At 39.7% G+C, this 71,268-nt stretch overlaps 2 protein-coding genes across 5 annotated transcripts; both read left to right on the top strand.

The window, feature by feature from the left end:
* Positions 1-14,060: 14,060 nt before the first annotated feature.
* Positions 14,061-44,707, top strand: ODF2 (outer dense fiber of sperm tails 2). 4 transcript variants are annotated; one of them, XM_027869512.1, is made up of 21 exons: positions 14,061-14,224; positions 16,476-16,566; positions 17,467-17,583; positions 17,868-17,993; positions 19,539-19,712; positions 20,619-20,779; positions 21,319-21,448; positions 22,022-22,153; positions 23,724-23,795; positions 24,477-24,548; positions 24,963-25,079; positions 26,505-26,690; positions 27,744-27,853; positions 37,281-37,416; positions 38,287-38,397; positions 38,579-38,683; positions 39,753-39,911; positions 40,977-41,077; positions 41,975-42,137; positions 42,424-42,549; positions 43,610-44,707. In XM_027869512.1, the coding sequence occupies exons 1-21, from the start codon at positions 14,061-14,063 to the stop codon at positions 43,796-43,798; spliced, it is 2,742 nt and encodes a 913-aa protein (XP_027725313.1). In that variant the 3' UTR covers positions 43,799-44,707. The 4 variants fall into 4 exon arrangements, with proteins under 4 accessions (XP_027725313.1, XP_027725314.1, XP_027725311.1 ...); XM_027869510.1 differs by having other exon boundaries at positions 14,141-14,224; positions 16,473-16,566; positions 17,429-17,583; XM_027869511.1 differs by lacking the exon at positions 39,753-39,911 and having other exon boundaries at positions 14,141-14,224; positions 16,473-16,566; positions 17,429-17,583.
* A 776-nt stretch (positions 44,708-45,483) lies between these two features.
* On the top strand, positions 45,484-70,761 carry GLE1 (GLE1, RNA export mediator). The gene is made up of 16 exons (XM_027869779.1): positions 45,484-45,689; positions 47,414-47,629; positions 48,733-48,843; positions 57,483-57,631; positions 58,123-58,183; positions 58,682-58,936; positions 60,412-60,637; positions 61,012-61,124; positions 61,305-61,374; positions 62,968-63,110; positions 63,719-63,909; positions 65,006-65,135; positions 65,790-65,894; positions 67,430-67,512; positions 68,527-68,590; positions 69,316-70,761. The coding sequence occupies exons 1-16, from the start codon at positions 45,591-45,593 to the stop codon at positions 69,382-69,384; spliced, it is 2,085 nt and encodes a 694-aa protein (XP_027725580.1). The 5' UTR covers positions 45,484-45,590; the 3' UTR covers positions 69,385-70,761.
* Positions 70,762-71,268: the final 507 nt, after the last annotated feature.

Genomic DNA, 71,268 nt, shown 5'->3' with positions numbered 1-71,268 from the left:
TCTCTGATTCAAGGGCTACATATAATAAATGCACTAGATAGTATTATATACAAAGTACTTATGTGAAGTCTAAATGGGTGGGCTGTTAATGATGCCATTGAAATGGGAAAACAGAGGTTTCCTGCAAGAGGTGGTATTTGATATGGATTTTAAAGAATGAGGAGGAATTCAACACCAAAGAAGAGGGGGTAAAGGTGTTCAGGACATAAGGTCCAATAGAAATCCTTCCTGGACTATAAAATTTTCTGCATTCTAGATCCCCAATTTACTTTTTTAGTTACCCCAAGCAGCCACTTTAGGCAGTGTCCTCAGGAAACTTCTACCATGAGTTTGCCAATACACACACACACACACACACACACACACACACACACACACACACACACACACACACACACATGCACAGAGGGAGAAATACATTTCGCTCAGTAGAAAAAGAAGAGGTAAAAAGGAGACAGGGAAAGAGAGAGTTAGAGAGGAGATGGAATAAGGGAAGGATTCATTTTAAAGAAAACAAACTCTAAATGGATTTCCAAAGTCATAGTCAGTGAAAGAGCCAGGAAAAGAATCTTGATCTCTTTTTCTTACCAAGAAGAATAACCCTAAAACATAATCCACCACTGAACATCCAGGCAGAGGCAGACAGACCCCACTAAATACCCCACCAAATACTAGGGCCAAATCTTAGGCAAATGAGGACAATTCTCAATATTTAATTCTTTCAGAACAGATCTGTGATTCCATCTGTGTAAGCAATTCCCTGTTCTAAACCTTATAGTCCTGGTGAGGTGGGCATTTCCTTAAGGTCTCGTAGTCAGTATGAGTCAGAAGCAGGACTTGAACCAAGGTCTTTTTTGTCTCCAATCTCAGCTTTCTATCTACTGTGGCATAGCTGCTTCTCATTTAATGTTGTAAGATATAAGCTCTTTCAGGGCCAGACCATTTGACTTAATGTGTTTGTATGCTTAGTGCCTAGCTAGCACAATGCCTGGGACATAGTTGATGAATAACTGCTTGTTGACTGAATGATCAAACATATGGAAACTATCTGGAAGATGGGATAACTTGGAAACTGAAAATGGTACATAAAATGTGAGGCATTAATATTACTACTACCATTTTTAGTATAGCCTATCCCTCCACCCTCACATGTGAGGGGAATCCCTGAAAGTGACCCATCTGGGTACAAGATATGCTTTAGGTCAGCAATACAAACACAGAATATAAGAGAACACTTTGCCTGGAATGTCTTCCCAAGAAGCAAAGATCCTTTGGTCAGGAGATCTAGACTCTAGTCTTGTTATCGCCACTTACCATGACTTAGACATGGCGTTTCCTCTCTTGTGACACAGTCTCCATCTATAAGGGGGCAGACTATCCTGCCAACTATGCCAAATGTAAGGGGGCAGATCTGTTCTGCCCTAATTATGCCCATTGTAGGGTAGTATATCCTCTGAGAGCATATTGAGACACCAAAGAAAGAGGGACCCATACCAGCTTGGTTATTACCAGGTTTTATTAGGGTTAATTAGGTTAAATTGGAGGATTTTACTTACAAGAGGCCAGTCATCCTGACCCGTGGCAGGACAAAGTAACATCCTGGATCCCTGCACCAACCCTGTGCAGGACAGGTATTATATAGAATCAGAACAAGGAAGGCATAGTGCCAGGGATGGCCCACAGTCATGTGCAAGTTTTCCCATGGAATAGTTGGGGCTTCTTTGGCTCTTTACCTTTACTCAGGATAGTTAACATTCTTCTGTGTAGTATAGGTCATGTTTCTATTCTGGCCTAAACACACTGGCCTATACTACCTCTGTTTAAAAAAAAAAAAAGTTAGGGATTAGACTAAGATGATCTCTCAAGTCCATTCTGACACCTGACCGTGATTGATTTATAGGAGAATTCTAAGACATTTTATTTATTTATTTTTGGTGAGGCAATTGGGGTTAAGTGACTTGCCCAGGGTCACACAGCTAGTAAGTGTTAAGTGTCTGATACCGAATTTGAACTCAGGTCTTCCTGACTCCAGGGCCGGTACTCTATCCACTGCTCCACCTAGCTGTCCCACATTTTAAAAGAACAATTAATACCAAAACTACATGAATTATTCTCAAAAATGGAGAAAGAAAAACTCTATCAAACTCCTTTTATGAGTCAAATACAGTTCTAATACAACAGGGAAGGGTAAAGCAAATAAGGAGAATTATAGACCAATGTCAGACTATAGCCGCTTATTCAAAAAACCACTCATTGTGACTAAATTGGATTTATGCCAAGATTCAAGGATGGTTCAACAATAGGAACACAATCAACATAATTCGTCATATTTTTAAAAATCTGGGGGCAGCTAGGTGGCACAGTGGATAGAGCACTGGCCCTGGATTCAGGAGGACCTGGGTTCAAATCCGGACTCAGACATATAACACTTACTAGCTGTGTGACCCTGGGCAAGTCACTTAACCCCATTGCCTAGCCCCCCTCCAAAAAAAACCTAGAAAAAAAAGAAATATAATATTAAAATCTGAAACCATACGACTACCTGAAGAGATATAGGAAAAGTCTTTGACAAAGTACAATTTTTTTCTGTGAAAAACTCTATAGGTAGAAAAGGAGTTAAAAAAAATAACAGAAAGTGTCTGTCTAAAGCTAAAAGCAGGCATCATATGCAAAGAGTACATATTAGGAGCTTTCCCCAAAAATAGAAGAATAAAGCTATGAAGCCCATTCTTATCACTATTATTTGATATAGTTCTAGAAATGCTAGCAATAGCAATAAGAAAAGAAAAAAGAAATTAAAGGCATAAAGATAGGCAAAAAGGAGATAAAACTATCCCTATTTGCTGATAACGTGATAGTTTACATAGGAAATCCTAGGGAATTATCAAAGAAACTAATTGGAGCAACTAATAGATTCAGGAAAGGGGTAGGCTATGAATAAAACTACAAAATCAACATTTCTATATAAAAAACAAAATCCAAAAGGCTAAATAATAGAGAAATTCCATTAAAAATAACTACAAAATGCATAAAATAATTGGAAATCAATCTACTAAAGCACATTCAATCACAATTCATTTACAAAATGCCCCTTAAAGAAATAAAGAACAACTTAAATAGTTGGAGGAATATTCAGTGCTCATGGCTGGGTCAATTTAATAAAAAAACAAACAACAATAATTGATAGTTCTAATCATATACCAATCAAACTTCCAAAGTGATATCTTACAAAACTTGATGAAATAATAACAAAATTCATTTGGAGGAATAAAAGATATAGAATATCAAGGGAAATTATGAAAAAGGGAGGAAGAAAGAAGGAATCCTGACCTCAAACTATCACAAAGTAGCAAACATCAAAAACATTTGGTATTGGTTAAAAAATAGAAAAGAAAATCAATGAAACATTGTAGGCAAGGGAGAATCAGAAATAATGGAACTCAATAACCCAATGTTTGATAAACTCCAAAACATAAATTACTCAGGAAAGAATTCCTTATTTGATAAGAACTAATGGGAAAGCTAGAAAGCAGCCTGGCAAAAATTAGGTTTAGACCATCATCATATACTATATTCCACAGTAAATTCAAAATGTACATATGTGATTTGAATATTAAAGATGGTACCATTTTAAAAAATTAGAAGAGAAGCAGATCAATCTTATTCTAAATGGGATTCCAGTTCTGTCTCCTAAACCCTACCCTGTCATTCTGAGTCAGGAGAAAAGCCCCTCCCCCTTTGTGACTGGGTTGGAATGGAGGCTCCTAGTAGAAAATAAAGGCTTTCTCCCTCATTCCTGCTCCATAAATAGAGGAACTAAATTACAGGAAAATCAACATTTCTCTACATTTGCCTCATGGAAACTGTTGGGAAAAAATAATCTAGGAGCTATGAAAAATGCTGCTTCACAGATGTGTAGGGTTAGTATCAATATTGCTTTTAGTAGTATTCATCCAAGTGGGCATTTTGATATCTCTGCTGGGGAATGAACTATTCTAACATAGGACGCCTTCCATCAAATTGAAGCTTACATGTCAAAATATCTCTTTTTAACAGTGATGCTCAGAAATTTTTCTCAACTGGATGGCATTTTTTTCTGTCTTCTTAAGCAGAGCAGAGCAAATGAAATTTTTACTTTTTCTTGGTGACGCAGGATCATCGTTATGAGCATAAGTTATTGTTATTGTATTATGCTATGACAGCATACTCTATGATATAATGATGTATGCAGGGCCTATTGAGATTTTATGCAGGGTTGTTGACTCCTGCACTAAATGGCCTCAGCCTATTGTGCCTTTCAAGTTTTGTGTCTTTTTGTAGTTTTCTGTATCCTGCATCACTGTGAGAACAGCTGACAGCTGTTAATTTCTTGATCCTATCAATGTGATAATCTTTAGCATACCCCTTCTTCTCCCCTGTCTAATTTTCTACTTCTAATCTGCTATTGGCATTGTTGTCATTCAGTTGATCAGTTGTGTCCCACTCTTCATGACCCCATGGACCATCTCATACCAATACTGTCCATGGGATTTTCTTAGCAAGGATATTGGAGTGGTTTGCCATTCCTTCTCCAGTGGATTAAGGCAAACAGAGGTTAAATGACTTGCCCAGGGTCACACAACTAGTAATTATCTGAGGACAAATTTGAACTTAGATCTTCCTGAGTCCAGGCCCAGCACTCTATCCACATAGTCACCCAGCTGACTCATGCTATTGGCATAGGAATCAGAAAATCAAGGTGGTTAGAATTGTGTATTTTTGAGAGTATATAGGCTTTGAAAGTAAATAGAGTAAATTGTATAAATTTGAGAGTAAATAGGCTAAGGGGCAGTGTATTATTATTATGTGTTAAGTACATGGATCTTAGCACATCAGCTGTTTTGGAGCACTGTTGCTTGGTCTGTTTCCTTGTCGGAGGATTTAGCTATTTAATGGATAGTTGAGATGGCCAAAGGATTTCTGATTTCTGCATGGGTGAAGTATTGAAGTGCCTTGACTACTTGGCCTAGTTCTGATTGCCACATCTCAGGAAAGACATAAGAGAATTAGATTGGGAGAGCTCAGAGAATAGCAACTAAAATGAACAGAGGGTTTGAGAATAGTGGTAAGGATACTGAGGAATGGCTAAAAAAAAAGGTGGTTATTGAGTCTGGGGGGGAAAGCCGCAGGAGGGAAAATATGGAAGTCTTTAAAATCATTATGGCAATGGAGAGGAATACAGATTGTTCATCAAGTTCAGAAATTATAGAACTGTACACGAACCCCACTCTGAAAATGAGTGAAGTCAAATACAGAAGACAAACAAAAAGTGGGTTTACACAGTGAGGAGAAAACTTAGACAATTCCCTGCCCTGAAAGGCAGTAATAGCCTGAAAGCTGGTTCAAAAAGAGTGAGAAAAATTATTCATGGGAATAATAATAGACCCACCAAAGTTTACGAAGGGGAGGTGGCAATATGGAATGGTAAAGAACACAGGTTCAGTTCTGGAGCTAGAGCTAGGCAACAACTGGCTGTGGGACGACGGGCTTCAGTTTCTACCTCTAAAAGATGAGTGGGGCTAACCTACCCTAAATTTGCAGTCACAGTATCTGGGTTCGAATCCTGGCTGCTTATTATCAGTGTGACGTTGGGCAAGGTCATTTCTGCCCCCTGGGACATCTATGAAATGTGGGGGGCTGCATTCAGGGGCCAGGAACCTGTGGCCTTCTAGTTCTTTGGGTGTGGCCTTTTGACTGAGTCCAAACTTCACAGAACAATTTGTTCTGTGAAGTTTGGACTCAGTCAAAAGGCTGCACTTGAGGACCTAGAGGGCCACATGTGGCCTCGAGGCCACAGGTTCCCCACCCCTGAAGATGATTTCTAGTCCTTTCCAACAGTGGTTTCCTGGAGGCAACAGTTCAGCACCAAAGGGGACTATGAGTCAATTTCATTGGGCATAGCAAATTAGTGAAACTTCCTATAGGAGCAAGCTGATTGACCCAAACCTGGGTTGGGAGAATAATAATAATGATGAATAATAATAATAGAATAATACTTTCTTTGTAAATGTGTAGTATTTAATGATTTGGAAAGTCTTCAACATTATTGTCTAATTATTTCATCACTATTCTCTGAAGTATATAGTAAGGGAAGATATTAACTGCATTAGGCAGATATGGTAACAAACTTCAGTGAGGTAAAGTAACCTGTGGAAGGTTACATTATTAAAAAGCTGTGGAACCAAACTAGAAGCCAGGTCTAATTTCTAATTCCTAAGTTCTTTATTTTTAAATGTGGATGGTTTTGGTTCTCAAAACCTTCTGGATAGCTTTAAGTAATTTTGCCCTATCCCCTACTCCATATACAGGAGTGTATAGCTTGGGCAACTGAATGAAACATGGATTAGAATAGAGAAAAACTTGATGCAGAAAGAATTATTGCAATAATAGTCTAGGCAAGAGGTAACGAGTGTACGAACTAGGGTAGTGGCTCTTTAAATGTAGAGAAAGACATGGATACAAGAGATGTGAAGGTAGTTAATATTGATACACACATGCATTTGGGGAGAAATGACTGGTGATTGCTGGACAAGTTCTTGGGTGGTAGTTGATTAAGGTCAAGGCTTGGGACTAGAACCCAGGAATTGAGGAGAAAGTCCTGATTCCTCAGATGTGCATTCTCTCTTTCTTTCTCTCCTTTGTCTCTCTCTTTCTCGCCTCTAATCCCACCCCATCTCTTTCCTCTCTGTCTCTGTCTCTGTCTCCGTATCTCTCCCTTCTCCATGGTTCTGCTTTATTCTTGGTTTCACCAATTTTAGCTATTTAGCAGTTTCCTAACCCAACATGGGGCAGCTAGGTGGCACAGTGGATAGAGCACCAGGTCTGGAGTTAGGAAGAACTGAGTTCAAATCCAGTCTCAGATACTTACTAGCTATGACCTTGGGCAAGTCACTTAACTCTGTTTGCCTCAGTTTCTTCATCTGTAAAATGAGCTAGAGAAGGAAATGGCAAAGTATTCTAGTATCTCTGCCAAGAAAACTCCAAATGGGGTCACAAAGAGTCAGATACAACCGAAAAATGACTGAACAACCAACCCAACATGCCTATTATTTTCCCTTTTAGAAGCTAGGGGGCGCAGTGGATAAAGAGATGATCCTGGAGTCAGGAAGAATTGAGTTTAAATTTAGCCTCAGATACTAGCTGTGTGATGCTGAGCAAGTCACTTAACCTCTGTCGCCCTCAATTTCTTCATCTGTAAAATAGGGATAATAATAGCAACTACTTTCCAGGGTTGTTATGAGGATAAAGTGAGATACTTGCATAGATATTATTATTATTCTTCAGTGTTCTGGATGAGCTATGACCAAGTAGTCCCTAAGTGCTATGGCTGGGGAAAATATCTCCCCAGTTCCTGGCCAGACACAACCTAATGGGAGGGTCAACAGCCTATGATCTCCGCTTACCGGTGTCCTATGATCCAGATTTCTATTTGCCTTTGAATACAGAATGCTAACGAAGGTGAGAAGGCAGTGACTTTTTCTTTGGGAAAGCAAGTAGCTTTAAGATTTTATATCACCTGTTGCTAAGCTCTGCCCTTTGAGGGGGAAAAAAGGAATCAAATGTGCAGAGGAGTCTATAAGGAGACAGGGGGAAGGGTCTCTGAGGTTCTGACTGGTATAGCACAAAAAACAAGGCCTTAACCTCAAATCTGTTTACTCCTCATCAGAGATTCTCCACTACAGCCTAACCTATTTTTCCATCTCTCAGGACACAGAATCATAGACTATCATAATTGGAAGAGACATCTCAGGGGTTATGTAGTCAACCCAACCTGAACAGGAATTTCTCTCTCCACCATTCCTGACAGACCTTCTTCACTGGAAGAACCTCCAGGCATGGGGAATCCACCATTTTCGGGCAGCCTGTTCTACTTTTGGATAGATCTAAATGTTAAGAAAAACGTTCCTTGCTCTTTTCAGTCTCTGCATTTATACATAGCAATTCCTGTCTGTAATGTAATGCTTTCCTCTCACTTCTTTTTTCCCCTCTACCAGTAACCTCCTCCAGAAAGTCCTCTTAAATTATCTCCCCAGCCATTCCTTTACTGTACAGCCCCTCAGTACTTAAGACTTTCATTTGGAGTCCATTTTATTGTATTGACAATTTGCTTCTGCAGTCCCTGGTATTCATTCCTAAATTGATTTATGAAGGCATAATTAGTGATGTGTTTCCCTTGACTATATTGTAAACTCCATAAAGATAGGGACTGTGGTCTATTAATCCTTTTATATCACCCAGAACACTTGGTATAGTACTCAGCACATATAGGTAGGTGTTTTATAAATGTTTATGAACTGACACTTGGATGTATACAGTTGTATCTCTTTGGTAATGAGTCTGAAGTCACTACATGAACTCTAAGGTATCTTTTAGAAGCCATGATCTTCTGATACACCAGGAGGAATCAAAGACTTTCTTTCCTCTCTGCCTGCTACTCTGGCTTGGTTCTGGGCAGGGCTTCTCAGAATTAGTTATCAGTTCTTTAATCATAGGAATTCCCTCCTGGCCCTTCCCCCAGTTTCCCCACCCACCCAGTCTTTAAAGTTAGATACATCATTCAGCTTTCAATCTGTCTTAACTGATGGAATAACTATAATCAATTGGTATCACTAACTTTTAATGGCTCTGAAATATCTCTCTCCACTGAAAATAATTTTTTTTCCTTTTCAAACTCTTGAAAAACACATCCTCCTTTGGAGAACTAAATATCTTCAGGATATTAGTTGGATTAGAAGATTTCTAAGGTTCCTTCCAACTCTGAACTTCTATGATTCTATCTCTCTAACACCTGAAATGAATTGGGGGTGAGAGTGAAGTGGTACACAAGATACACTCTAATTTAAAGTATTTGAAGTGACTGTAAACTAAGGAAACTAAATTTTAAACAAATATACCAGAGCTTAAGCTCAAATTTCTGAAGCCAACTCTTTGAACAAGGCTGGCTCCTTTTGTACTTAGTATATTATCGGGAAATTCCTCCCAACCCTGTGGCCCTGCAAACCTGCTGACATGCAAAGGATAAGAGGGAATCACAGAGTTAGAGCTGGAAGGGACCTTAGAGGCCATTTTGTCCAAACCCCACATTTTACAAATGAAGAAACTGAGTCTCCCACAGAAGGTAAATGATTTCCCCAGGGTCATTGTGTCAGAGACAGGATTTGAAACAGCTCTTCCTTATTTCAAGTCTAATACTCAGTCTATCCATTACAACATGCTTGCCAGGATACCCTAGGAAAAGAGAAAGTTACAATGACCATAAATCAGTACTATGTTCTTTAACTTATTCTAAAAGGAAATAAATTTTGAATTATCCTTTATTGGGAATTATCTGAATCACAGCTTCTTTTTACCTTCCCTACCCTTGGTTCAATTAAGTATAACTAACTATGACTGGGTTATAAGATACAGACATGACTATAAATATTCAATTCTATTCAACAAATATTAGTACTTATGCATATGTTCCAGGTACTAATTCAAGATGCTAGTGATACAGAAAAACACAAAACTCTATCACCTCCTCAAAAAAAAAAGAAAGCTAACCAGGAGTCTCTGCATTTAATGACTTTAATGTTGACTATGAAAACAAGGATGTTAAACTGCATTTTTACTATCTTAAATAAAAAATAAAACCACCATACCACCAGAAGTTACATATCCAAGGGAATGCTATGCCCTTCAAAATGCTCCTCTTGGGTGAATAATACACTTATAATAACTCATCTCCAAGATGCTGCCATTGCCTGAAATAATTTCAGAAGTTCCTTTGGGACCTATATTATATTCTTTTGAATGCCCCAAGAGAGGGCAAATCTTTTTCCTCCGAGAGTGGATTTGATTTGGGCAAACTGCCATGTCATTCCCAGAAAAGTCTGATGAAAAAGGTGGATATATCAGATTGGTCTATATCATTGGTGTCAAAAATGGAGGTATGATTCTAAGGTCATGAGACTGCCTTTCTTTTCTTGTTTTCTTTAGGTATTTTCTTTTTATTTTTCCCCAGTAATATGTCAAAACAATCCTTAACATTTTTTTTTAAACTTTGAGTTCCAAATTCTCTCTCTTCTTCCCTCCCCAACCCCCCCATGAAGAAGGCAAGCAGTTTGATATAGGTTATACATGTGTAGTCATGCAAAACATATCCATAATAGTCATGTTGTGAAAGAAAACACAGACAAAAAAATCAAGAAAAATAAAGTTTAAAAAAAAAAAAGTATGCTTCAATCTGTATTCAGACACCATCAGTTTTTTCTCTGGGGACGGATAGCATTTTTCATCCTAAGTCCTTCAGAACTGTCCCGGATCGTTGTATTGCTGAGAATAGCCAAGTCATTCATACCTGATCATCCCACAATAATGCTGTTATTTTGTACACAGTACATTTCATTTTGCATCAGCCCATGGAAAAACCACCTTTCATGCATGTCTCTGAAGTCCATTTCCTAAGAATCTTTTTAAAATGACAGCCTCATGGGCATACACGTAAGATCTCATTGGAGATCACCTTAGAGAAGGACAATAATCTTTTGGATGTAAAATGTCATTAAAAAACAACCTTTCTTATTGTATTGTCAGGCAGCTAGGTGGCGCTAGAATGCATAGAGTGCTGAGCCTGGAGTCAGAAAGACTCATTTTCCTGAGTTCAAGCTAGCTGTGTGACCTGGGCAAGTAACTTAACCATGTTGGCCTCAGTTTCCTCATCTGTAAAATGAGCTGGAGAAGGAAATGGCAAACCACTCCAGTATCTTTGCCAAGAAAACCCCAAATGGAGTCATGAAGAGCTGGACACGACTGAAAAACTGACAAAATTGTATTGTAACTTCAAATTAATTAAACTAGGGATATCCTCATCCCTCCTCTCTCATTCAACAAACTTAGCACCTACTACTTTCAGAGCAGCATATTTAGTGCCATAGTAGATGTAAAAAGATATAAACACGTGCTCCTCATGGAATTTACAATCTCATAGCAGACCTGTACAACAGTACAAGCAAGTAATTATAATAGAAAATAGAATTAAAGAAGTGCATAAAAGAAGTAATGATACTAGCTTACATTTATATAATTATTTAAGGTTTACAAAAGGATCTCCTCAGGACAATCCTGAATGGTAAGTAACATAAGCATTATATATCCCCATTTTACAGCTGGGGAAACTGATGCTTAAAGTGGTTAAATGACTTGCCTGGGGTCACTAAACTACTTCCTAGAGGTTGTGAGGAAAATATTTTGTAAACCTTAAATACAAGTGTGAGTCATTTTTATTATCAGTATATTATCAGCACATGCTATATTAGGACTAAAACCCAGATCACCTGATCCTTGAGTCCAGGGTTCTTTCCTTTATGCCCCTCTGCATCTTGGAAATAAAAATGAAGTGCTATCTATGCAACGTATAAGAAAAGCTGGTCCTTTTGTAACTGGAAAATCAGTGAAAGCTTCAGGCAGGCCTCAGCATTTGAGCTGGGTGTAAAAAGATGGGTAAGATTTCAGCAGGTGGATGGAAGTGGGGATGTATTCAAGGAAAAAAAGTGAGGTGGTGTGAAAATGTGTCATTTCTATAGAAATGGCAAGTAATAGTTTGATTAGAGTACAGAATATAAGGTGGGGATTAGCTATAAAATTAAGGCCGCAAAATTAGGGAGGTAGAAAGCCTCATATAGAAGGTGCTGTTAATAAATGGTTGTGCATTGATTCTGACAAGAAGCAATAGGAAGGCATTAAAGAATGTTGTACTGAGTAAAATGATCAAATCTATACTTAAGGATAATTTTTCTGGAAGTGGCATTGAAGGAAAGGTTAGAAAGGGAAAGAGACTGAAGGAAAAGATACTTGGTTAGGAAGCTATCACCATAGATCAAGTGAGTGGTAGTAATGAAGATCTGAATGACAGTGCTGACTATGGGAATAGTAAGAAGGGGACACAATGTGAGAGATGTTTCAAAGGTAATCTAGACAAGAGTTAGATGGTAACTTTATTAAATGTGGGGGGTGAGGGAGAGGGAACAAGCAAAGATAATACTAAGGTTTTGTTCCTAGGTGACTGGAGAAAATGGTGGTGCCATTGACAGAAAAAGGAAAGTCAGAAGAAGAAGTTTTAGGAAAAAGGTTCTGGACATGTTGAGTTTAAGAATGTAAACAGGACATCCGAGTGGAGATATCCATTGGGTTGTTGGAGACTTGAGTAACTGGAACTCAAGAAACAAAGAAAGACTGAAGATAAAAGAGTATGGAATGCATGATGAGATGCTTGGACATGGTAGTTAAAACTGAACAAGTACATGTGATTCCAAGGAGAGACATTGCTGAGAAGGAAAATGATCTGAGGACAGGGTCTTGGGGAACAACCACAAAAACTGAATGGTCAGGAAGAGCAATCAGAAATGGAGACAAAGAGGGCGCAATATTAGAGATGTAGGAGAACCAGGAGAGTGTTGTGTTTCAGTTTTGCGCGTGTAAATTTGAGTGCCTGGGGAGATGTCTCAGGGAAGATGAACACTAGGGCAGTTGGAGATGCAGATTTGGAGTTCAGAAAAGAGTAAAAAGCTGGAGATACAAGTTTGTGAGTCATCTGCATAGAGATTAAAGTGGTAGGAATTAGGCTATTCAAAGAAGAGCATATATTAGGAGAAGACCCAGATTAGAAACAAGAAACACATACATTAGTCAGGCAGAGATAAAGGAGCCAGGGGGAGTCTCAAAAGGTCCATAAGAGAGAAGAACCAGGTGAGAATATCCACTAGAAGGGTGTGGTCAACAGTGTCATAAGTAGCAGAGGTCAAGGAGTTTCAGGACTGAAAAAAAAGGTTAATAGGATCTGGGGATCTGAGAAGGCTTCCCACTCATGACCTTGGAGAGAGCTGTTTCAGTTGATTGACAGGAATGGAAACTCCATGGTATGATGCTGCCATTTGAAACTCATTTGGCACATTCCTCCACTGAACGGTGGTCACCAAATTAGGTTATACTGAATTTTCTCCTTTGTGACATACCTACAGTATTTACTGTGACAAGGAGTTAATTCATAATAGAGTTCTAGAGTTAGAAGTGACCTCTGAGTTCTCAAAGAGGATTAGTGTAAAGAGCAAAGAACTTGGTGTGGAGAGTGGAAGATCTGGATTCAAATTCCGACTCTGCCACATGCAGCCTTAGCCAAGTTCTTCAACCCCTCTTTGTCTTGATTTTTCCTTCTGTAAAATGAAAAAGTTGGATTAGATGATCTCTAATGTCCCTTCCATGATCCTAAATGATCCTAAAATGAGGGAGAAAAGTATTTGGTAACTTGAAGGGGAAGAGATGAGGCCGGGAGAGCGGCCCCAACCTGGCCCTTTATGGTGCAGTTTATGTTCTCCTGGTCCAAATCTGAACAACATACCCCCAACCAGATTCTAAACATCAGTCTCTGGCTCAGCTGCGCTACCCCTCCCTCTCTCTGTCCTGCATTCCCCTTATTTCCCTGAGTTTTCCATTTGTTTCCTTCCCCTCCTTCTTCCCACTTCTCTTCTTTCTCCTCAAATTTCAAGTTCTCTTTTTGTCTTCCTGTTCCCCTCCCCAGCTGCTTCCTTTTCTTCCCTTCCCTCCCTTTCTGTCCCTCCTCCCCCACTTTCCTTCTTTCTTTTACTCTCCTCTCTACCTCCTCCCTCCTTCCCCTTCCTCCACCTCTCCTCTCCCATTTCCCTTCCCTTTTCTCTCCCTAAGACTCTTTCCCCTACTTCTCCTATCCATTTCCTTCTTCCCTTTCCTTTTCCTCCCTTCTTCTCTCCCTTTCCCTTGTTTCCCCATTTCCTTTCCCCTCTCTCTCCTTTCCTCTCCCTTTTCTCTTCTTCCCCCTCCCCCTTCCCTTCTCCCCTCCCCTTCCCCTCCCATTCCTCCCTCCCATCTCCTCTCCCCTTCGTTTCCACGGCGACAGCCCCGCTCCGTGCAGGAAGTGGGCGGGGAGGGGGCGGGGCGTCTCTGTGACGCCAGGGGCCGTGGTTAAATGGCGAAGCCGGAGGGGCTCCAGGTGGGGTTTGAACTGGCCAATGGGCGAGCTGCCGACCGGGTGTCGGAAAAGGAGGCGGAAGAAGGGAGGAGTAGCTGGGGGAGGTGGATTGCATCTGCCCCGGCGTCTCCATGGCGCTACCCTGGCCACCGATTTCAACGACTTCATAAGGAGGCGTTTCTGGGCACAGCCGTGCCGTTCCTGGTGAGAGGAGAGGGCTGGGAGGGGGGAACCGTGCTCCGGATGGCCCCCGAAGTCTCCCCCCCGCCGCGTTCGAAGGTCTGCCCTGGGCCAGCCCCGCCCTGTGGATCCCCCCTCTCTCGGGGGACGTCACACTTCAGAACCCCCGCCGAGGGGGAGGAAGAGTTACTAACCTTGGGGCTTACCCCCCATCCGGGCATTTATTCCATCCGATGATCTCTCCAAGAACAGTTCCGGATGGCACTGGCTCTGCCTACTCATGCTTTCTGGATCTCCTGACCCACCAGGCAATCGGGGATGCCCGGTCCCCTCGGGCACGGCTGGGGCGAGCGCCCGCCCGTACCTGCTCCCTGTTCTCCCTAGGCCTCCGGCGGTCCCTGAGCCGGACCTCTCCCGGGTGAGGGCTGTGGGGGTGGGGCGGCCCCTGACAAGCGGATCCCGTGAATGAAGGGAGGCAGTCTTCCCCCACGCTCCAGGGACCCCCCCCTTCCTCCCCATGTCCCCCGGAGGCCTTTTTTCTATTTCTGCCTCCCCTGGGTCCCTCTCCGTTCTTGCAGTTGTGGCTTTAACCCTTGGCAGGGGAATGCCCACACCGAGGTTTGAGGAAGAGCATTAATGCACTCCCTGTCCCATCCTGCTTGGGCATTCCCAGTTACTTGGTGTATCTTTTTTCAGTGGGCAAAGTGGGTCCTTTAGGCTGCTGCCACCAAGCCTCCTCCCCCCGGACGGAGAGACCCTTCTGATTTGTGTCCCATGACATTCTGTCTCCTTGCCAACCCAGGCTTGTCTAAATCTACTTAGCTTTTGTCATCTCACCTCTGTTAAATGGGGCTGAAGCCTGGCAATGCTTTATCATCTGGTATGCAGTTCTGGTTTTTTAAATTATGAGCAATGTGATAAGATTTAATGATGACCAATGTGATATCATTCATCTTCAAAAGAAATTAAGGGAACCACAGACTGGACTTTCAGTTTCCTCTTTTTGACTTTCTCATTTTTGTGTTGTGAACTTTTTGTCCCCAGAATTTAAAAATACACAAATTCAAATCTAAACCACCTTGCCAGACTTAATATTTCTAAATACTTAGTAGCTATGATATATTATCCTAGGAGTTAAGGTCTCAGTATATTCTTTCAGGGATGGGATGATCCCAGAGGAGTAAAGAGTGAAAGGTGAGGCAAAGGTACTTTGAGGGGAAAGCTAAAAGAGTAAGGTCCTTTGATTTGCTTCAATTCCACAAATACTAGGGGAACCGAAATTTTATTTGTGGGGAAACTAAGTATGCTAATACTGGTTGGGATGTTCTTAAATTGGCTATCCCTCAGGTATACTGGTTGGGATGTTAAATTGGATATCTCTCAGTTGATACTAGATAGTTAATAAAAATTTGTTGATTAATCCAACAGTCCAGTCCATGCTTAGGGCCTAATATAATACCTTGCATATGGTGAGTGCTTAATAAATGTTTATTAAATTGAATCTGTCAGGAATATGTTAGATTTGAATCTATCTAAAAGCAGTGATGGCCTCTTCCAGAGATGGGCAAAGCAGTCTTTTCAAGCCCCTTTCTACCCCAGAATCCTTTCATGTGAAAAAATTAAATACATTATAAAACTCTTATTGCTTTGTTGAAATTTATGTTTTTAAAATCTTGTGACAGAAAAGTCCTGCATTTGATAAGTCTTGTGCATAGAACATGGTTGGCTAAAAAAACCCCAGTGTTTTGCTTTAAGTACTTAAGAAGACATAAAGTAGAAATTCTTGACTAAAATTATTTCTCCTCACTCCCAAGATCTTCTCCCAAACCTCTAAAATCTAATGGACTCAGTTTACACACTAAATAACATTCAGCTTTACAAGATTAAGTCTGGTAATCTGTTTTTTTATCACAAAGAAGATTTAGAATACATTGCTCTTGACTATATTCATCTTTCACATACTACTCTAGTTAACTGCTACTGCATTCCTTCCTATCTGTTACACGGCTCAGTGTTGATTTTGTTTGAAGTGGAATTACAACTGCTTTGCAGAGCAAGGCCATGGTAAAAGTAATGAAGCGCCAGAAATGCTGATGTTGGCCCCCTCAAATTGGCATCATATTTACTTCTTATGTGTAATGTGTGTTTTGTCGCTTGTAGTTAATAAAATTAGTTTTCCAAGTTGAGGAATAGTAGTCACCCAATCAATGTCATGTGAGTAATTGTAGGAGAACAAAAATGGAATTTGTAATTTAATTCTTGTGCCCATAAGCAGGTTTCCACCTTGCGGGAAAAGCGGCATAACGACTGTGACACAGAAAAAGGTCTTACGAACACCTTGTGGAGCTCCCAACATAACAGTTACGGTATGTGAGGGGACAGGGGGCAAGGGCTTCAACTTATTGGCAGCTTTTGCATTAGTGGAGCTTGTAAGCCTTTGATAGTTGGTAAAGCACCCTTTAAAATCCTATTCATATGTCTGTTTTAGCTTGACCTTGCTTTGCATGTGGTGATTTTTTTTGGTGCCAAGAATGATACTTAAGCTGTGCTTAAAAGCTAATTCCAGATTGCTTTTGGTCAGCCTTGTAAACATATTATCAAAAAAATCAAACAATAGTATTTTCATCTTTCTGCAAAATTCATGCAGACCTTCTCATCTTTAACTAGTGCCAGAAACCTGATTCACTTAAAGAAGATTAATAGCCTCAGGAATTACAGTACTAGTATTATGGGGGACATACTTTGCATTTTCAAAAGTTTTTATTTGCCTGCTAGCTTACTTCTTCTGGACCTTGGCCAAAACTTTTAGGCCTAGGGTCTCTAAACCACTGCTAATTAGCATGGATGTTTTAAATTATGATGTAGAATTCAAATTAGACCTCCTATTTTGACATGCTACAGAGTTTTTTAGATCATAGGTAAAGTGGAAAGTCAAATGCAAAGATGCTGGGGCCTGAATACTGCTGTAGCCAGAAGAAAATGGTGATAGTTGCAGACACTTCTGTCTACTGAACCAGCCCTTACTTTGTCTACAATGGGACTCATCTGAAGTGAACTTAGTCACCTACTGCATGGGAACTCAAATCTTGGTTCATGACACTTGAGTGTGGTCTACATGGATGCATGTGCATGTAGGTGGTAGCTGTGCTATGGGCCCAGTGGCTAAGCTTTCAGCAGACCCCCAAAGCAGCGAGATCTCTTTTTCATGCCCAGTTTACTTATCCGCAGATCAACCTTTTATTGTGTTGTCCTCCCCTGCCCGCCAGAAGAGAATGATGAAGAACCGCTCTTCAACTCCCCCTTTACATGTTCACGTGGATGAGAACACTCCTGTCCACGTTCACATAAAAAAGATCCCGAAAGCAACACCGGCCAAGAGCCAGGTAGGAGCATGCCAATTGGGGCGTGGTGAATGAAGGCTGCGGACCAGGGCCAGCACCAGGGCCTAGACATCACCCAGGTCTCTTGCTTTGTTTTGACTTAATCTTTACTCCAAATGGTCAGGAAAAGAAAGTTACCTTCATCTAGAAGTCAACCAGCAGCATCTTCATGGAAGGTTATTTCTCAGCAAAGTACCACAATAAGTGTGTGGCTTGGGTTGCTACCTGTATTATCGCATGATTATATCCATTGCATATATTTGTGTGTGTATGTTCATGTTTAACAGAAGTCACATAAACGTGGCATGAGAGGAGACACGGTGAACGTCCGGCGGAGTGTTCGAGTGAAAACTAAAGTCCCTTGGATGCCCCCTGGCAAAGCATCTGTCCGGCACCTAGGCTGCAAATGGGAGGTATTAGCATTCCATTTTCCTGTAGGCTTCATTGTGCTCCCAAACTGATACTATTTGAACAAACTTGGTTTGAATTTACTTGAAAAACTTTGAGTTTAGGCGATCCCAGGGATCTCTCCTTTGCAGTGGATTTAAGCAGGAATCACATGGTTTATTTTCCCATGAGAAATTCTGCATAGGTCTTCTAGTTTATAAAGTATTATAAATGAGATTGATGATTTTATTTAAGCAAATGAGAACTTATAGACACTTACTCCAATGATGTTTCAATTCTCAGAACATATTTTCTGAACTGCTCTTTGGTGATGACCTTCAGAAGCAGACTGTGAACAAGGCTAGAAAAATTCAACCCATTATATTATAGCCACAACTAGTTTTTGATTCGAAAGGGCATAGTATCGTATTGGAGTTAGTCAACAGCCTTAATTCCAAATGACTCTTGGCTATTTCTAAAAAAACCAAATAGACTCTTAAAGTATAAAGTTTGCTCCCATTGAGGCACTGAAGTGAGTACGCCATGTTCTCTGAAAGCAGTTTTCAAAGAGGAATTTCCAAAATTTTTTTGAGCAATGCTAGCCTCATTAAAATAAATTCCTTCCCAATATGACTACATTCAAGGAGATAGAACTGATTTAGATGTACATGCTCTGCTCTGATTAGTAAAAGATCAATCTCATTACTTTGTAATCATATGTGCTATATTTTTAATTCCCCTGCTGTAGGAAGCCAGTTTCTCCCTAATAACAGGGTTATGTTACTTCTGAGAGAGAGAAAAAAAAGAATTCTGGGGAATAAAATGAAACAGTGAATTGATCAATGTGTGTAAAATACCATGTCCTAAATTTAGTGACCTTTTTAGGAGACATGCAAACATTAAAACGAATTTCCCTTTTTGTGTGAGTTCAGGGTCATATCAACAAGCAAGTTAGATTAGCTGCTTTTTAGTCTCTTATACATACAGTATATGATATAATGAACACTGACTGGCTGGGCAGTCAGGAGACTTGGGTGTGAGTCCCAACTCTGGTAACTAACTAGCTGTGAAGTCTTGGGAAATAATTTAACTTCTCTGGGCCTCAGTTTCCTCATATGTAAAATAAAGTTGTACTAGTTGATTTCCAGGGGCTCTTAAAATTTCCTAAATTCTGTGTGCTTGCTTAGTGGTTTTATCCTTGTGACCACCTGGTCCAGTCATTCATACTACTTTATGTGTCGTTAAAAGATTTATCTCACAGTGTGTGTCTATATCCCTGTGAGAATTGGGCCAGATTTGTTTTCCCCATTTTACAGATCGGGAAACAGAGAACCAAAGAGAGTAAAGGGATTGGTTCTAGGTGCTTTCTGAATTGTTTGGAGATGGGGGGAGGGGGTGGGCCGGGCCCAGTGGAGGTACAAACAGAATCTAGAATTCCAGGCTCACAGTATTTGTTCTATAGTTGGTTGTTTACCCTATACCCCATCCCCATCTCCAATGTGCTGTGCAGCTTTTTGACTTAAAGTCTTGCCTGATGGTAATGTTATCTTTACTGATCACCTCTGTGTCAGAGTCCACCTCATTGTGTAGAGATATCTCCACCATCTTCAGAAAAACTGGTTTCAGTGATGCGATTAAGTGACCTCTCTACAGAGGATGAAGATTCTTCTGGTCATTGCAAGTCAAACCATTATGAGAAGAAGATGGACAGTTTACTAAATACAGTTGGTTGTCTTAAATCAGAGGTATGCCTATGGTGAGCTAGGATGGGTGGTAAGGGGAATTGGCAGAGTAAATGTGAAGTAGGAGATGAACTTGGGCTGGTTTCTGCAGCCTTGTTCCCCTTGGCACCCACCAGACATTTGGTCCTAGGAATAGAATTAATATTGTCATCTGAACTAGTAGAGATTAGGATAGTCCAAAACAGTCAGACTGGGAGGATGGGTATGGGGAAGTGGTTTCTACGATAAACATATGGCTAGGGAACCATAGACAGTCTTTCCCCCACCACTCCCCAATCCTTAGCAGAACTCTCTCTGTTGTATGGCAAATTGGGGTGATTGCCTGTGGTTCTGCATCTCTTTTGGGGGGTGATTTGGTTCCTGTGCTGTTGAGGCAACCAGGTCATTAGACTATCAGGGAAGCATTGGGAGAAAGGAGTATCTTCATCAGCTGGTGCTTAAAAAAAAATACTTCTGAATGCACTGATGTACATATGAGCATGTAACTCCCTCAGTCTCCCCACCCCCACCCCACCCCACCCCAGTTGGCTGCCTGGCAACAGTCCCCCTCCCCGTCTCCATACACACCACTCAGGTTGCATGTTGCCCTTTTGTGACATCTCCTCCCCTCCACCTCTTCTTGAAGGCTGCCATTGTTGTTCATTTTGATCAGATTTTACCTGTGTAAAAATGTTAAGGGGGGCACTCCACACAATATGATTTGATTTGCCTTGGGCTTTGTACCCCCCTAGAGACAGCCCTACTCCTTGGCATCTCCAGTCTACAGAAAGTCCTTGCTAATCTCTCCTCATCACTGCCTTCTCTATTAACCCTCCTATGCTCCCCTACCTCTGAGTAGAGGGGTCCCACGGATGAAAAATCGTTTTGCTTCTTTGGCCATTTGGACTGTACTTGTGATCCCTTCTTTAGGTAAAGATGCAGAAAGGGGAGCGCCAGATGGCAAAACGGTTCCTAGAGGAGCGGAAGGAAGAACTAGAAGAGGTGGCCCACGAGCTGGCAGAGACTGAGCATGAGAACACCATGCTTCGACAAAATATTGAGCGTATCAAGGAGGAAAAGGATTTTACAGTGTAAAGCAGTTTTTCTCCCCTTCTTATCCTACCTGAATACTCACTCCCTACTATAGAGGTATCTGTAGGATTTTATTTTTTGTTATCAGAAATGTCATTCTTACCTGGTGTTGCTTATTATAGCATATTTTCCACTGTGTGGCCTTTCACTTTTGTACCTTTTCCAAAGCTTAAGCTCATTCAGAATATGTTCCCCGTGCACCCACCCTTTCTCCCTTTTCCCATGCCCCTTCACCCCAATCCCACTGTACTTTTCTGGAAGTAGAAATGACCAGGGGAGAGGAAATAGTCATAAAAAAGGGAAAAAAGATGTCATTAAATTTCCTTTCCTGCCCCTTTCTCTCCCTACCAATTTAGCCTTTCTGGGACCTCAGTCTTTCCCATCTCCTAGGGATAGTCTAATGATTCCTGATTTTTGAGGTTAGAAAGCACCGTTGTAATTGGGAAAGCTCTTAGAGCTTTGGAGAGAGAGAGAGAGAAAGCCTTTTGTTTTGGAGGTAGGCTTGATGGGTGATGACTCCACCAAACTGTATTTACAGGCTACAAAAAAGGCACTTGCAACAGGAAAAAGAATGTCTCATGTCTAAACTTGTGGAAGCAGAGATGGATGGAGCAGCCGCTGCCAAGCAAGTAATGGCACTGAAGGATACAATCGGGAAACTGAAATCGGTAAGTGGTAGAGGAGGGGCAGGTGCTTTCTTCTTGATTCTGAAGGTGACTTTGATGCTTTGATAGCAGTCGGTACCTTCTAATTCCTTCCAACTAGTTAGAGAACCCCAGGGCTCTCGGTGAGTCCAGAGAAAGCCAGTAACGGATCACCAGGGGTCAAAGGATATCAAGCCATGTTGTAGCTGTCCACGAAATGAAAGGTCACAAGGGATTCTCCTTTTCTCTCTGTCCATTTGAATCCTGGTTATATTTCAAGGTCCAGATCAAGTCCCATATCCTTTGTAAGCCCTCCTTAGTACTCCAACTCACAGTCATTTTCTTTTAATTCCTATGTAACTATTGCTTGTGCCACTTATTTAACCGTTATCATATATTATCTTGCCTTGTTAATTAGCTTTTGATTAGTTGTGATTGTATCATATATTCCCCAGCTAGACTGTATGCTCCTTAAAAGTAGGGGGATCCTTATCTTTTAATTCTTTGTATCACCTATAGCACTGAGTGGCAGTGCCAGGCACCCATGTAGTGGGCATTCAGTAACAAATTCCTATTGCTTATTCGATTAATTTCTAGGAGAAGCACATGACTTGCACTGACATCAATACATTGACCCGGCAAAAGGAACTTCTCCTCCAGAAGTTGAGTACTTTTGAAGAGACCAATCGTACTCTCAGAGATTTGCTGAAGGAGCAACATTCTAAAGAGGTAGTCCTGAGCCTTCTTCCCTGAGCCACTGTCTCTGTCACCTTCCTTTTGTTTTTGTGGAAAGCCTAGCCCCGTATGTACAACTTGCTTCTAACATTAGATTCTTACTTCTCCATCTTTCTGCTTTCATAACTTCTATCATACTAAGGTTCTAAAACAGGAAATTATAGAATTTCAGGATTTAAAGAGACCTTAGGTATTATTTAATCTAAGCTCTCCTACCTTTGTAGGAATCTCCTTTAAAAGATCCCAGAGGGTCTTTCAGTCTTTGCTTTCCAGCAAAAGGGAGCTCACTGCACTTTGAGACCTCTTTATTCCATTGTTGGACAGCTATAATTGTTTTGTTTTTTAAAGAATCAAAGCCAGTATCTAATAGAGGCTGACTAGAAAATATTTGAGTGTGCTATAATGGAAAGAGCATTTGAACTATAAGTTTAGATGGTCTGAGTACCTACCCCCATCTCTATCAGTAACCGTTTTTGCTCTCTAGACCTTAATTGCTTTGTTGTTCATTAATTTGCTGCTATAATTTAAATTAATTTGCTACTCATTGTAAAAATGAGAGGATTACACTAGATCCAAGGTCCATATTCACTTCATATTCTGTGATTCTATGGTCATTGCCCTTTTCTGATTGTGAACGGGGAAGGGAGTGGGGCTCACTGAGATGAGTAGTTAAATCATTTCATTACTTAAAACATATTCTCAGGGAACAGTTAGTTAAGTAATAAATAAGTTTTTCCCCCTTTCAGCCATATTAAAGTTTTATTTGATAACCTTTTTGGTTTTTTTATATCAAAGTTATTTCCTGGTATTACTCCCTCTCTATCTTCCAAGAAATTTTTATTATAACAAAGAAAAACAGTTAAGCAAAACCAACTAATAATAGTACTGTGTTTTACAGCATCTGTAGCATTCAGCCCCTGTATCTATCTCTCTGATGAGAGGAAGGAAGTGTGTTTCATCATTTCTCCTGCAGGATCAAAATTGGTCATGGCATTTAATTTGAGTTTAGCTTCTTTGGGGGATTTTTATTTACATTATTATAGTTGTTGTATGCTTTGTTCTTCTAGATCTGCTTTCTTTACCCTGCCCGAGTTCATGCAAGTTTCCCCATATTTCTCTAAATTCATCATGTATCTGATAGTGTTGTAAGCTAAGTAAGTTCTTGATTGGTTAGTTAAAGCATATCAAAGGGAATCATTGTTTTTTTCCTCCACTTTTGGCCTCAAATCAAAGAGACTAGAATAGGGAAGCGAAAAAATCCAGATTTTTGGTTCCCTGATTCTTGACCTGGTTCTTTGACCTGATGTCATCCTCTGGCTTTACTTGAAAAAAGAGGAAGCCACTGTGTTCATCAGGAGCATTAGAAACTTGAGTGAAAAAGTACCTTGCCCTTTCCTTCTCTGGCATTCCAGCTTCCATGGGGAAAGAATACATGGGGGCAGGAAAATAATATGAGGCCCTTCCCTTTGAGATCAATATCACTCAGAGAATAGAAGCTGTGGGGCAGGCGGGTGGGGGGGAGGTTGGTTTTATGATAGCCTTGATAGTTTGATTGTCTCTGAAGGATTCAGAAAAGCTGATGGAGCAACAAGGAAACCTGTTAAAACGACTAGCCGAAGCCGACTCAGAAAAAGCGGTAATGTGAAGCCACCTTCTTGATCTTGTTCAAATGATAAAAGTGTTTTCTTGGGGAATTCAGGGCACTGAGTCCATGCAGATAGAGTCCTGGGCAGCCTGTGTTAGAAAATGTAGATTTTCTTAACCTTTCTGAGCCATAATTTGCTTTGCAAAATGTATATAAGTAACTCTTGATTCATTTAGGGCAATGTTAGAAGGGTTAATTTTAACATAATGTTGCCATGGGTCCCATTTCTGGGCAGGTCAAAAATACAATGGTTCTTTCCTAGAGTCAACCACATTTTTTTCAGAATATTTGCTGTAGTGGCACAGTGACTCCAGCCTTGGAGTCAGGAGGACCTGAGTTCAAATCCAGCCTCAGGACACTTGACACTTACTAGCTGTGTGACCCTGGGCAAGTCACTTAACCCTGATTGCCTCACCAAAAAAAAAAAAAAAAAAAAAAAGGCAGAATATATTTGCTCTACAATCTCCAAAAGGCATGTGCCTCATTAATTTCAACTGTGTGGGTTGTGGTTTGGACTGTGTGGCCTGGGTCAGCCTAACTGATGAGTCCCAAGCCTAGCACATGTGAGTGCTCTCCTTCCTGGCTGGCAGAAGTACAAAGGTAACAGCCTGCTCTGGAATTTGCACGCCCACCCCTTCACCAACGGAAACTGAGATGTGTGTTGTCTTCCAGCGCCTGCTACTATTGCTACAAGATAAAGACAAGGAAGTGGAAGAGCTACTACAAGAAATTCAGTGTGAGAAGGTAGTTTCTTTCCCTACTCCATGTTTATTTTTTTCGTGTTGGGTAGAGAGAGTTTGAAGTAGGAAATTGTTCTGACGTTGGTATTCCAAATCCTCAGTTATTGTTTGTCCCTCCTTGCTGCCCTCTCTAGACTCCCAACCCCTCCATGAACATTCTTAATATTTTCCTCATATTTAAAATTCTCTTCAGGGTTTCCTTTAGCTCTATCCTTGGAAACAAACCACATATAAGATACAGAGAAGGTTCATAGATACCCACTCTCATCCTCTCATAGTCAATATGTTTTGGTAGTTTCATAAAATTTGAGCAGCCCTCTGGGCAGGACTCAAGCATGCAGCTTGTGGTTATCACAGTTGTGGGGGACATGTGTGTCCACCAAGGGAAAGGAACTCTTCTGACATGATCCCTCTGCAGGCTCAAGCTAAGACAGCATCTGAACTCTCCAAGACTATGGAATCCATGCGGGGGCATTTGCAGACACAACTGCGGTCTAAAGAAGCAGAGAATAGTCGTCTTGTAATCCAGATCAAGGTAACTAACCCTTCAGAATTCTAGGTTCCATGGAATTAATTCTATTCTTCATGATAGCATGTTTAGGCTTCTCTAGTAGAGACAGATAGGAAGACCAACCCAAGGAATGTACAGTCAGTGTACATGGCTATGGCCCTACAATGCACTTATGGCCTGTGATTGAATGTTGCATCTCTTACGTATCCAGGGAATGCTGTGTTTATAAGGTACAGTGCAAAGCATACATGTTCCAGTGTCAGAGAACCTGGGTTCAAATCTTCATTCGACCACAACTCACGTGACCTTGGGCAAGTCACTTATTTTCCCTGGACCTCAATTTCCACATCTGAAAATAAGTGGATTGCTCTTGTTGACCTTCAGTGTTCCTTCTGGCTCTAAAGTTGTTATTTTCCTATGATCCAGAGCACTCTGACTGGCTTCCCTTTGCTCAGAAATCTGAGGCAACCACTAAATGGACAGTTGTGTCCATAGCAATTTTGCCTGACCATTCCCTTGGTGTTTTATCGTCACTTGTTGTTCATGTGTTTTTTTTTTTAACTTACATCCTTTCTGCTTCTAAAACAGGTTTGAGTTTAAAAATTTTAAATAGTTTTTAAAAAATATATGCACCATGTAGTTTCAAATAAACTTATTTCAGTAATTCAAGGATCTATGGTTTCGTAAGTGTGTATATCCTCTACCCATGCAGTTTGCAGCCTTTCTATCACTTAGATGCTCTTTGAAAGTTGTAGTAGCAGAAAAAAATTAGCATGCTAACTTGGCAATGGACCTCTAAACTTAGCTTTGTTGGTCCTGATACACCCTGAGTACAGCCTGACACTAGGCCCACACTTAAAGCCTTCCCAGCTTGGCATGGTCTGCTAAAGCTTACACTCTGCTGGCAGAGTTTTTGAGAACCCAGGTTCCTTCCACATCATGATGAGGAATTGGAATAGGACTTTAGTGGATGGAGGAACCAAATTAAAATGAAAACAAAGCGGAATCCCAGTATAAGACGCAGACAACATTTGGTATCAGACACCTAAGGTAAATTCATGGTAGCAGTTGAGTATTGAGTGTAGCCCTGAGCTTCCTCACAGGACAGGCTGAATGAGGAATATGCTGGGTTCTATCATTCATATCGGATAAAAGGAATCGGGCAAGTTTTCCCTGACAACAGGGAATTTTGAGAGGAATTTATCACATCTTAAGGGCTACTAGGTAATGCAGTGGATCGTGAAGATGCATGATAGCAGCCTTCCTTCAGAGTTTCCCTCTTCCCTGCCCACCATCTAGTGGTCGCAGAGTGTTTCGTAACATTCTGGGCATCCAAAAGAAACTGAAAAGTGTAAAACTCTTGGGGAATGAGAAGCACTTAGTTGTTCCTGGAACAGGAACATTGAGCCTTGGTGCTCGTTAAGCCTCATTCTCCATTCCCATCCCCAGAATTTGGAGCGCAGTGGCTCTCAGCATAAGGCTGAGATGGAGGCAATCATGGAGCAGCTGAAGGACCTCAAGCAGAAAGGAGACCGGGACAAAGAGGCCTTGAAGAAAGCCATCCGAGCACAGCAGGAGAGGGCCGAGCGGAGCGAAGAGTATGCTGAACAGCTGCACGTCCAGCTCGCAGACAAGGTAGCCGAGCTGGGGAGGGACGACCCCCGATGACCCACCTCTACACCAGTGGCACTTTTTTCACTGCGACCCTTTGAGGGGAGTCATAGTGCCCATTTTACAGGCGAGGAAGCTCTGACTCTGAGAGGCTAAGCAGTGTCTGCCTGATGTCACCGAGCAGCCAGTCAGGCTCTGGGGTAGCACGCCAGCACAGCTCTCTTTACTTTAAGAGCAGTGTGTTAGCCGTTGTCCTGCCCAGCCTCTCATCCAGGCCCCACCTGAGGAGGACAGCTTGCTCCCCGTTGGTCTCCGAAGTAGGGCAGTCACTTGTGTTAGATTGACAGATCCAGTCACATGGGCTTAGGTTGGATAAAGATTGCCTGCCAAGAAGGTAATTAGGGATAGTTTATAAAACGGGGAAAACTGTAGGGTAGTGAAACTGAGAAGGTGCCTTGGGAAGATTAAAAAGGACACCTGAGGCTTCTGAAACAGTGTTGTCCAATAGAAGGAGCTCCAGGCTATCAATTCATCCACCTTAGGTTCTTGTCCCAACTTGGTTACTATCTGTAATGACTCTAAGACTTTGAAAGAAGGGGCTTATAAGGGAACCATAACTTCAGCAAATCACTAGACACCTTTGCATCTCAGCTTTCCCATTTGTAATATGTTTAACTATCCCTGCCCCTTTCTAAGATGGTAATGATAAGAGTGGTCATCAACTTTTGAGCATTTTGTAAGAAAGGTGCATAAATTCCAGTGATTCAGGACTCTGTGTAAGAAGGGATTTATAAGCTTAATTATTATTGTGGTCACTTGCCATTTAGGAGCAATATTTTCTCAGCCTTTAGTCAGTTTCAGATTTTAGGGTGTAACATCATTGCCCACTTTTTTTTCGTTTTTCAAAATGATGGATTGTAGATGTTGGGCCTGGCCTCATAGTTTTACTCAGCTAGATTGAGAACCTGAAGACCCTGCATGAGAGATCTTTTTTGCTCTCTGACCTTTGTGCCAAGGCCAGGATCTCTTATAGTTTGGGCTGATGAGTCTGTTTTGTCCCGTTCCTGGTGTCCCCAGGACCTGTATGTTGCTGAAGCCCTCTCTACCCTGGAATCCTGGAGGAGCCGCTACAACCAGGTGGTGAAAGACAAGGGAGACCTAGAGCTGGAGATCATTGTGTTAAATGAGTAAGGTCTTGGGATTGGGCAGAGGCTTTGGGGGGGCTGAGCATGGGAAAGTTTTAGGCATAGTTCAATCTTAAATAATCCTTTATTTTCACTGTTATGTATAGGTAGATGACAATGAAGAAGTCATGAATGGTGGGCTGGGGGAGGGGGATTTTGTGTGGGCTTGTGTGGATTTTAAGATTGATTGGTTTGGTTTTTTTTTTTGGTTTGTTTGTTTTTTTGTTTTTTTTTAAAGTGAGGCAATTGGGGTTAAGTGACTTGCCCAGAGTCACACAGCTAGTGAGTGTTATGTGTCTGAGGCCGGATTTGAGCTCAGGTCCTCCTGACTTCTGGGCTGGTGCTCTATCCACTGCGCCACCTAGTTGCCCCAGATTGATTAGTTTGACCAGATTCCTTAGAACAGCTCTCTTTTACTCAGATCCCATTTAGGGTCCTGCTCCACTCGTTCCTACAAGGCTCAGCTGAGAAACTAGGCTTTTTTGGTATTCCTTGTTACTTGGTCCTGACATCATATTATCTAGCCAAGTAGATGGCAATAGGAACAATAGACAGCCTATTCAGGCTTGAAAAACTGAGGCCTGGGCTAGTAAAATAGCAAGATGGAGCACATCGTGCCCAGTGGAAGAAGAGAAGTCACTGCCCCGTGGTTCCTCTGCAGCTGCCACTTGATCAAAATGTTCTTTAATGGGCCTTTACCTGAGATGGGAGCATGTGATGGCACCTGTAGGTCCTGTTCATGCAGGATCTCAGGTTTCTAGTTCTGGATGGGCATTAGCATGAGATTGTGTCTATAGCAAATCAGTTCTTTGGCTTTTGGGGCAAAATGTTGATGCAGAGAGACATGGAAAGATGAAACTGGTTTTTAGCTGACATGTGCAGTAACTGAGGGTATGTAGGCTAGTTTAGTCATATGGCCTGGACAACATGTGTATATTGTTTTGCTTATATTGACAGCATTATTTAATTTTTAAGTTAACATATTTAACTTTTTCTTTGTATTTCCAGTGCCTACCATAGTTCTGACACATGGTAGGCTCTTAATAAATGCTTTATTGATTGATTAAAAATAAACATATTTACAAACATTAAGAGGTGATCAACAGTAGCAAATACTATAGGGAGGTAAAGAATATGAACTGAGAGAAAGGCATTGGATTTGGCAGTTTATAATAGATCACTGGTAACTTTGGAGAGAGCAGTTTTAGTTGAGTGATGAAGTTAGAAGCCAAATTTCAAGGAGTTCATGAGTGAATGGGAGGTGAGAAAGTGGAAAAACTCATGTAAGTGGCTTTTTTTCCAGAATACTGGCTGTGAAAAGGATTTAGGATGATACTGGGAGGGGTTAGTGGCTAATAGAACCAAGTGAAGGTTTTCTAAGGCTGGGGGAGATCTAGATAAGTTTATAAATAATAGATATGGAACCAGTGGATAAGGAAGGCTTGAAAATTAGGGCGAGAGAGATGAAACGATTAAAGGAACAAACATTGGCATTGGAAGGGTATGATTCAGATCAAGGGCAAAAGTAGAGAAGGTTGCATTTGTAGGGAAAATGGCCTCCGGTGGAGCCAGGTTTCCATGATTGCATGGAGGAGAAGCATGAGAGGAACAAATATTGCATAAGGGCCTATTTATTACCAGTGAAATGGAGGTTCCATAGGGCACAGTGGAATTGGAAAGAGGGAATATGGAGTGGCAGGAGGGATGTGGAAGGCATGGCACTGATGTGAGTAGGAAGGAACAGAGAGTGGTACCCCAGGTAAGAGTGACAGGTAAGAGAACTTGTAACTCTGAATGCCAGGGATTTTGAGTGTATCCATAGAATAGCTTGTTGTCACACCCTTTGCAGTAGTTCTGGGCCTATTGATTTGATTATTCCCTGAGCAAGAGCTGAAGAGTCAGGGAAAAGGGAGTGAGGTAGTAGTGGGTGAATTAGCTATGGCAGGACAGATGCAAACACAGGCTGGTCTGCCTAATGATCGAAGTCCTAAGCATGGCTGGTTATCAGGGTGGGGGGTGGGGAGGCTGTGGTTTAGATTTATTCACCCTCTAATTACTGGCCAAGTCAGGTCTGTCCCAAGGGGGTTCTGCTGTTGAGTAGATTATTTCCCCTTAGATGGGGTGAGGCTGAGGTTCTAGAGAGTCTTTGTTCTTGGCTGATAAGTATTAACAACTTCTTACAAATAGATTTTTTTCTTTTTAAATATGTATTTAACAAGGTTGAAGGGTATGACCAATTTCATGGCTCTTGTGACATTTTGCCACATTGCTTTCCAGAATAATTGTACCAATTTGTACTGCCACCATCAATGCATTAATAACCAAAAAAGAATTTGAAAATATAGGTCCTGTGTACGATAGTTGCAAAAAAATTAAGCATTTAGGTGTTAATCTACTGAGGAATAGAATTGACCTGTCCAAAGAGAATGACGACTTTGGTGGCAGAAAAAGAGGGAAAACTTGAAGAAATGCAGGTATGTTCTTTGTATAGGGCCAGGAAGATTAAATAGCCTGTATATGATAATAATCATATATATATTAACTGTATTGTATATGTCATCATGACATGGAGATGACCAGGATATTCTCAAAAGCTATGCAAGTGAAGTTTAAACTCTGGCTAGACTCTTACTAATACTAAGCTGAGCTGGAAAAACTTTCAGTATTGTCCCAGCAGTGACTGTGTCTGCTGTCCAAGGAGCTAAGTGAAGAGACTCATCACCAGAATGTTGGCTACTATGTGACCAATTTGGGGGGCCACGACAATCCGTGAAATATGAAACGTAAAATAACCCTCCGTGCTGCATGGCCCCCTGTCACCTCTGCAGTTATTTTGATGGAGTACTAGATAAGGAGGCAAAGGATGCTAAAAATGGATTTTTAGACTTTCTCCAAACATTAATTCTTGCTACTCTAAATGGGCTGTATGACGGTTGGACAAAAGGTAAGCAGACAGGAACTGAATCACAACCATACTGACATTATCACCGTAAATGAAACCAGAAAACACAGAGAAATTTGCTACCATTTTGGAAGGGTGGCTTAAATAAAAGAATAGCTCGCAGATTCTTGTCAGAGAGATGTTGAATAAAAGAAGAGTTGGAAGATGTGAATCACAGAATTTGAGATTTGGAAAGGTCCTCAGCAGCCATCTAGTTCAGCCCGTAACAGAAAAAGATCCCCATTTTAACATTCCTTACAAGCGAGTCATTGTAGTCCAGTGAGAGGTAACCAATGCATCACTGCTTGAGGAAGCTCAATTTTTGGACAGCTCTAATTGCAAGAAAAATTTTCCCTAACATCTAATGTAAATTTGCCTCTGTACAACCTGGTTCTGCCCTCTGCAGCCAAACAGAACAAGTCTAATATTCTCCCATGTGACAGCCCTTCAGGTACTTGAAGACAGTTGCTGTGTCACTCTAGACTAAACATGCCCAGTTCTTTCAAGTAAACTTCCTTTAAAAGGGCCTTAAGACCCTTCAATATCCTGATTGCCCTCTTCTGGACACACTCTAGTTTATGATTCTGATCAGTACTACCTCACAGAATAGAGGGAAATGAACTTGCAGAGATCTGGGAATGAGTCAGAACTAAGCTTAAGGATCAGAAAACATTTATAAATGTCATTTAGTAGTAGTGTGATAGCAAATAGATATGAAATGAACAAATGTCTGAGAATTTCTTTAGCATATTATTCTCATCAGCATAGTAAAATTATCACATTTAGACTCCACACCACCTTAGCTGTCAGAGCTTAAAACTGCAGTATGATTGTTGGGACACCTGTATAATGAAATATGGCAATGACATTTAAGATGACATCTGGGGGAGTGACTCTGAGAACTGACCAAATACAGAAACACATTCTGTCCTGTTGTTCAATCATTTCAGTTGTGTTCAACTCTTCATAACCCCGTTTGGGGTTTTCTTGGCAACGATACTGGAGTTGTTTGCCATTTCCTTTTCTAGCTCATTTTACAGATGAGGAAACTGAGGCAAACAGGGTTAAGTGACTTACCATGGGTCACATAACTAGTAAGCGTCTAAGACTGGATTTGAACTTGGGTCTTCCTGACTCCAGGCCTGGTGCTCTATCCATTGTGCCACCCAGCCGGTATTATATAGTTTTTTAAGTATTCAAGGATCAGTTTTCAAAATGTCACAAAGAAAGGAAGATTGCAAAATAATAGAAAAAATGGATCATATGATTTCCAAAAAATGGTGAGAAGACATCTACACCTGCCATTCCAAATGCACACTTTCTTCTCTATAATCTTGATGAGAGTGATATGCATGCATGCATGCATTGATGGAGTCCTTCATTAAAGTGCAAGAAGGCAATGGATAGACCATTCTGCAGACTGTTTTCTAGAGCTGATTGTCTTCACACAAAATTGACTGGAAGGTATAGAGAATATACTATTTCACTGCTTATTTTATTTTTATTAAAATGAAGGAATATGAAATGTTTTGGACACAAAAAGTCTGTAGAGGCACCTCTCACATGTATATCAAAATTTTAACACTTAAGGACAGATATGATCACAAAGATAACCTTGTTCAATGATTTTACAGAGTATCGGCATATTCAGCAAGGCATCAGACAAGGAGACATGCTCACTACAGCTATTCGCCAGTTTCAGGGAGGATCTCCTACACAAAGTTCAAATAATAGTATTCCCTTTTGACAAAGAAATTCCATAAATAACTGGTTTTTGATAATATTGTAGCAATCATATTAAACACTGGGACACTATGGGGTCTTCTCAGTGAACTTTGTAATTATTTAAGAGACTGGGGAAAACCATATTGTCCAGAGATCGAAATGCAGTTGGATGATAATCCATTGAGTTAGCCACCAGGATTTATGTATTGGGCAGCTATAGAAGGTCAGCAAGCTGGGCCCATATTGAAATAGGAGGAAGAGAATGGGCTATACTGCATTTAGGAAATTGAGCTGTACTTTTATTTTTTTAGTGTTTTATTGTTGTTCTTTTTTTAAAAATTCTATTTTTGAGTTCCAAATTCTTTTCCTTCCTCTTCCCTTTCCTTACCCATTGAGAAGGCAAGAAAATAAAAACCCTTATAAGTATGTCTAGACATGTAAACCAAATTTCTGTTTTAACCATGGCCATTTCCTCCTCTCCCAAAAAGGGAGAAAAAGAATGAAATTGAAGAAAATATGCTTCTGTTTACACTCATAGTCCATTAGTTCTTTATCTGGAGATGAATAGCATGTTTCATCCTGAATCCTTGGGGCTGTGTTTGGTCGTTTGGTTGACCAGAGTTACGGGTGTTTCAGAGTTGATTATCTATATGATATTGCTGTTCCTTTGTAAATTGTTCTCCTAATTCTGTTCACTTTACTCTATATCAGTTAAAACAATTCTTCCTAGGTTTTTCTGAAAGCATCTCCTTCATTATTTCTTATAGCACAATAGTACTCCATTGCATTCACATACCATAACTTTTTCAGCCATATTCCAACTGATTGGCATCCCCTCGGTTCCAATTCTTTCGCTACCATAAAAAACCAAACACAGAAAACTCTGCTATAAATATTTGTGTGTGTGTGTGTGTGTGTGTGTGTGTGTGTGTGTGTGTGTATGTGTCTCCTTTTCCTCTCTCTTTGATATCTTTGGAATAGAGACCTAGTCGTGGTATTACTGGGTCAAACTATATATATATAGTTTAATAGTTTTTTTAGCATAGTTCCAAATGCTTTCCCGACCCCCCCCCCCCACTTAATAGTATTTTTATTTTTTCCAATTACATGTAAAGATAGTTTTCAACGTTCACTTTTTTTTTTTTGGTGAGGCAATGAGATGAAATGACTTGCCCAGGGGCACACAGTAAGTGTCAGGTGTCTGAGGCCAAATTTGAACTCAGGTCTTCCTGAAACCAGGGCTGGTGCTCTATCTACTGCACCATCTAGCTGCCCCCAACATTCACTTTTATAAGATTTTGGGTTCCAGATTTTTTTCTCCCTTCCTCCATCCCCTCTCCTCAAGATGGCAAGCAGTTATAAGTTATACATGTACAATCATATTAAACATATTTTCACATGTTGTGAAAGAAGAGTAAGAACAAAAGATACTGAAAGAAAAGAGAAAAAAAAAACAAACAAAAAAAAAGAAAACAGTATGCTTCAATCTGCATTCAGACACCATAGTTCTTTTCTCTGGATGTGGATTGCATTTTCCATCATGATTCTTTTAGAATTGTCTTAGATTACTGTATTGCTGAGAAGTGCAAAGTCTATCAAAGTTGGTCATCGCACAATGTTGCTGTTATTGTGCACAATGTTCTCTTGATTCTGCTCACTTCACTCAGCATCAGTTCATGTAAGTCTTTCTAGGTTTTTCTGAAATCTACCTGTGTATCATTTCTTATAGCACAATAGTATTCTATTACATTCACATAACACAGCTTGTTCAGCCTTTCTCCAATTGATGGGCATCCCTCTCAGTTTCCAATTCTTTGCCACTACAAAAAGAGCTGCTATAAATATTTTTATACATGTGGGTCCTTTTTCCTTTTTTATGATCTCTTTGGGATACAGACCTGGTAGTGGTATTGCTGGATCAAAGGGCATGCACAGTTTTATAGCCTTTTGGGTATATTTCCAAATTGCTCTCCAGAATGATTGAATCAGCTCACCAATTCCAACAATGCATTAGTGTTCCAATTTTCCCACATCATCTCCAACATTTATCATTTTCCTTTTTTGTCATATTAACCAATCTGATAGGTGTGAAGTAGTACCTCAGAGTTGCTTTAATTTGCATTTCTCCTATCAATAGTGATTTAGAGCATTTTTTTATATGACTATAGATAGCTTTAATTTCTTCATATGAAAATTTCCTGTTCATATCCTTTCACCATTTATCAATTGGGAAATGACTTGTATTCTTTCCAAATTGCTTTTCAAGAATGGTTAAACTAGTTCACAGCTCCAGCAACAGTGCATTTTTGGTGCAAAACACCAACAGTTTTCCTTTCTGTCATATTAGCCGTCTGATGGATGTGAGGTGTTTTAATGTGCATTTCTCTAATTGTTATTTAGAGTACTTTTCACATGGCTATTGACAGCTTGGATTTCTTTCTCTGAAAACTGCATATTCATATCCTTTGACCATTTGTCAGTTGGGGAATGATCGTTATTCTTGTAAATTTGACTCAGTTGCCTATATATTTTAAAAAATGAGACTTTTATCAGAGAAACTTGCTGCAAGTATTTTTCCATTTGCCTACTTTTCTTCTAATTTTAGCTGCATTGATTTTGTTTGTGTAAAAACTTTTAAATTTTATGTAATCAAAATTATCCATTTTAGCTCCTGCAAACCTCTGTCTTTTGTTCAGTCATGAACCTTCCACTTATCCATAGATCTGACAGGTAATTTCTTCCATGTGCCACTAATTTGCTTATGATGTCACTCTTTATGTCTAAATCATGTTCTTTTTTTTTTTTGGTGAGGCAATTGGGGTTAAGTGACTTGCCCGGAGTCACACAGCTAGTGAAGGTTATGTGTCCAAGGCCAGATTTAAACTCAGGTCCTCTTAACTCCAGGGCCGGTGCTCTATCCACCTATCCATCTAGCTGCCCCTCATGTACGCATTATAAACTTATCTTGGTATATAGTATGACATGCTAGTCTATGCCTAGTTTCTGCCTACTTTCTAGTTTTCCCAGCTGTTTTTGTCAAAAAGTGAATTTTTGATTCAGGAGCTGGTGTCTTTGAGTTCATCAAACTCTAGGTTACTGAGCTTATTTGCTTCTGTTTATTGTGTTACTTAATCTGTTCCACTGATCAACCTCTCTCTTTAGTAGCAAATAATTGCAACTTTGTAATATTTTAATCAATTTAATCAATAGTTTGAGGTATAGCACTCCTAGTCCCCTTTACTTCCTGGTTGTTGTTGGGTTTTGTTTTGTTTTTTCACTGATTCCCTTGATATTCTTGACCTTTTGTTTCTCCAGATGAATTTTACAATTTTTTTAATAGCTCTATAAAGTAATTCTTTGGTAATTTAATTGGTATGGCACTGAATAAGTAGATTTAGGTAGTAATGTCATTTTGTTACATTGACTAAACCTACCCTTGAACAATTAATATTTCTCCAGTTATTTACAGCTCTCTTTATTTGGTAAAGTATTTTGTTTTTGTGTTCATATAGTTCCTGTGTATGTCTTGACAAGATAGACTCTCAAGTATTTTATACTGTCTATAGTTATTTTAAATAGAATTTCTCTTTCTATCTTTTCCTATGGGTTTTGTTGGTTAGATACAGAAATGCTAATGATTTGTGTGGGTTTATTTTATATCCTATAACATTGCTAAAGTTAGTGTTTCAATTAGTTTTTTAGTTGACTCACCAGGATTTTCTAAGTAAACCATCATATCATCTGCAAAAAGTGATAGTTTTGTTTCCTCATCACCTATGTTTATTCCTTTGATTTCTTTTTGCTATAGCTAGAATTTCTAGTACAATATTGAATAGTAGTGGACATTCTTATTTCACCTGCTTTTATTGGAAAAGCTTCCTGCTTGTACCCATTACAGATAGTGCTTGCTCTTGGTTTTAGATAGATAGTACTTTTCATTTTAAGGAAAGCTTCATTTATTCCTCTGCTTTTTAATGTTTTAAACTGGAACAGGTATATTTTGTCAAAAACTTTTTCTGCATCTATTGAATAATCACATAATCTTTGTTGTTTTTGTTATTAATGGGGACAGTTGTGTTTAAAGTTTTCCTAATGTTGAACCAGTCCTGCTTTCTTGATATAAATCCCACCTGGTCATAGTATATTATCTTATGTGATATATTGCTATAATCTCCTTGCCTAGTGGTTTATTTGAAAGTTTTGCATCAATATTCATTAGAGGAATATTAGTCTATAGTTTTCTTTTACTGTTTTGATTCTCTCTAGTTTAGGTGTCAAGACTATATTTGTGTCAGAGAAAGAATTTGGATAGGACTTCTTTACCTATTTTTTCATATAGTTTATGTAGTATTGGAATTAGTTGTTCCTTAAATATTTAGTAGAATTTATCTGTAAACCCGTCTAGTCATGGAGTTGTTTTTTTTTTCCTTAGGGAATTCATTTATGGCTTGTTCAGTTTCTTTTTCTAAAAGAGAAGAATTTAAATATTTTATTTTCTGTTCTGCTAATCTGAGAAGTTTATATTTTTGTAAATATTCATTCATTTCATTTTGAACAGTACTTTTAATGGTTGTTGAGTCAGTGCAATGTAGTAGACAGAGTACTAGACGTGGAGTCAAGATATGACTAGTTTTGAATCTCACTTTGTAGCATGCTCAGTGCCAGAGCTTCTGGATCATAAGAAGCTACTTCATTCCAAGATATTTGGGTTCTTTGAAATCTAATGTTTGCTGTTTTCTCTTCTTAATTTTTCTTTTATACCAGCCGAGTGACAGATCTGGTATCACAGCAGCATGCCTTGGAGGAGAAGATGCGAGAAGACCGGGATAATCTGGTAGAAAGATTACACCGACAGACAGCAGAATATTCTGCATTCAAACTTGAGAATGAGAGGCTAAAGGTCAGCCGAGCATTCTTGAACCATAAAACTAGTGTTTTCAGAAAACCTGCTGCTTTATGTGGCCAGAGGGTGGGAAAAGAGATACTGTAGCTTATTGAGGCAACTTTGGGTATGCCATTCCATTCCCTGCCCAAGGGCTTTGTGTATGTTTTGAGGGGTATGAAATGAGATTGAAATGGGAGAATGGGACTTTAATTCTATGTCCCAATTTTAAGACCTAGAAGTCTTTTATTGACTTCTTGATAACAGGTTCCTGGACACCATCCCAAGAGACAGATTAATTACTCAACAAGATTCTTCTCCCACCCTCTACCCCTGCCCCCCACTATGCACAGGCTAGAGGGGGGTATTCTCTGGGGCTGGGACAAACTATAGAGTTTTATCCTGGCCAGGAAGAAAAGAACAGGCCAGGAATCTGGAATCTTGCATTCTATTCCACAGGGACTTTGGGCAGGTCATTTCAATTTTCAGAGCTTTCCCTCATTTATAAATTGGGAGGTGGGTGGGGATAGTTATCTTTTAGCAACACACATATGAGTCTGAATGAGGTCAGCCTTTTAGAGATGGTTTACTTTTTTTTTTAAATTTTTAATTAATTTGAGATGGTTTACTTTTCAAAAGCACCAACTCTTATTTCCTTTAATTTCCAGAGGAAGTTTCCTTCCTCTAATTTTTTTAAGGGGGGAGGAAACAAACTGATAAAGTTTGAAGACTGATATTTCTATCCTTGTTGCTTTTCTGAGGAAGTATGTTTTTCCCTTGTTCAACAGAGAGATATCTTTCACCACATCTTATTGCATTAGTCCAAAGTTAATGCCGTAGTGGTTTGGTCAAAGCCAAGCTCTCCATATTGCTAATATCCCTCTACAGGCTAGTATCACCCCTGTGGAAGACAGGCTCAGTCAAGCCCAAATTGAGGTCCAACAGTTGAAGGTGTCAGTCAAGAACTATGAAGGGATGATCGACAATTACAAGAGTCAGGTACTTTTCTAATTTGAGCTTTTGTCATCCCCACCCCACTTCATTCCTGCCTCATTTCTTATCTGCTTTAAATTTTCCATTCCGAAGTTCCTTATCTTCAACAACCAAGTAGTGAGAAGCTGTTGTCTCTCACCAAATCCAGTCTCCTATCAGAAACTCTAATTGCCCACTCTGTCCCTAGGTGATGAAGACCCGGATGGAAGCTGATGAGGTAGCCACTCAATTAGAACGCTGTGACAAAGAGAACAAGATCCTCAAAGATGAAATGAACAAGGAAATTGAATCGGTAATTGTTCATGTCTACACAAACTTCCCCCATCCCCTTTCTGAATATCAGGCAGGTAACTGGGCCACCTCCTCTATTTTGAGCTAGGAAAGAAAAAGTGGTCTGCTGAAAAGATAGCACCTTTCTCTTCCCTTCTCCTTTCCTTTTCCTTGCCTTCTAGCTCTGCCCTTCTTTCTTTCCCCACTTTTGCTTAAAAAAAATTGAAGCTAAAAACATTCAAAGACAGTAATTTTAAGGAAACAAATGATGATAGAACTCCCAGATACCTGCTTGACTAGGTGGCGTTATGGTCCTAGTTGCTACCATCACCCTCTTCTGCATCCCCCCAAAACCTGCAGCAACACACAGAAAGTTATTCAGTCATTTCAGTCACGTCTGACTCTTTGTGACCCTTATTTAGGGTTTTCTTGGCAAGGATACTGGAGTGGCTTGCCATTTCCTTCTCCAGGTCATTTTACAGATGAAGAAAACTGAGGCAAACAGGGTTAAGTGACTTGCCCAGGGGCAGGTAGCAGTTGATAAGTATCTGAGGCGAGATTTAAACTCAGGTCTTTCTGACTCCAGGCCTGGCCCTCTATCCACTTTGCCACTTAGTTGCCTGAACACAAAAAAAACAAACCTAGATTTACCTAATTTGTATGATGGCAGACAAAAGCGCTTTTACAAACCTGGGGTTTGAGGGCTGGTCTGTTATTATGGAGAAATATTTTATGCTCAGTTGGACATCCAGAGATCCGTGTAGTGCCTCATGACTAGAAGATGGGATGGGTCATCCAGAATGGAATTCTCCATAACTATTAGGATAGGTGGATAGGTCAGAACTACCCTAGAGGACAGTTGGGTATTTTACAGGGATTTACTCTGGGGTAATTGCATATTTTGAAGTTTTCTAGAGGAGGATGCAAAATGGAATGATAGTGGCTTTCCAATTTTTAGAATCCCTCCTTGTTATCCGGAGATTTACGTGGCAAGCTTGATGGATATTTAGTTTAACCTTGCTATCAGAGTACTTCAAGAGGTTAAAAAATGTGGGCTAATCTTTACCAAAAGATATCTTTCCCTCTATAAGGCTCGTAAGCAGTTCCAGGCTCAGCTGACTGACCTTCAACAACTGCCTGAGATCCTCAAAATTACTGAGGCTAAGCTGGCCGAATGTCAGGATCAGCTACAAGGCTATGAGAGGAAAAATGTGGACCTTACAGCTATCATAGCAGATCTGCGCACCCGGGTAAGGGACTGGCAGAAAGGGTCTCACGACCTGACCCGAACAGCCAGCCGGATACCAAGATGAGATGCACGCCCCCAAAGGAAGATCACTTCCTTTCCTTTGGCTGCCACTTTTCGAAACGAATTAATTCTCATCAACACTGTGAAATAAAAGTCTGGTGTGCCAAATGCTCTTGTGTTTGCAAATAGTGATTCTAGTGATAGGAGGCGTCACTTTTGAGCTTCTTCTGTCAATTCTGATGGCTGGATTTTCTCTTCTTCCACAGCCTTTACACTGGTCTGAGATTTAGCCTACCTCTTGCACTTTGAATCCTTTCGTTGTCCTCAAATCAAGCGATCCACAGGGCCTGGCCATCAGATGTTATGGCACTGAATGCTTGTCTGGCTTCTCTTCATACTTCAACTACTCTCCCTTTCATTCTTTTGTTTGCAGTTATAGTATCTGACATTCTCTTCTGATGCAGTCATGTCTGATGTCTCCGATCTTGCATGCTGATAACTTATTTTTGTTACTTTGGGACAAACGTTGTTTGTGATCTTCGGCAGGTTCCTTAACCTCTCTAAATTTACATTTCCTTATGTTGAAAATGAGGGGGTTGGATTAGATGATCTATAAGATCACTTCTACCTCTTGTATTCAAGGTAAAAATTCCAAACATGGTTATCTGTAGGCTAATTTGAGTTTATGAATATTAATATCCTATGTGTGTCACGACAACCTGGTTATACCTTTGGCTTCAGGGATTTATTTTGGCTTTTTGGCTTTCAGAGAAGCTTTGGCTTCTCCTGGTCAAGAAAGCATCATTATATTTTCCTCAGAGCAGATGTTTCTTCTTTTGGGAAGATGGTGGGGAAGCCTTCATTCTTATTAGATCTAAACTTCTTCAAGTCCTGCATGGGCAGGGAAGTATGACTTTGTAATGGATGTTGAAGGTGACAGTCAACCTCACCAAGGAATACCATCTACAGATGGACCATCCATGTGGATGCCAGCTTCCTGGGAGAAGGGAGGAGAGGACAATGTATCACCTTCCGTGTAAAATGGTCTCTTTTCCTTTCATTTTAGATCAAACACCAGGGTGAAAAGCTGGAGGTGGTAAGAGAGAGACATCAGTATTCTCAGGAGGAAAACAAACAGCTAAGCCTCAAAGTGGAAGAACTCGAGAGGTTAGAGGCACAATATCCTGTTTCTGTCCTCATCCTTTTTCTAGCACCTGAACTCTTCAATTCCCACTTTATGCTTATCCACTGAAGAGTTTGGGTGACTGACCCGAGGCCCTGGAATTATGGTGGTGGGCTAACTTCAGAGGGAAGAGCAAACAGAAACTCTTCAGGAAAAGTTGCTTCCATTTCACCTGCAGCCATCCATATAGTCAAAATACAATTTCTCTGCAGACCTCTCAGCCTTGAAACACCCAAGAATCAAGACACAGCCACTTCCAGTAGATTGAGAGCTTAACCCAGTCCCTGGAGAAAGGCATATTTCATTTAGGCAGGGGGTCTGCTTTAAATGGGACAATTGGTACATGGTGGTGATGGGTATTTTCTCCTCATTCTATTCTCTCACCTCTATCTTCCCATCCCATGATTTACCTAACCAATGACCTTGAGTCTTCCCTTGTTTGATGGCCCTTTTTAAGCTCCCTGAACCCATGACTCCTGTCAGTGGAAGGAAGCTTTCACTATGACTACCAGATTGAACAGAAGGAGCAGAGCCCCCACCTCACTGTCGATAGCAGAAAAAGCAGGAAACACCCATCAGATTTATTCTGGTGGTAAAGTTCTGTTAGGGTTTTTGGCATCTCTGATGCCATTATGATTTTATGGTGTGTTTCCCTACTTTGCTTCAACCCATCCCTCCTCCCCTTTGGTCTTTCAATTAATTTGGTTTATTTCATATGCCATTTCCTTTGGGACACTGATACTGATTCTGTGGTAGCATGATGAGATTATTTAGATTTGAGTGCCACTCTTGGGTGGTAGACAGTTCTCACAGTGCCCGATGGAGATGATGAGTGATGGAAGAAGAGGATGGAGGAAATTTAACTTAGTGCTTTTATACAGGAAACTTGAGGGTACTAGCGCCCAGAACATTGAGTTCCTCCAGGTGATTGCAAAGAGAGAGGAGGCAATCCATCAATCCCAGCTTCGGTTGGAGGAGAAAACCCGGGAATGTAGTTCTCTAGCACGACAGCTGGAAAATGCCATTGAAGATGCCAAGAGACAGGTCAGTGGTACCACCCCAGTCCTGGCCTGGCTCTCCCATAGCCCTTTTGTCACTATGACACAGGGCAGAAGAGGCTTGGCAGAGGTTTGCCTTCTCTCTATTACCTTTCCTTGCCCCCTCTGCCTGGTTGGTAGCACTACATTTCTGGGAAAATGGAGCCCTCAAGTATAAGGTAAGGTATCAGGGGTATCCATCAAGGGAGAGGGACATCCTACAGTCTGTTTTGTGAAGGTGGTGCCTGCTAAGTTTTGGGAAAGCAACACACAGCTTTGGGCCTTTTCTCCAGGTGGAGCAAACAAGGGAACGTGCAGTCTCCAAGGAACGAACAGCCCAGAACAAAATCTTGGATCTGGAAACACAGCTGAGTCGGACCAAAACGGAGCTCAACCAGCTACGACGGAGCCGAGATGACGTGAGTTGAGCTGGGGGTGAGGAGAATAAGCAAAGCAAAAAGCAGAGTCTGAATGTGGTGCTGGGTGGTGACTAGAATTCCTCAACCATCCTCAATACCAAAGGACTGAAGGTATTAGATAATGACGTCCTGGCAAGTAAGGTTTTCTTGAGATGAAAGAAAGTTCTAAAATTTTCAGGTTCCCAAAAAAATTGATAGGAAAAGTCATTATTATAAGTATGTGTGAATCATTTATGGCTACTCTTTATACAATCCCAACAGATTAAATATTTGTTATAGCATAGAACAAGTTTCTCAATCTTGGACAAGTAAATTGTAGGTTCCTTAGGGTGAATTTGTAGGTTTTATATCATCTCCAAGGTTCTATCTTCCTATAACCCTCATATCAGAGGGATATAATTTCTTGACTGGGAAAATCCTTCTCTATAAAATTCCAACAAATTTGAGATAATGAATTTTTGTAGTATTCTTTTTGCATTATAAGCTCAAGCTGTAAACTTGATCTGAAAGCCACGTGGCTGGAATAGCCACTTTTTTTTTTTAATTTTATTTTTTTGATTGGGTAATGGGGGTTAAGTGACTTGCCCAGGGTCACACAGCTAGTAAGTGTTATGTGTCTGAGGCCGGATTTGAACTCAGGTCCTCCTGAATCCAGGGCCAGTGCTCTATCCACTGCGCCACCTAGCTGCCCCTGGAATAGCCATTTTAACAGAGGCTATAATAACAAGCATCATTGTTATATACATACAACATAGACACACACACACACATGCACACATGTATGTGTGATTCACTTATAGCATTACCACAAAATTACCTCTATGTGTAACAGTTCAGGAATCAACCTTGTAAACCTACTTTTTAAAAAACTCTTGATACTCCAATGAGATTGTACCTGCCATTTCATTTTCTGTGCATGTTTATGCCTAACCTAGAATGAACTTAGTGAAAAATTCCACTCGCAAAGAGTTACATGCAGCAGCTCTGTGCTGGGAATGTTGCATTAACAGCTTACTTCATGCTTCCTTGGGCCCTAAGATCCCTCTGTTTTTCTTCCTAGGCTGACCGCAGATACCAGAGCCGCCTCCAGGACCTCAAAGACCGTCTTGAACAATCAGAGAGTACCAACCGCAGCATGCAGAATTATGTCCAGTTCCTCAAATCATCCTATGCCAATGTGTTTGGGGACAGTGCTTTAACTGCGTATTTAACAAGCTCTCCCATCCGTTCCCGATCACCTCCCATATGAAGTTGTACTCCCCCTTCCAAGGAGCCTGACTGTAGGGAAGAGGTGTATCTAGAGACCCTTTGGGTTGTCCCTCTTTTCCTTTTGGTGAGAGAGGTGCAGACATCTTGTCCGGGCCTCTTGCTCTGGGAAAGTCTATGCCAAATCATCTTTAGGACTGAGGGGATATGGACATTTTTATAGCTCTCCCTTTTTTCCTCAGTTACCAGAATGGAGTTTTTTAATTAACCTGATAACAATTTAGATTTTATAACAGCTAAACTTTGTATATCTCTTGGATATACATCTTTCTTCCAGATTCTAACTCATTGCTCCTTCTCCCAAGTCCTTCTTACAGAGATATTTTTTCTCAGTTCCTCTGAGGCACCCCACCCCCAAATTCCTCTTAGCTTTTATAGAAATTGTTTTATGTGGTTTTCTCTTTCTTCTTAGAGAAAAAAGAAGCTGTTAGTTACAGGCTTCCAGTCTCTTAGCCTGCCTCCCCTCCCCTAAGTGTGAGCATTTCTCACTTTTTAAAAATAACTTCTAACTTAAGTGCAATGCCTGTTGACAAACTTTCCTTCAAGGCTTCAAAAAAAAATTCCTTTGGATACTTACCTATTCTGCTGAATCTCTCATGTATCAGAGGAAATCTAAAGCCTCACATCTTTGTCTCCCCCACCCTCCACAAAGCACTTCAGGATAAGACAATGTAAGAATTTTGTTTTAGTTTCCTGATAGTTTGATTCTCATTATTTTTGCTGTTTACTTAACTGGTTTGTATCTGTGAAGCATTGTTTTTGTATTTGTGTTTTACAAAATTCTTTTATAATTTTTATTGGGCTCCATTGGATGATCCTTTTCCCCTCCCCTAAACAAAACAAATTATCATAAGGTGCTCTGAGCAGCAAACTATTAAAGATTTTAAAATTATTTTGCTTCTGGGGTGGTAGGCTTTTCTTTAAATTGCAATTTGGTCTTGTTTGATGTTTTTCTCTGTTTTCTCTTGGGATCTTTCTCTAGTTGTCTATGAGCAGCACAGTTTAGTTCTATAGAGGAATTGAAGAACCAAGATATAAAAGTGGTTTAGTAAAAACAGAGTTCTCTTAAGGCAGCTCCATTATAACCTTTAAAATAGAGTGGGCATATTAATTAATCCCTGTGTTCTAATCAAGGTACCCCCAGTGGTGCCCCCATGAGTAATAGAAGTAGACTGTTTCTCCTGTCCTTGCTTTATGCTTCTGTGAGAGTTAATCAGATGACATTTTAAAAGTATACTGAATTGTTAGAAGGAAGTTTTTGGATAAAGAGGGTTCCTTTAAAGCAGTACCATATTATGACATTTCAAGAGAGACTGGAGATCAGGACCTGAAAGTAACTAGGGCACGTGCAAATAAGTCTTAATAAAAATTCTAAAATATCATTAATTTAAGGACATTGATTAGCGCCTTCAGCTCTATCATTTGTATCAGTGGCAAGTGACACATACCTGCAGAGCTCTTTCCAAGTAAATTTTCCCTTTTAGTTGTAGCGAGCCCTTTAAATCTGCTCCACCTCTTTTAGCATACGCTGCCTCTGGGGCGTGTTCTGCCAGCCTCCAAAGGGTGGGGCTTGGGGGGGCGGTCTGAGTCATTCCGTGGGCGGGGCCGACCTAGCTGTTTGGTCGAAGGGGTTCCGGGATCGGCAGCCGGCACCGGAAGCGGAAGCAGGAGGCGGTGGGGCCGGCGACGGCGGCGGATTCGAGAGCCTGAATTGTCACAGGTGGTTCTTCTGTGACCTGCTCTCCGGAGTGGGCGTAGGGCCTGCGGCCGGGGAGATGCCGTCAGAGGGCCGCTGCTGGGAGACCTTGCAGGCTCTGAGGAGTTCCGACAAAGGGCGCTTGTCCTACCACCGCGACTGGCTGCTGAAGGGCGAGGTGAGCGAGGCGCCGACCTCCCGCCTCCCCCCGTTACGTTCCCGCGCCACCCTGCCTCCCAGAGAGAACCGGGACCCTGCCGGGGACCGGGGCGAGCATGGGTTTCGGGGCGTCGTTCCTAACCCTTCCTATAGTAGGCTGCTGTCTTCTCTTACCTCATTCTCCCCCCGCCCCCCATTTTACCCACTCCCACCTTAGCCTCACGCCTGAAAACGGAAACCCCTGCCCCCGTCTTCATCTGAGGCCCCTCCTTTTTCCTTCAAGTCCCAATTCAGATGCTGTCCTAGAAAACGCATTTTCTAACAAACTGTCCCTGCTCCCGCTGAAGGAGAGCTTTTCCTTCTCAAAGTTTCATGTGCCACTTTTCCTCTTTGTACTTTCTTCACTCTCCCTTTTTCCGTATTTGGATGTTTTGTTTATCCTTTCTTCCATTGTATTGTAAAGCCCTTGAGAGCAGTGCTCTTGTTGTATCCGAACCCCCAGCGCCTAGCCCGGTGTAATATGTCTAGTGGGCACTTAAAAAAATATTTTTTAAAAATTTTGTCAAAAATCTCCAAAGGATGAGGTGGCATTTAAGCTGGGCTTTGAAAATGAGCAGGATAGTTCAAGTGGAAAGGCAAAAATAGGAAGCAGGTAATGGAGGTGGGGATGAGGGACAACAGATATGTTTCCTAGCATCCTAGAACCTTAGAATTAATTATCTTTGACCCTTCCTTCAACAGGTTTTATGGATTCTACTTCTTAACATTTTTCACATACATCCCTTCTTTTCCATTCCTACTTTAGTTTAAGGTATCTTATTTTATACCTATATTAAGACAGTAGACTCCTAACAGGTCTGCCTTTCTTATTCTCCATTGCTACCCTAAGTCTGACTCTTAGAGTCTGTCAGGTGAATATACCTAACTCACACAGAAGTTGATTCTGTCACGCAGGCTGCATCTCCTTATCCCTGGCCCAGAAACATCTTTACAAAGTTCTTCGTTGCCCAACACATAAAATCAATTGATTAGAAAAAGTAAGATAGGACAGGGGCAGGGGTGTGGTGGGGAGTAGTTGACCTTAAAAAGAGGGAATAGTTTTTCTGAGGTAGGAGTGAGGAGTAGTAAAAACAGAGAAATTTTGAGGTAAAAAGGCAGGAAAGTTGAGCCAGTGTGAGTCATGGCTTCCTTCTTAGTAAAGTAGAAGACATGATTTTATGTCTTGAAAGTGAAATACATGGGAATAGAATTAAGGGTTGGAGATTTGATGGAGTGGTAGAGTTCAGAATAGGCTACAGACTTCTCCATAAATTTTCAGTAACAAAAAATGCTGAGTAATAGTGAGTCTCCAGCCAAATTTAGGTAGCAGTTGAATATTGGAGGGTGGTTTGGCACTTTAAAAAAGAATAGTAAAGTTCATTTTTACACTCTTAGTTCTTAAATAGTGAAACCCGAAAGAGTAGATAATGCATTCTCTTCTGATGAAATTATATTTTAATGTATTCAAAGATATTCTTAATAAATTTTGACTTTTTTTAAAAAGTCCTTTTCTTTATCTTTGATTTGGAATAGGATTGAGGGAGAAGTTACAGTGAAGCTTTTTTGCTATTTTTGGCCTATAAGGGAAGACTTAATTGGTCTTTCATGAGATGAATGGAAGATTTCGTGAACAAAATTAGTTCTCTTTGACATCGAGCTTTTGATGTGGAAAATAAATGCATAACTGGATTCTCTTCTCTCTAGGAGATTTTGGAAGAATGTATGTCAATTCCTGAGTTATCTGCTTACTCTGGATGGGTGGTAGACCACATCTTGCCTCACTCTCACCAGAAGCAACTTCTCTCTGAGAATTCAACACTTTCCTCTGCTCCTGACCAAGTATCATCTATTCCCAAATCTCCTGCCAGACATGCACAGATATCCTCACCAGTTTCCCCTGCAGCTCCAAGTGGAACTCAGGTAACAGTTTAGCTTAAGCCAAGTGACCCCAAAGTCATTTCCCAATAGTGGTTAGGAGGATTATCTCTTAATTTATTTGGGAGAAAATACTGATTGAGTATATGGTATATAAAAACAAGGGTTAGTACCTAATCAACTTTTTAAAATTTCAAGATCACATAATGAATTAAAAATAATATTTTTAGGCAGAATTCTTGAGACTCTTTAGAATTACTGGTGCCAATATGTGGATATTTCAGTGCTGCAAAAATATACATTTCAAAAATGTCTTGGCTGTGTTTTGCAAAAGTGTGCAGAGCCTTTATGTTATCTAATTGCTTTGTTATAGATGTGGAATCAGAATTGCTCATATATCAGTTGAAAGAAGAGAAGTGGTCGTAGGTTGTGTATGGCATTGCTTTTTCTACCCGTGCTTCAACTGTATTAACTACATTAAATATTATTTGCTAAATACTCTGATTACTACAGTATCTTATGTGTACAGTCTAGGCTGAAATGATTTGTGAACTGTTCTAGGGTTCATTATGAATTTTGTTACCTTAAACACTGGATGTCCTGGACAAGAGGCCCCCAGATGCCCAGCTTGTTTGTTTTGTTTTTTGGTGGAGAGAAGCTTCTTTTCATTCATTAGAGTCTAAAGATAATTGGAGATAGAAAAGAGGATTGCAGACAATGAGATCATAAACCAAGGTTGAGTTCTGACAGAGTCTCTGATTAGAGTTTGGGGAAGTGTTATGGGAACAGGCCACAGATAAAGGCTTAACAGTATCAACTTGCTTGAAGAGCTCTCAGGTGTCCTGGTCTGTTAGTTGGCGACCCCTGTTCTAGAAGGCATAAGGTCATTTACTGTGATGGTTAGTGAACTTAAGGAATTTGCCACCCTAAGAGGTGGTATAAAATGAAAATAGATGCACATTCCGGAATAATTTGAATAAATTTAAGGGGACACTTTTCAAATTGATGTTGTAAAGGGCAGTCTGTATTAACTTTAACATACTTTAGCATCACTTATGCCCTCATATAGGGTGCATTAAAGGTGGCTTTCTTTTTGGAGGGGAAGAAAGATATTATTGAAAATATTTTGCTTTTTTGTTGTTATACAGAGTCAAGATGGATACAATCAGGCAGAATTTGTGATACTTCGCCCCTCCCGGGGAATGGAGGTGGAAGGATGCATTCGAATGTATGAGGAAGTACACAGGATGAAAGGAACCGTAAGTAAATCAAGGAGCAGTGGTTGTTAATTCTGGTCACATATATATAAGCATAAGTTTAGCTTAAAAGTTGAGCAGGAGAGATATATTTCTCCCATACATTTAAAAAAACAAAATTCAACCTTATTTTTGCATGTGATTTGAGTGCTTCCTGCATATTAAGGACTTGTGCTTTGGAATGAGTCTAGAGAAATAGATAGATTTAAAGTCTGGAAGGGACCTTAGTGGTTGTTTAGTCTAACCCCTTCATTTTACAGAAGAAGAAACAGAAGTCCAGGGTTACACAGCAAGTGACAGAGCCAGGATTAAAACCCAGCTTCTCTAGATATAGCACCCTTTCTACAGCATCATTTAAAGTAAAGACATATTTTTTAAAAAGCAAATAAAGGACAAAAATTTAACACCTGGACTAGGAGTGTGAAAAATCTTTAAAACTGTCAAAGGTAAAAAGAGAAAAAACAACAAAAACTCAACCTTCTTCTGATCCATGCTTTATAGGAAATGGTAAAGATGAGACCAGTTTCAGTCATCATTAAGCATTAATGAATACTTACTACATTGAAGCTACTGGGAATACTGTTCTCTCCAGGTTCACTTTATACCTTCTCAGTCTCCTTTGCTGATTCATTACTCATATCACACCTCCTAACTGAGGTTATTCCCCAAGGCATTGTCCAGGGCCCTCTTTTTTCCCTATACTCTTTATCACTGTCTCAATTCCCATGCAATTAACTCTTATATTTATATAGAAGATTCCTAGTTCTGTATTTTCAACTTCAGTTCCTGAGCTTCAGTTCCATATTACCAATTGCCTATTGAACATTTCTGGCTGGATGTCCTAGGGAAATCTTAAACTCAACCTGTCTAAAATAGAACTCATTGTCTTTTCCCTTAAACGTATCTTTCTTCCAGATTGAGCTATTTCTGTCAAAGGTACCACCATTCTTCTAGTCTCCCGGGTTCACGACCTTGTTGTTAACTTGGTCTCTGTGTTCTCCTTTACCCCATTTATCAGATCAGGTGCCAAAGCTTGTTATTTCTGTCTTGGCAACATTTTTGTTATGTAGTCCTTTATCTTAAGGTAAATATGACCCTGTCATACCCCCTACTCAGTAAACTCTAGTGGCTTTCTTTTGCTTTTATTATAGGACTTTTTAATCTTTTGTGTGGCATAGACCCCTTTGGCAGTCTAGTGAAGCCTATTGACTCCTTCTCAATTTAAATGCATAAAATATATAAAGCTAATTATGTTATCAAACTATTTTTCAAATTTATCATTTATTTTAGCATTCATTTTAAAAAATTTAGTTCTGAATTCTTTCCCTCCCATCTCTCCCCTACCCATTTTGAAGGAAAAAATGTCATATCAATTATAGGATGTAAAAATCATGCAAAATATATTTCCCTGTTAGGTGTATTGAAAAATACAAGAAAAATAAAGTGAAAATTTTATGCTTCAGTCTGCACTCATAGTTCATTAATTCTTTCTCTGGAGGTCTTTCAGAATTGTCTTGGATCATTGTATTGCTGAGAATAGCTAAGTCATTTGAAGTTGATAATTGTACAGTATTGCTGTTACTGTGTACATGGGTCTCCTGGTTCTGCTCACTTCATTTTGCATCAGTTATTTTAAGTCTTTCCAGGTTTTTCTGAACGCATCCTGTTCAACATTTCTTATAGCACAGTAGTATTTCATCACAATCTTGTTCTGCCATTCCTCAGTTGATGAGCATCCTCTCAATTTCCAGTTCTTTGCCACCACAAAAAGAGCTGCTTTAAATATTTTTGTATATGTAAGTGCTTCCCACCCCCTTTTTAAAAAAAATCTCTTTGGACAAAAAAAATAAAAAAATCTCTTTGGGAGATAGATCTGGTAGTGGTATTGCTGTGTCAAAGGGCATACAGAGTTCCAGATTGTTCTTCAGAATGGTTAGATCAGTTCACAACTCCAGCAACAGTGTATTAGTGTCCCAATTTTTCCACATTCCTTCCAATACTTCTCATTTTCCTTTTCTGTTACATTAGCCATTCTGATAGGTGTGAGGTGGTACCTCAGAGTTGTTTTATTTTTTTCCTTGATAATTAATTTATTTTTAGTTTTCAACATTCACTTCCATAAAATTTTGAGTTTTAAATTTTTACCTCCTCCCACTCCTGCCCTCCCCAAGATGGCATACAATCTGTTATAGGTTCTACTGATACATTCATATTAAGCATATTTTCCCATTAGTCATGATGTGAAAAACAATTAGAATTAATGGGAGGAACTGCAAGAATGAAGCAATAAAACAAAAGAACAAAAGAAAAGGAGAGCAAATAGAATGCTTTCATCTGTATTTAGACTCCATAGTTCATTCTCTGGATGTGGATAGCAATTTGCATCATGAGTCTTTTCGCATTGTCTTAGATTCTTACATTGCTGTGAAGAGCCAAATCTATCAAAGGCAATCATCCCACAATGTGGCTGTTACTGTGTATAATGTTTTCCTGATTCTGCTCATTTCAGTCTGCATCAGTTCGTGTAAGTCTTTCCAGGTTTTTTTGAAGTCTGCTTGCTCATCATTTCTTACAGCACAGTAGTATTCCATTACATTCATATACCACAACTTGAGCCATTCCCCAATTGATGGGCATCCCCTCAATTTCCAATTCTTTGCCACCACAAAAAGAACTATTATAAATATTTTTATACATGTGGGTACTTTTCCCATTTTTGCGATCTCTTTGTGTGTGTGTGTGTGTGTGTGTGTGTGTGTGTGTGTGATCTCTTTGGGTACAGCACTAGAAGTGGCATTGCTGATCAAAGGTGTATGCACAATTTTATAGCCCTTTGGGCGTAGTTCCAAATTGCTCTCTATGATGGTTGTATCAGTTCACAACTCCATCAGCAATGCATTAGTGTTCCAATTTTCCCACATCTCCTCCAACATTTATCATTTTCCTGTTTTGTCATGTTAGCCAATTTGATAGGTGTGATGTGGTGTCTCAGAGTTGTTTTGATTTGCATTTCTCTAATCAATAGTGCTTTAAAGCATTTTTTCACGTAACTATAGATAGCTTTGATTTCTTCTTCTCAAAACTGCCTGTTCATATCCTTTAACTATTTATCAATTGAGGATTGACTCACATTCTTGAAAATTTGGTTCACTTCTCTATTGATTTGAGAAATGAGGCCTTTATCAGAGAAACTTGCTGTAAGTTTTTTTTTTTACCCAGTTTCCTGCTTTTTTCCTAATCTTGGCTGCATTGAATTTGTTTGTGCAAAACCTTTTTATTTTACCGTAATCAGAATTACTCATTTTACAGACCATAATGCTCTCTATCTCCTCTTGGGTCGTAAATTCTTCTCTTATCCATAGATTTGACAGGTAAAAATTTTCTACACTCTTCTATGCTTACGTTACCCTTTATGTCTAAATCATGTACTTATTTTGATCTTATCTTGGCATACGGTACCAAGTTTTTGCCAAATTGCTTTCTAGTTTTCCCAGAAGTTTTTGTCAAACAGTGAGTTCTTGTTCCAAAAGCTTGGATCTTTGGGTTATTAAACTCTAGATTACTGTTGTGTTACCTGATCTATTCCACTGGTCCACCACTCTTTCTTAGCTAGTACCAGATGATTTTGATGATTACCACTTTGTAATACAGTTTGAGGTACTGTATTGCTAGTCCACGTTCCTTCACAATTTTTTTCATTGATTTCCTTGATATTCTTGACCTTTTCTTCTTCCAGATAAATTGCTATTATTTTTTCTAGCTCGATAAAATAAACTTGGTGGTTTGATTGGTATGGCACTGTATAAGTAATTTAGGTGGACTTGTCATTTTTATTATATTGGTTTAGCCTCATTGTTTGAACTAGTTTTTTTAGTTGATTCTCTGGGATTCTCGTAAGTATACCATCATATCATCTGCAAAGAGAGTTTTGTTTCCTTATTGCCTGTTCTAATTAATTTCATTTTCTTGTCTTATTGCTATAGCTAGCATTTCTAGAACAATGTTGAACGATGGTAGTGATAATAGGCATCTTTGCATCACCTCTAATCTTATTGGGAAGGCTTCTAACATTTTCCTATTACAGATAATGCTTGCTAATGATTTTAAATAGATACTACTTATTTTAAAGAAAGCTCCATTAACTCCCCTCACCTTTCTCTAAAAAGGTAAGAATTTTAAATAGGTTATCTATGTGCAATCGTGGACATTTTCCTTATTAGTCGTGTTGTGAAAGAAGAAACAGCTCAAAAGGATAAAGCCACAAAAAATATTTTTAAAAAGTGACAATAATATGCTTCAGTCTGCATGCAGACTCCCGTCAGTTCTTTCTCTGAATGTGGATAGCATTTTCCATCATCTTTTATAATTTCTTGAAATATGATGTCTACTCCCTTTTTTGACCATGGCTTTCAGGTCATCCGTTAATTCTTAAATTATCTCTCCTTGATCTGTTTTCTTGGTTAGTTTTTATTTTGATGAGATATTTCACATTTTCTTCAGTTTTTTTCATTCTTTTGATTTTGTTTTATTGTTTCTTGATGTTTCATGGAGTCTTTAGCTTCCTCTTGCCCACATCTAATTTTTAAGGAATTATTTTCTTCAGTGAGCTTTTGTACCTCTTTTCCCATTTGACCAATTCTGTTTTTTAAGGAGGTCTTCTCTTAAGAGAATTTTTGTGCTTATTTTACCATTTGGTCAATTCTGTTTTTTAAGTTGTTTTCTTTATTATTTTTTGTGCCTCTTTTTAACCAAGCTGTTGGCTGTTTTATAATTTTCTGGCATCACTCTCATTTCTTTTCCCAATTTTTCTTCTACCACTTTTATTTCATTTTTAAAATCCTTTTTGAGCTGTTCCAGGAACTCTTGCTTGGTTTGTGTCCGTTGCACATTTTTTTTTTTTGAGACTTTCCCTGTACCTGTTTTTCATCTTTGTCTTCTTCATCTGTGTTCTTTTTTAATGCTTTTTTTTTTCTTTTTGGTGAGGGAGTCGGGGTTAAGTGACTTGCCCAGGGTCACACAGCTAGTAAGTGTCAAGTGTCTGAGGTAGGATTTGAACTCAGGTCCTCCTGACTCTAGAGTCAGAGCTCTATCCACTGCGCCACCTAGCTGCCCCCATCTGTGTCTTGATGTTCCCGGTCAGCATAGTAGCTTTTTATGGTCAGGTTCTTTTTTTCTGTTTGTTTGCTCATTTTTCCAGGCTATTTCTTAATTTTTAACTTTATGTTAAAATTGGGTTCAGCTGCCAGAGTGGAGGGGCCACTTCCTCAAGCTTCAGGTTTTTCTTGCGCTGTTTTCAGAGCTATTTCTGAGGATCTGTAAGTTTTCAGTGCTTATTTTAAAACTTGTTTAAAGGAGAATATTGGGGAAGTTCAGCCAACTTGTTGCTTGTGTGCTGCCATCTTGGCTCTGCTTACCAATTTTTTTACCTAGATTAGGAACACTTGCTCTCGTATAAAATATAATCTCCTTTATACTTTTTAAAGTCCTTCACAACCTGCTGAGGGAATTGTGGGAGTTGAACCACACTGACCTCATCTTTTGATTCAATTTTGGATCCAGCTCAGTTCCCTTTCTGTTCACTTATGGATTTAGTTCAATTTCTGTCTTGTAAGAAAACTTTATTCAGTTATGGGAATTGTGAGAAAATTTTATGGCATTGTTTGAACCTAACTTTTTGTGGCTAGGAAGCTAGACCCCCTCTACCTGTTGCTTAGAGACCCTTAACTAAGGACCTAGGTTATGCTGACCAGAATCCCAGTCAGATCTGAAGATTGATGCAAGTCGTTTTCTCACACTTATACATTTCAATCAACCTATATGTCTTATCTAAAAACTGGCCCTGTACTGATCAATCAGTGTTTCAATGTTCCTTTAATTATTTACAGACATGTGGAGGAAGTGAGACACTTCTTTTTCTGATTTCAGGGATTTGTACCTCTTCGCTCTCCCTGCTCCCAGCTCTCAAAACTTACTCATTCCCCTATCAACTTGGAAAGCCCCTAATCTTTCCCGCCAATTAGAAATCAGGTTACCTAATTTTGTATCCTGGTTTGTACCCTGTTAGTTTTCTTTTAATTAATTGATCTTAATTGATTAATTATTTTTAATGCATAAAAATCTGTCTTCCCCTGTTCATTCTCTCCTGTTAGGGGTCTAGTGCCAAAGCTGAGGAAGTCTGTTCCCAATTTGTTATGCAGTTGGCATCCATAAGCTTAATAAATCAATATGTTTGGTAGCTCAAACCTTGCTGATTGTAATCTATCTTTCAAATATTCATTATATACCCCAGGTACCCATGGGATCTGAGGTTTCCCTAGCATTCTGTCTTGAGATGTTATAGAGGGCTCTGTAGATCCAGTTCTGTGGCTTCAAAGATTCATAGGGGGGCCTACGTCCAGGAGGTGGAGTACAGTTCAGGAACCCAGGGGACCCAGGCAAGACCATTAAGGGAAGACCAACCCACTGAGAAGTTCTTCAGAGGGTAGAGTCTTCCTCTGACATAAAGCCCTAATTCAGATACTAAAGCTGGAGGGATCAATAAAAATATCACTAACTAGTGTCAAAAATTATTAGAGATCTAGAGATTCTCACATAATAAGAAAGAAATTATTATAACAGCTATAAGCAGTGACTCAAAGGAAAAAAATGGACTTTCCACAAGGACTCATGAATATCTAGAAGACAAGAAGCAAGAGATTAAATGAAATAAAAGTTCAAGGAAAAGGAATTCAGAGGAGAATAAATAGCTTAGAAGGTAAAGTGGTAAACCTTACTCAAGCAACAGACTCCCTGAAAACTAGAATAGACCAAACACAAATCATTGCCCTGCTGAGATAGCAAGAAAAAAATAGACTAAAATCAAAAGATTGAAAAAAATAGAAGAAAATGTAAGATACCTCATCTAGTAAATAGATCAAGGTGAGATTCTCAATTTAAGAATTAATGGACTCCTTGAAAACCATGACAAAAAAGCCTGGACACTATGTTTCAGGAAATCATATATGAAGAATAAAATATTTGGGCAGTTTTCATTTATGATTTGAAAGAAGCTATTTGATGATGTAGTGCTAACATTTATAAAGGGAGAGAAGAAACAGGTGTCCTTTGAGAACCCTAAGTATCAAGAGAGTCAAGAAAAACAAAGGACTTGTAGTTGGATTGGTGCTATTATGAGGGTTTGAAGAAGGGAGGGAAGTGAGGGTAAAAGGAGAAGAAATACACTAATGTAGGAAGGAGGAAGTGTAACCTTCTTTTTCTCGTAATTAAGATGTGTGAGAAGAATATACCAACGTAAAGGAAGGCATGTTGGGAGCAGACAGTCAACTCATTTTGAAATGGACAGAGAAGAGTTGAATCTACGTGTACACACACACACACACACACACTACACTGAGTTTAGTGTAGAAATAAATCAAAATCAACAGGGAAACAAGCAGGGGGGGGGTATGGGGAGGATAAGAGAGAAGATAATACTAGAGAGGGTATACCAATGAGCAAAACAAACTTCCCGTTCTTGAAGAAAGAATCAAACGGGGGGAGAAAATAAAAACAAAGAACAGGAATCTAAGGGGATATTCATCAGTTGCAGAATGGCTAAACAAATTGTGGTGTATGAAGGTGATGGAACATTATTGTGCCATAAGAAATTACAGAAGAAGAGGCAGCTAGGTGGTGCAGTGAATAGAGCACTGGCCCTGAAGTCAGGAAGACCTGAGTTCAAAACCAGTCTCAAAGCAAACACTTGACACTTATTAGCAGTGTAACTCTGGGCAAGTCACTTAACCCCAATTACTTAAAAATAAAAAAGAAATTACAGAAGAAATGATTCAGGGAATTCTGGGTGGTATGTGAACCACAGTGAAGTGAGTAGGACCAGCAGAACAGTTTATACAAGATCAACAACATTCTAAAGACAAACAACTTTGAAAGACTTAAGTCTGATCAGTGCCATATCCCCAAGGGATGGATGAAGAGAGTTATTCCCTCTGTCAGAAAGGTAATGGATATGGGGTGCAAAGGTGCTTGTACCCATTTTGGATATAGCCCTTCTGTTTGTTCTTTTCAAAAACTTGACTGTTCTTTGTTGTTATGAGAGGTTTGGTGTGGTTTTTTTTTTGGTTTTTGTTTTTGTTTTTTTTCAGTTTTTAATTGGGGGTAAATGGATAGGGGAGATTAGCAATAGTAATGTCAAAAATGAGAGGACTGTTGGAACATTATTTAAAATGCACAGAAAGAAATTCAGAAGGAAGCATAGACAAGCAAGACAGTTTTGATAGTAATATGTGGAATTATATACTTTTTTCAGAATCAAGCAGTATGAAATGAAGATTATAGTTTTGTTATAGAAAACTCTTAGGTTCTGCTGTGTTTATAGGAGTGCTTTTGTAAGTTCCAAATAAAGAATGATTTTTTTTTTTTAAGAAGACTTTTGGGGCAGTTAGGTGGTACAGTGGATAGAGCAACCAGCCGTGGAATCAAGGAAGTCAAGAGTTCATCTCCTCAAACTCTCTTTTTACAAATTGGGAAACTGAGTCCCAGGGAAATTAAGTAATTTGCCTAAGATAACATAGTTATGGGGCAGGCTTGACACAGGTCCTCTGTGTCTGCTTCTAGCATTTAAAGTTTTTCAATCTTTCTTTCAGAAAGGACTGAGGCAGTGGCAGGAAGAACATGAGAGGAAGGTACGGGTTCTGTCTGAGATGGCATCAGAGCAGCTGAAGCGTTTTGATGAGCGAAAGTCTTTGAAACAGCACAAGGAATATCAGGACCTTCAAGAGGTGATAGAGAAAAGGTGGGAACATCCAGAGGCTAACAAGTTATGGATGGTGTTAGGGAGGTTAGAAAGAAATGGATAAGCACTTATATTCCCAAAATATAAGGTATTGGCATCAGAATAAAAGACCCAGGGAAGATTATTTCCTATAAAAGATGATCAGGTACCTTTAGTACATTTAGGAAAACAACTTTTTAAGTGTTATTGATGGCTTTTTTATTACAATCTTTTCTCAGTAAAAACCCCTTCTCCACCACTGAACCCTTTCTCTGACTGTGTTTTTCTCCTTCTACTGATGTAGATTGCAATTTGTCCTTCCATTTATATTCTTAGAGAGTTGTCTAGGATACTAAATCTGTTTTCTGGAACCAGGTTTGGTCATTACAGTGATCTGAATCTAGTTACTTTTTAGTATTGTTTGTGTTATTGTACTAATTGTGTATGTCGTGGAGAACAGTTTTTGAGTAAGTATTCCTAATGATTTTTTCCCTTTCTGTATCCCATTTCAGTTTCAAAGAAGCACAAGGTCAGCAGGAGAAGTTAAAAGAAGAACATCGTCATAGAGCCAAGGTCAGAGGCTTGGAAATAAATATGGATAGTGTGACTGAGAAGTTTTTGTGGGTCATTTTGTTTCCCTTTTGTAACCTCTTTATGAGACTGTTGTAGTCAGTAGAGTCCTGGGTGGACAGTGGAATACTAGAATTTGATATACAGAATCTTAAATTCTGAAGAATTCTTAGGTCATGTAGAATTCTTAGGTCATGTAGTTTAATCTTTCAATCAATGCAGGAATCCTATTTTAGCATTCCTGACATCTGTCAGCCCCTCCATTTGAACACCTCTGGTGATAGAGACCTCTCTCTATGTCACAGTACAGCCAGTTCTGTTTTTCTCACCGTTGGCTCTATGTGATTCTGGAGAATTCCTTTTTTTTTTTTTGCCCTGGAGCTCCCCCTACTTACAAAATGGTTAGACTTTATGGAACTTAACACATGAAGGTAATGGGCCTAGAAATCATTTGAGAGAAGCCCTAAAGACCAGGCTTTCACCTGATGGCCCTCTTTGTAGATCCTCAACCTGAAGCTACGTGAGGCTGAACAGCAGCGGTTGAGGCAGATAGAACAAGAGCGGCTTAGAAAGGAAGAGGGTCAGGATCGTTTGCGACGTCTCTATGCCTTGCAAGAGGAGGTGTTGCAGCTCAACCAGCAACTGGACCCCAATTATCAGCACAAAGACCTGCTGAGAATAGACCTATCTGGGTACGGAAGCAGAGGAAACCAGCTATGTGGGCTTATCTCGGGCATCATTCGGACCACCAGTGAGGTAAGAGAGTCACCTAGCAGTTTTCTTCCTTTTCCTGAGCAGTCTTTTCTCAGGTATTTCTTTATGGATAAATAAGTAACTACGTTATTTTTAGCTTTGCTCCTCCATACTAAGAAAGTCATTTGACAACTTTTGGCCTCAGTTTCCCTTTCTATCCACTTGGGGAGAGAAAGCTTTTTTTAGAAAGAACTAACTCTGTGGAAATCTGAAGTGTGGGTCATTGCCTACCATCATTACTGTTTGAGGATGCGTTTGTTTGTTTTCTCTACCATTATGTGTCAATCTCAGCATAGTAGAGAAAGATGACTTTGGAGTCAGGAAGACCTGGGTTCTTTAGGTACAACTTCTTACACGTAACGGCTCTGTCAGCCTGGGCAAGTCACAACCGATCAGTGCTTTAAACAACTCTCTTATAAGTTATAGAGCAAGTGTCAGTCTACATTGGTAGGATGAGTTTTCTCATCAGGAGTTCTCTGTATTAAAGGAATGTTAGGGTTAGACCCAAAAAATCCTTTTATACGATTTCATGTAAGCATTACATAATAAAAATATCTAAAGGCAATTTTGGCAGGTAATAAATTAATAGATTTAATCTTTGCATGCCATCTTGGGGAGGGGAAAAATTTGAAACTCAAAATCTTATAAAAGAGAATGTTGAAAACCAAAAATAAATAAATAAAGATTTTTTTTAAGTAGATTTAATCTTTATTATCAAAAATTTTAGCTTTGTAGGGTTTGAGACTTAAGATTAATTACTTAATACTTGGTGTCAAGAGAATTTTTTTTTCCCCAGGGTTAAAAGTAGCTAGTACCTTGGTAGAGTTTCTGAGTTCACCAGAAAACAGGGGAATGGATTATAACAGTGGTGCCTAACTCAAATAGAAATGGATCCCTGGAAACCACATTATTGATTTAGAAAACCACAAATTAACATTATTTATGTTATGTCACATTTTTATTTATTTTGTTTAATATTTCTCAATTACATTTTAATCTGGTTCCCAACACCAGGATTTTCCTTCCTCAGTGTGATACCAGTGGATTATGATTATAATTCCTCTTGTCTAATGGAAGTGACCCCTGAGGAAGGATTTTTTGGAACCTATTACAGCAGCTTCCTCCCTAGTTTGTTTTTTATATTGGCAGAAGAGTGCTGATAAAAGGAATACTAAACATTTTTAAACATATATATTTTAGGGGCAGCCAAGTAGTGCAGTGGATAGAGCACCAACCCTGGAGTCAGGAGCACCTGAGCTCAAATCCAGCCTCAGACAATTACTAGCTGTGTGACCCTGGGCAAATCACTTAAGCCTGATTGCCTCAAAAAAAAAAAAAGGCCATACATATTTTAAATTTTGGGTGAGATGATCCAGACTCTTGGTGGTATTTTGGGGTTGACTTAGGTCCTTTCATTCTCTAAGCCCTCTCTGTTTCAGGAAGCTGTCCGTTAAGCTCTGCTTTACTTTGGGTTGCAGAGAGGTTTTCCTACCCCAGAGGATGAAGCCATGGCAGAGCGTGCCCTGCAAGAAATGCAGCAGGTGCTTACTAGCTTGCAACAGGAGATTTCCAAGGCTGTTGAGGAAAAGAAGAGACGAGATGAAGAGCAGGCCAAGGAGAAGCAGAAGGAATTGCAGCAGCAACCAAAAGCAGAAAAGGAGACCCCAGTTCTTACCCAGTTCGCAGGAGGAAAACAGAGAGAAGGTAATAGATATTCAACATATAGCTGTTCAGATGGCTGATAATACCTTATTAGGTAAATTTTAAAACATTTTTAAAGGGACAGTTTACATACTGAAATAAGATAGATGAAATAGTCCTTTCCATTTTGGAATGCTTTTACTGATTAAGTCACAATATAATCAGCTATGGCTTCTCACATGTAACTATTATATTTTGCTCTAATTAATGCAAATCCTGAGTTTGGACTCTGATTTTTCCCATGAGATTCTTGGGATCTTCTACAGTTTTCTTAGGGTGGATTTCTAAAAATTGAGCACCTATTGTGTACATAACATTGTGCTAGGTGTCCTGGAATATATGATATAAAAGTATGAGACATGGCTCTTTTTCCTCAGGCCTCCAGGTGAAAGCAGGAGACAGTACAATGCAGTGGTACCAGCAGCTACAGGATGCTGCCAGTCAATGTGTGTTGGCCTTTGATGGATTAACCAACAGCAAAGATCATCAGGTAGGGGTAAGGGACTCTCTTGGTCCCGAAAGTTTTCTTCATAGAATTTGCCCTGAAGGCTGGTCCTGGTCTCTACCGTAACTGAATGCAGCCAACATAACCAACTTGTCCTAAGTGGGATTTCTTAGTTTCTTCAGAGCATTGTTTCATTCCCCTTCCTTTTTATCTGTTGTTGGGCAGACTAAAAAGATCAAGATGGACCTGCAGAAAGCTGCCACCATTCCTGTGAGTCAGATCTCTACTATAGCAGGTTAGTGTGGCCAAGATACTGCCTCTTCACCTTAGAGTTTAATGAGAGTATGTTTAGGAAAAGAATGGGATGAATATACAAATTCATCTCTTTGAAGATTGGTATTTAGAGAAAAAGAATAAAGAGCAATGATTGGGAAAACCCTCTTTCAGATCAAGTGATTAAATTTTATGGACCTCTGGGTAAGGAATCCTCAGAATCACAAATTGTTGCTCAGTAAGTAGTATAAACTAGAAGCCCTGGAGAGCTAAAGAGACAAGTTATATCCTCACCACAAGCCTCAGTTTTTTCCATTTATTAACTCATTATCTTCAGTCAAGCAAGCCATCACTCAAAACCTTTTGTCCCTGGCTTCTATTGTATACTCTCTTGTTTCATGTACAAGACAATTCTTGTTCTCGAGGAGCTCATATACTTATGAGAGAAATAGCACATATATGGTAGGTTTTTGCTGCAAGGCATGTGGAAAGGCCTAGTGGTTGTTAGGATATAGAGGCAAAGTACATGGTAGTATTACTTACTTAATATCATTTCCAGTAATAAAATCATATCAATTTCTAATGTCAAACCATTTGACAATTCCAAGGACTTTGGTGGAAAGAACATTCTTTTCTGGTTCTTCAGTAGTTGTGGCTGTGGAAGAGGTGGGGGCTACAGGACCTACAGAGGCATTTGACAGGTCATAGCTCCAGAAGGGTGCTCCTCTGGACGATGGCCACAGGGACTAGGCTAGTAATTGGGAAGAGGGGAAGTGAGTAGTATTTGTTCCTGGGGCTTCTTGGGTGTACCTGTCATTTGGCAATTGGTCAGCCGTTGGTGGTGGTGGACCCCTTCTGCACAAAGTAAGGTTGGTAGGGGAGATTTAAACCACATCCAAAATGGTGGTAAAATGTGACCTAGGAGTAAGTGGTATTTGAATTACTGTTTAAATATTCTTGCACCATTGTTGGCGCATGATGCAAATGCTTTTATGACTGAATGTAAAGTTGTATAACTATATTTCTAGATGTTAGGGAATCTAGTTTTTCATCATTCTTTGACGTCATGCTCATCTCTCTAAAATATGTGGCATTTTAAAAATGAACGTGAATTAAAATGAAAAGTTTTGGAGAAAATTTCTGAAACTTCTGTGATATTTCCTGAGATATTTATAGATTTTCCAGTTAGACAGGAGCAGGAGTGAAGAAAGGGAATGTATCACTGCCGCTTATGTAAATCTACTACAGCACTTAATGGTCTGTACTACTCAATTTGAATAGCATCACAGGGTTTTCATGTGTTATATGTTGACTCCCCACCTAAGTTGTAAGCTCTCTGATTACAGAAAGTATGACTGATGTTACTGTTGTATCTGCCATTATCCTAGCACAGTACTGAGAATATGTGTTAAATAAGTAATTGATGGGTTTGTTTGCATCAAGGTTTTCAGGCTTAAACTGCAAGCTCCCACAGTGCAAGGCCCATTTCTCTGTATTGCTCTGTGCTTTTATTAATTGTTTAATTATGGTGTTATCAGAGGAACCACTAGGTGTGTGCTCAAATACTTGTTGATCATCTGTAGTTCTCTTTGTTCCTATGTCTTGTCTGTCACAGGCTCTCAGCTGAAGGAGATCTTTGATAAGATCAATAATCTGCTCTTGGGAAAGGCTGTTCACTGTGGAGGTCGGGCTGTGTCAGTGACGAACCATCCGCAAGGATTGGACTTTGTCCATTACAAGCTGGCAGAGAAATTTGTGGTAAGAGAAACTTTGGAAAGGCTGCATAATATAGTGGAAGCAGCACAGGCCTTGGGTGAGGAGAGAACTGGGGTTCAAATCCCATCCCTGACTCGCTCTGGGACTTTGGGCAAATCACTTAACTCCTTTGAGCCTCAGTTTCTCTGTCTTTAAAATATGTTCTTGGCATGTGGCAAATGGTTAATAAATGTTTTTCATTTATTCATTCATTAACACCTGTAGTACCAACTGCATGGGAAGGGGCTTTATGAAGATCAAATAAGATAATGTACAGAAAGCATTTTGTTGTAAACTTTCTATGTGAATGTCAGATATTGTTGGTAGAGAGTTGTCTGGGGTGCTAACTGATTAGTTAAGTGACTTACCCAGATTCACATAGCTAGTATATGTCAGAAGCAGGACTTGAACCCTTGGGTTCTTGATCCTGACTTTAAGGCGTACTTTCTAACCAGTACAGTTGCTGATCTGTATTGGCATAAGGAGTTTCCTCGTTGGGAATTCTTTCCAATAGTGTTGAAATCACAGGGTCAGAATTGCTTTTATTTTTGGAGGCTGAAGAAAGAGGTGGAAAACTCCCCTGAAAACTGAGGCTACCTTTTTATTGGCAGAAACAAGGAGAAGAAGAAGTGGCTTCTCACCATGAAGCAGCATTCCCCATTGCTGTTGTGGCATCAGGAATCTGGGAACTCCATCCCAGAGTGGGGGACCTCATCCTTGCTCATCTCCACAAAAAGTGCCCTTACTCTGTGCCTTTCTACCCAGCCTTCAAGGAGGGAATGGCCTTGGAAGAATATCAGAAGTGAGAATACTTTTACTTCAAACCATTTAGCATTTATTGGAATGATCATTAAAGAATAAAGAATTAGATTTCTTTTTGTTCCTGTCACAGAAAACTGCAATTAAAAGAAAAACTAGGGGCAGCTAGGTGGCACAGTGGATAGAGCTCCGGCCTTGGAGTCAGGAGGACCTGAGTTCAAATCCGGCCTCAGATACTTGACACTTACTAGCTGTGTGACCCTGGGCAAGTCACTTAACCCCAATTGCCTCACCAAAGAAAAAGAAAAACTACTTGTATTTATCAAGGACCTTCCTTTATCTTAGTCTCCCTTATGTCACTTGTCAACAATTAACCTTTGAGTTTACCCCCCCCCCATAGAATTAAATCATTGTTTTACAAAGTATAATGTGACATACAGGTTTAAATTTTGATCTAGCTTTTGTAGTCCCTGCTATATAGTTGACATGAATGGTTATCCTTCCTATTTAGATGGGAAAAAAACTGAAATTGAGAAGAGAACTGAATTGACAGAGGTCATTCATTTAGTGAAAAAGATCTCTCGAATATTGAATGCACCCCCTTCTTGTCTGTTTCCTATAATCCTAGCTTCATTCACTTGCCACCATGTCCTGTATAAGGCCTTTCATGTTCTACATAGTTTTAGCATACTTTCTCTCTTGAAATTATTTTGTATATACTTAGTATTTACTTGTGTGCATTATGCACATCACTATATTACAGTATAATTACTCAAAGTGGAATGTAAGCTTCTTGAGGATGGAGACTATTTTGTTTTTGTGTTTTCTATGCCCAGTGTCTACTACAGTGTCTTACATATAGTTGGGGCTTGATAGATATATGTTGTGTTGTGTTGAATTGAAATGATAGAACAGAAAAATGCAGATTCTCCCATTGCTCAATTCAGTCCTCTGTCAAAGATTAACCATGCCTTTTGCTGCAGACTGAGAAATCTTTGTGTATCTGGATTTGTCAGGAGAGGGGAGGAATAGGTTTTTGTAGCCACAGGAGGTAAATTAGATTGCTAAACTAGCAGCTCAGGTTCCTCATTCTCATTTTATCCTTATCACATTGAATATTTCCTTTTTTTTCTTTACAGGCTCCTTGGCTACCAAGTAAAGGATTCCAGAGTTGAACAACAGGATAATTTTCTGAAACGCATGTCTGGGATGATTCGTCTCTATGCTGCCATCATTCAGCTCCGTTGGCCTTATGGAAATAGGCAAGGGGTAGGCAGGAAGGACTTCCCAACTATAATAGCAGATTGGACCAGATTCTTTAACAGTGGAGATTTTATTCAGAAAATGCTCAGTCTATCAGGACATGTAGGAAATACTGTTCGTTTTCTTCAGGAGATAAGTCTCATTGAATGAGCTGATGGGTCGAGGTAGAAAATTGTGTAGTATTGTTTAGGGAGGAAGGAACAAGTGGTACTCAAGGAATGAAGATGAGCACAAGGAAATGTGTTTTGTTAGTAAATAATGGACTGACTACATTAGTTAAGGCCTTCCAGATTTGGGCTCAGAGTCTTCAAAGTGGAATTTGCTGTTGACCTGTTTTCACTCAAGCCCAAAAGGGAGAAAAAGAAATATAAACTACTATTAGTAATGCATAATATAAGTATCAACATTGAGGAGGTGACCTACAGTCTCTGAAATTGAGTTAGATATCTCAGGGATCCCAGGAAGGAAAAGTTAGGAAACTCAGTGGATTAGTCCATCCCATGAAAAAGGATTCATTCTACTTGTCATTCCTGTCCTATGGCAAAGATAGAAATAGCTGTTAATAAGGTTTCCTCCATTCTTTAAAAATTCTATGATGAAGGGGGATATTGATTCTCTCCCTTGAATAAAGATTGTTAAATGATTGAAGTCTTCTTTTAGGCTCATCCTCATGGCTTAAACCATGGCTGGCGCTGGTTGGCACAGATCCTGAACATGGAACCTCTGTCAGATGTGACTGCCACTCTTCTCTTTGACTTCTTAGAGGTACATGGTAACATCCTTTCTGGATGAAGCCAGTGGGCAAAGAATTCCTTGGCCAATAGGAGAATGTATTGAAGGGCAACAGAACTGAAAGAACATATGTTTGGGAGATATTGAGGCAGTAGCATATCCCAGGAATCCAGGCTTACTGGTTTTGTTCAGAGCCACAACAGTAATTTAGGGGAATCCTGAGCTAGTTGTTTTTTCTTTGTGTGTTAATTTATTCCATTGTAAGTAGGACTGATCCAACCAGTGGTGTGGAACCTGTGGCCTCAGGGCCACATGTTCCCCACCCCTGTTAGTCCTTCCAGGATCAGTGACTCCTTTATCTCTTAAACAGGCCTGCACAACCTGCAGCCCACCAAAGGATTTCCTCTACATGCAAAGGATGTTTTCCTTTACATTTTTCTCAGGACACTGGAAATACTTTGGAGGGCCATAAATGGTCCACAGGCCACAGGTTATGCAGGCCTGCTCTTAAGGCATCCACCTGGCAAATTCATTGTCTGGAATATGTCTGAAAAACAGATTGTAAAAAGGCCATTGAACAACCAAAATAAGTATCACAAAATCTCTACTTTCTTGTAGGGTAACCCTTCGGGCCTTCACTTAGCCTATTCTCTTTCATTTTAGACACAATTCTAACCACCTTGGTCATTACTTTTCCTAGCCCTGAGTAAATTAGAAGCAATAAATTTGGAAAAGAATTACTTGAAATTGATGTACTGGCAGTAGCATGAAATTATTGGCGCGCACACACACACACACATACACACATGCCACAAAATTCACAGTGATCTAGGATCTGGGAATCTCTTGACTCACTTCTTAAAGAGGCCTATTCACTGAATGAGCATTGCCTCACTCAGAGAACTTGAAAAGACCTTAGCTTGAAAAGGCCAAAGCCTCCCACTGCATCCTGGGACATCTCCAGTCATCCTGATCTATATCTGGCCACTGGACCCAGATGACTCTGAAGGAGAAAGTGAGGCTGGTGACTTTGCACAGCCCTCCCTCACTCAAATCCAATTCAGTTGCAAGTCGTGTCATATCTCCCTGATGTCATGGTCCTCTTCAAGAATGAAGGATGAACCACAATGGAGTAGGAGTATACGCTTCAGTTGCAAGCATATCACTGTGTGGCAGCATAATTACAGCTTATAGTCTCTTCTCACATCAGTAATCGATGTTCATAATGTTGACCTTAGTTCTTGAAGAAAAAGTTACTTATGTGTAGTGTACCTGGATTAAGACAGGGAAGTCTCATCTTCTACAAACCATCAAAAATGGGTGAGATGAAATTTTGACTTTTAAAGGTATAAGCTAGAAAAAATTATGTGGAATTATCTCAGTGGTGTTTGATAAATGAGACAAATACTTTAGAAAACCATTGGCTGCTATTGTTGGCTGGGTCAGAGGCATGATTGGCATGCTCTACGGGAGAAGTGGAAAATAAAAGATTGGTTGGGCCTTCTAGATCTTTGTGGGCAGTGGAAGTTTCTATTCCCTCTCTGACATTGATTGCCTACCTCTTCCAGGTATGTGGAAATTCACTCATGAGACAGTACCAAGTTCAATTCTGGAAGATACTGCTACTCATAAAAGAAGACTATTTCCCCAGGTACCAAAGTGATGAACAGAGACACCATGGGTTATTAGATATAGTTCTGAATTAGACATTAAAAAACATAGTTTCTGTTATTAATATTGAGCAATATCATTATATAAAGAAAGGTACTTCTTCCCCATTGATATTTGCTACATTTGAAGGCTGATAAAAATGTCCACAAAGCTTTTTTGGCCCCTTCAAGATAGCTCTAGTTATGGACTGTTTGGGGTTAGTATACATGGCATTTCTCACTTGTCTTACACCAAAATACATAAAATTAGCTAAGATGTTTCTTGTACATCTTAAGCCAATAAGACATGGATCTCCAGCCAATAAACTGTATTAGCACAGTCGATTACCTAATCTGGTCAGTCCGGGGCCGTAGCTTCCCCTATATGTGTATCCTATTAGTGTTTCCAATTGGGAGGAAGATGATGCCTGGAGCTGCTAGCATATCCCAACGAAAAAGTTGGGAGTCCTTACACTATGAGCTGCAGGATCCTCGGTTGAGTCAATGTTGTAAAGATCATTTGAAAATTAGGGCTGTTTATTCTAGAAAAGATTTAGGGAGATGAGAGGTATTATAGCTATCTTTGAAGTATTTGAAGGGCTGTTTTGTGAAAAAGAGGTTAGACTTGTCACGTCTGGCCTCAGAGGACAGAACCAGGCTGTGATAGGTGGAAGTTGCAGTCAAACTTAAACTTGATACTAAGAAAACCTTAACAGAGCTGCCACAAAGTGGAATGGGCCTACTTTGGAGGTAATGGGGTCCTACTACTTAAAGGTTTTTGAGCAGTAACTATATGACCATTTGTCTAGTACATTTAAGTAGAGGATTCCTTTTGGGTGTGAGCTAGGCTAGATGGCTAGGGATGCCATTCCAACTCTGAAATTCTATGACAAGACTATACTTAACTAAGCTCTGGAAGAGCTTGTTGTTTGCCAACAAGAAGATTCCCAAATCTCCCTGTCTTGCTTTAATGTTTCTCTTGTGCATCTGAACTTAATTTCTTTTCCTCTCTTTAGAATTGAAGCTATCACCAGCTCAGGACAAATGGGGTCTTTCATACGTCTCAAACAGTTCTTGGAGGTAAATTAAATATCTGAGAAGTTCTTGGATCTTTATTCCATCATTCTCATGCCTTCATTCCTTCTCTTCATCATTTTGTTTATTCTGGCTTTTTGGAACTCTTTTTTTCTCTGGTCTATTTTTTTCCCTTACTTTGGTAGTTCAGTAATTGAGTTTTCATCAACTTTCACTAATCACAGCCTACTCCTCTAGATAGTTGGGTGCCCTGCCTTGGATAAATTATTCCAGAAATCAAAGAATCATCCATTTAATTTGTTATTTTGGTTCATCCTTTATTTTAAGGGATTTTCATATTGTTCCAACATTCCTTTCTTTATCTCAGAGCTCATAAACTAGGAAGTGTGGTAATCTCTCCAAAGTAACTAACTTTTCCAGTAGAGTCTTTCCAAATGCCACGAAAAAGCAAAAGGTTAATTTTCAAATATTATTTGGTGGCATAGTATTAGGACTACCAGCATAACCTGCAGACTCCTCATTGAGTCAGATTTCATTAGTAATGGTAAAAGATAAAATCAGGCTCACATAAGCAAAGCTTTTCATTTAGAGCCATCTCACCTTTTTTTTTTTCTTTTCTATTTTTTAGTTGCTTATTCAGACTTGTGAGATTTTTGTTGTTGTTATTGTTGTTGTTGAATACTTTCCACCTGGCATAACATCATCTAACTCGTTTTGGAAACACTTACGCAGACAATCATTCATTTTTTTTTTCTTCTTTCCTAATCCAGAAATGTCTGCATCACAGGGAGATTCCTGTCCCAAAGGGTTCTCTGCCCTCTTCTTTCTGGCGTTCCTGATGGTGGCTTGGGTGCTGGTTCCTTTCTTGTAGGGAAAGAAATAAAGCAACAGAAGGCAGCAGAGTTCTGGGGGAAGTTGTCTCAGATTTTAAAACTTGAAAATGTAGTGTTCTTTTTTTTCTAAATCTCATGGCCAAGGGAGGTTATTTTCATAGTTTTAATGTCTTCTCGAACTTGATCATGAATTACATCAAGGAATCTTCATCTAGTAGACATAGTAGCCAAGAAGAGGATTGGCTTTGATAACCATGGCATAGTAAAAGGAATTTGATAGTTTTATTCTCTATGAAAGCTATTTAGTTATAATTATGGTAATAAGTTTACATTCATAAATCTTTTCATGACCACAAAGTGCTTTCGCATTACCTTGCTCCTTACAACAGTACTTCCAGGTAGGTAGTGCAATTAGTATCGTCCCTATTTTACAGATAAGGAAACAGGCTCAGGAAGTTTAAGTGACTTGTTCATAGTCACACAGCTTGTAAGTGGTGAAGTTGTCCTTGAACCTAGATCTTCTGACCCCAAATGGAGTGCTCTTTCTGCTATAGAACTTGTCCCAGCTTTCCTTCGTTTTTAGTACCTTTATAGCAGTTTGGGCATTACGTTCAGAGGAGAGCTAATTGCTCATATTCATCTGACTCCCTTGAAAAGGAGCAAAATTTTAGAGAGTACTTTTTAGAATTCTCATTGAATGGTAATAAATATGGTTCAGAACCCTTTATAATTGTAATCATAAGTAGTTCTGGTTGATTTGCTTCAGACAAGTTTGGATTACAGGTGGTTTCGAGATTTCGTTAAATTCAAAAAGGCGTGCTCACATAAGTGACACATATATTAAATCTAAAAATGCATTTGGGGTGGCTGAACCAGTTTGACTGGAATTAGTGACAGTAACCAGATGTCACCTTGAATTAGGAGTTTTTGCATAGTATTGATTTCTTTAGACCTTGTTTGTTTTTACTTGTCCACCTCACAGCAAATTCCTTAATTTTTGAACTTAGTCTAGGATTTCCTGAGGTCAGTGTCATCTGGATTAAATGTGGAGGGAGTTTTCATGAGCCACAGATTGAGTATAAAAAGATAATGTTAATAATCTGCAGAATAAAAAGAATGCATTTGTCTGTCACATCCATCAGGGAAATCCAGAGCTTGAGTTGTTGGTAGATTCTGGATTTGTTGTAAGGAAAAGAACCTTTCCCCTTTTATACCTCAGAGGAAACAACGGTAGATCTATCACTCGATGTCAAATTAGGATGTGTGTAATGTAAAGCTAGTAGTTTTTTAATACTCATGTAGTATGAAGTGATTCATTCTGTGAATGGTTGACTACACTTCTAAAAAAGAAATAATAAAAATTTTAATTCTAACCTGTGCCAAGTTGGTTTCTTGGTTATGTCTTTGCGAGAACAGTATGGTTAATTCTTTATGACTTTAACTGTGTCTGTGGGGTCATGGTATAGTGTCTGTAATATAATTATAGTTGTTAAGGTGACCAGGGTTCTTATTCTCTGATCTTGAGAAAATTGCTTTTTTTTAGTCCATCTACTGTATAACTAGATGTCAGTAACTGAGCCCCTTCTGTCTAGCAGGGGTGTGATTAGACTAGTTGATTGTTAACATAGTATTTTATGTGATAAGTGCAAGGTCACTTAGTAATCTTTAGACATGTCCGATGGATATGGTTTATGTAAGGTGATCTAGAACTAGAGGCTCTCTAATCAAATCCCTTTATTTTATAGATGAGACAGGTGCAGAGAGATTAAGTGATGTGCCCAAGGTTATACAGGTAGTATCAGAGATGATATTTGAACCCAAGTTTTTTGTCTCTAGATCTAGTGCTCTTTTCACAGTACTACACTTCCTCCTTTTTACAAATAAGAGAAT

Source organism: Vombatus ursinus, unplaced genomic scaffold (genome assembly GCF_900497805.2).
Source record: "Vombatus ursinus unplaced genomic scaffold, bare-nosed wombat genome assembly UNPS02014793.1, whole genome shotgun sequence".
NCBI lineage: Eukaryota > Metazoa > Chordata > Mammalia > Diprotodontia > Vombatidae > Vombatus > Vombatus ursinus.
Note: the sequence above shows the minus strand (reverse complement) of the source record. Positions and strands in the feature narration are given on the sequence as shown.

Coding starts and splice junctions, on each gene's coding strand:
- ODF2 (XM_027869512.1), top strand. CDS start 14,061: ATGGGCGAGCTGCCGACCGGGTGTCGGAAAAGGAGGCGGAAGAAGGGA. Junction 21,449..22,021: donor CAATCGGGAAACTGAAATCG/GTAAGTGGTAGA, acceptor ATTAATTTCTAG/GAGAAGCACATGACTTGCAC. Junction 22,154..23,723: donor AGGAGCAACATTCTAAAGAG/GTAGTCCTGAGC, acceptor TTGTCTCTGAAG/GATTCAGAAAAGCTGATGGA.
- GLE1 (XM_027869779.1), top strand. CDS start 45,591: ATGCCGTCAGAGGGCCGCTGCTGGGAGACCTTGCAGGCTCTGAGGAGT. Junction 45,690..47,413: donor ACTGGCTGCTGAAGGGCGAG/GTGAGCGAGGCG, acceptor TCTTCTCTCTAG/GAGATTTTGGAAGAATGTAT. Junction 58,937..60,411: donor TCATTCGGACCACCAGTGAG/GTAAGAGAGTCA, acceptor TTTGGGTTGCAG/AGAGGTTTTCCTACCCCAGA.